The sequence below is a fragment of the Pelmatolapia mariae genome, linkage group LG20 (genome assembly GCF_036321145.2).
Source record: "Pelmatolapia mariae isolate MD_Pm_ZW linkage group LG20, Pm_UMD_F_2, whole genome shotgun sequence".
NCBI classification, from domain to species: Eukaryota; Metazoa; Chordata; class Actinopteri; order Cichliformes; family Cichlidae; genus Pelmatolapia; species Pelmatolapia mariae.
In genome coordinates this window covers 2,148,930-2,220,856 of record NC_086244.1, presented here as the reverse complement: position 1 = coordinate 2,220,856, position 71,927 = coordinate 2,148,930, and the positions used below count along the sequence as shown (strand labels likewise).

General features: G+C 39.9%; 3 protein-coding genes and 1 long non-coding RNA gene across 8 annotated transcripts; 3 read left to right on the top strand and 1 right to left on the bottom strand.

Annotated features, from left to right (window-relative positions):
* Positions 1-13,304: 13,304 nt before the first annotated feature.
* Positions 13,305-26,808, top strand: LOC134618881 (polymeric immunoglobulin receptor-like). Of its 3 annotated transcripts, none has more exons than XM_063464481.1 (7): positions 13,305-13,369; positions 14,137-14,472; positions 19,767-20,114; positions 22,899-22,970; positions 23,299-23,415; positions 26,082-26,122; positions 26,426-26,808. In XM_063464481.1, the coding sequence occupies exons 1-7, from the start codon at positions 13,330-13,332 to the stop codon at positions 26,543-26,545; spliced, it is 1,074 nt and encodes a 357-aa protein (XP_063320551.1). In that variant the 5' UTR covers positions 13,305-13,329; the 3' UTR covers positions 26,546-26,808. The 3 variants fall into 3 exon arrangements, with proteins under 3 accessions (XP_063320551.1, XP_063320550.1, XP_063320553.1); XM_063464480.1 differs by having other exon boundaries at positions 22,896-22,970; XM_063464483.1 differs by lacking the exon at positions 22,899-22,970.
* A 3,376-nt stretch (positions 26,809-30,184) lies between these two features.
* On the top strand, positions 30,185-41,569 carry LOC134618882 (uncharacterized). 3 transcript variants are annotated; one of them, XM_063464485.1, is made up of 7 exons: positions 30,185-30,247; positions 31,433-31,777; positions 38,049-38,369; positions 39,710-39,799; positions 40,053-40,148; positions 40,576-40,616; positions 40,920-41,569. In XM_063464485.1, exons 1-7 carry the CDS (start codon positions 30,208-30,210, stop codon positions 41,037-41,039), a joined length of 1,053 nt encoding a protein of 350 aa, XP_063320555.1. In that variant the 5' UTR covers positions 30,185-30,207; the 3' UTR covers positions 41,040-41,569. The 3 variants fall into 3 exon arrangements, with proteins under 3 accessions (XP_063320555.1, XP_063320554.1, XP_063320556.1); XM_063464484.1 differs by having other exon boundaries at positions 39,707-39,799; XM_063464486.1 differs by lacking the exon at positions 38,049-38,369 and having other exon boundaries at positions 39,707-39,799.
* A 3,382-nt stretch (positions 41,570-44,951) lies between these two features.
* Positions 44,952-46,882, bottom strand: LOC134619603 (uncharacterized). Its single transcript, XR_010092015.1, has 3 exons — positions 46,849-46,882; positions 46,434-46,510; positions 44,952-45,156 (listed from the first exon to the last, which is right to left on the bottom strand). It is a non-coding gene; the product is annotated as an uncharacterized LOC134619603 (long non-coding RNA).
* A 7,487-nt stretch (positions 46,883-54,369) lies between these two features.
* Positions 54,370-63,053, top strand: LOC134618304 (uncharacterized). Its single transcript, XM_063463653.1, has 7 exons — positions 54,370-54,727; positions 55,380-55,700; positions 56,299-56,391; positions 56,705-56,803; positions 57,746-57,783; positions 60,890-61,015; positions 62,922-63,053. The coding sequence occupies exons 1-7, from the start codon at positions 54,370-54,372 to the stop codon at positions 63,051-63,053; spliced, it is 1,167 nt and encodes a 388-aa protein (XP_063319723.1).
* The last annotated feature ends 8,874 nt before the right edge of the window (positions 63,054-71,927 follow it).

Here is a 71,927-nt window from a genome sequence, read left to right as displayed (position 1 = left end):
AGTGACGCAGAGGGAGGAGTGTAGAGGTGCTGTGGTGTTTGGAGGAGGGACTCCTTCAGTTAGAGAAGTGAGTTCCTGGTTTCCAGTGAAGAAGAAGAGAGGCAGCAGTAAACCATCAGAGCCTCATCATGAAAGTCCATCACACTCTGATCTGCTTCTTCTTCCTCTGTGAGTACATTCACTTTTTCTTTCTGTCACTCTCATTCTTCCAACATGTTTCTTTCTATTGTTAAACATGATGATCAGAGTCAGCTATGAGTCACTTTCATGGACGCTTCTTCATTTCTGACTCTGGTTGCAAACTGCTCGGACACAAACCTCACTCTGCTGCCAACAACCAAAAAACTGTTTTTCTTTCTTTTATTACAATCCTCAGAGTTTGTGTTAAGTTTGAGGTTTAATTCTTATTCAGTGTGTGAATTTGGATTTCTATTTAGGTTTTTATTGTTATTCTACTGTTTGTTTTAATTATTGTTAGTTTTTTTGGTTCAGCTTCATTCTAGTATTTTTGAGTGTTTTCAGTTATTTTTTAATTATTTGAGTTCTTGCCTTTGTTGAGATTTTGATTGACCTGTAGACTAAAGCTTAGCCTCCCTGTTCTAGTTTGTTCCAGGTCCAAATTTGCTTTCTTAAGTTGACAGCTAAAATATTTTAGTGGGAAACTTTGGTGAGAAAAACATTAGCTGGGCAGATGCCGACATCTCGTGTGACTGTAACTAATCCCTGACAAAAAACTGAAAAACTAAAGTCGTATTCGTCAGCTACATGATGGTTTCTATGTGCTTGTCAGCAGGCACCGCTGCTTTTTAACTGGTCTGTTTTGTGATTGCCTTTAGTCTTTAAGATTTAGTCTTTTATTATAATCTTCCTCTGTTTCTCTTTCTTTCCTTTAATTTGATCGCCCTTACGTCAGATTTTTCTATCATCATGTGTAGAGAAGTGTGGAGATTTACTGCTTATGTCATGCTATAAGTAAAACAAAATGTTATGAGTAAATAAAGTAATGGTTTCATCTTATCAAAAATAGTAGCTTCTAATTTTTTTTCAGTAAAATTTCTTCCAATGCATTTTTCATAGCTAATCATCCATCCCATAATACCAACAATAGAGGAATAACAAAATTCAAGCTGCTGCTGGTTTAACCACAACTAGTCGAGGGCTCACTCGACCACAGTGACGGACGAGGCTGAATGTGTGTGTCTGTGGGCAGGTCAGTTAACTCATTCATATTCAGTCAGTAGCTACAGAAACTACACACTGACTAACATCAGTTCTACTGAGAGCAGATGGGTGTGTGTGTGTGTGTGTGTGTGTGTGTGTGTGTGTGTGTGTGTGTGTGTGTGTGTGTGTGTGTGTAAAACGTTAAAGAAAAAGTGAAACTGCTGAGGCACTCTGTCAAAGGTTAAAGCAGTTAAATGAGCAAAACGGGCCAACGTGTATCGAGGCAAAGTCTTCATCAGGGTCACCTCTATGCTTTCTATTTTCAGTAAATTGTTGAAATAAAACAAAAAACATTTTTCTTAACTTTTGGTTCGTCTGCAAGATGATTCATCCTTAAAAAACTAAAACTTTGTTTCTTTACAACTTCTATGTCTGTGTGAATGTTGTGATCAGACTGCAGCTTCTTACAGGAAGTACAAACAGTAACTATTGATGGTTCATGTTTCCAACAGTTCTGCAGGATGGAAACACAGAAGTCACCAATGCTCAGATTCTTTCCTATGGAGTCATTGGAGGAAATGTTACAGTTCCTCTTGTTTTTCAATCATCAGGAACATGGAAGATGTTCTGCAGAGAAGAATGTGAAGGAGAAAACATTCTCATTAATACAACTGATGTCAGAGCTCAAACAGGCAGATACAGCATTGAATATAAAATACACTCAGTTTATGTTTTATATGTGAACATCTCAAAGCTGACTGAGTCTGACTCTGGACAGTACAGCTGTGGTTTGGGTGGATCTTCATCATCAGCTTCATACGAACGGTTTGGAATTGTTGTTGCTGAAGGTGAGTTTCTGTTTCAGCTGTGGAAATGTTTAGTTTCTGTTGGGTTTATCTAGGCACAAACCCCGCTGGAACACGAGACCAACAAACTGCACGACAAAACAGAACAAGACAGAGCTCTTTGTCTTTGTGGCTCACGAGGGAAGTCAGTCAATGTTGAGAAAAAGCTTCCTTCACCTGAACTCAACCAACTTCAGCTGATTCCTTCGCTACAGCTCTTTTTATTGTCAGCAAGCAATCATTCATGAATATGCAATTACAAATACACGTGACATTCGTAAGCAGGCATCTCTGAACAACATCAGTGTCTATATTCTGTGTGTGTGGGTGTGTTTCCAGCCATACTATACATAGACACACGACCTTTCAGTGAACTTAAACTGTATGCAGACAAGCAGAAGTAATCATCTTGCTAAACGATAAGAACAGGAACCTGCAATAGGTCATGTCTAGGGATGGGTATTGATAAGATTTTAACGATTCCGATTCCATTTTCGATTCTGTTTAATGATTCGATTCTTTATCGATTCTTTTAAAAAAGGAGAACACTAAGGTCGACTAGCTTAGAACTTTGTTTTATATCTTCTCTTTGAACAAGATAGAAATTTAGGAGTAACATGGCCTTACAAACCCAACAGTGCGATCTTAAGAGATCCACAGCCTACGGCTCTTCAATGGGGTGTCACAGGGTCCCCAGGGAAAAAAATTGTAAATGTAAAATAATAAAATAAATATTCTTCTGTAGCAATAACAAAGTATAACATAAATTATTCTGTAGCAATTACACAAGAATATCCAGTAATGTCCCTGCCTACAATTAAACACATTCACTTACCGAAAAAAGGGGGCATCTGCTGTGGCAAATGGGTGCAAGCCTTTGACCACAAACTTAGTCACTGCTCGGTGACATTCTGGCCTGAATGGAGACGCTACCGGTAGACTGCAGCGAGAACTGCCAGCTAGACTCTGTCTGTCTCATCATGGTCACCTAAATGCACAGTAACGGCAGGTTTTGTAATAAGGCAGATCGCGCTAACATAATATGCACTGTTAGTTGATTATTTACCTGCCGCATTAACGGGAGAGGACGTGCAAACGTTACCGCTGCTGCTGGGTTGAGATTCACGAGTCCGGAGCGAAATTAAAAAGACGACATTCATTTAAGGTCATCGCGTGTTTTGTGAGCAAATGCTTTTGCATATTCGTAGTGTTTCCTCCTTTAAATGAAATATCTACTTTGCAAGTATTGCAAGTTGCCCTGTTGTCATCCGTTCTCGTAAAGTATAACCAAACTTTTTAGCGTTTGAGCCGCCATGTTTCCTGCCAGGTAAATGACGCTCCGCAACGCGGTGACGTCATTCGGGGCGACTGGAATCGATAAGGGAATCGTTTGCAAAAATGGCAAACAATTCCAAGGAATTGAAACAGTGGGAACCGGTTCTCAACAAGAACCGGGTTTCGATACCCATCCCTAGTCATGTCTCAGTCGAACATTTAAAGGTGTGAAGTCTTACACTTTGAGATAACGAACAAGACAGTCGGGTCTCTACAGCTATAACGGAAATTATAACATCAAGGCTGCTTCTTCTCATCTCATGGTACACAAGTGCACACAGAATCTTATCAGACCTATTAAGGATATGATTTTTATCAGCATACAAATGATTATATATTTCTAAGCATAAATGACAATCTTAAATTATTAATTCTGACAGTTTTAGTTTCTGAAGAAAAGTTTGAGTTTTCACTGGCATCTGCTGAGGGTTTAAAAAAGTCGAAGTTTGTTCTTCATAAAACTGTCAAATCTGGAACACAATCTGACAATTTGGAGACTTTGGTAGTGCAATATTTAAGGATTGTTTTTCTCATTGTTTATTGTGCTGACTATTCACTAATGAATAATAAAGCCTATAATGTAATCCAATAAAATCTAATAATGTGCAGATGATGAGATTATGAAGCAGCATCAGTGGCTTCTGCAGCACAGATAGTAACTATTGATTGTTTGTCTCTTTAACAGCACTGCTGGATGGAAACGATGATGCTGCTCAGCTGAAACACTTCGATAAAGAAACTGGAAGCTCTCTCACAGTCGGATGTTCCTTTAAACAACCTGGAAACAGAGCGTTGTTCTGCAGGGGAGAATGTGGAGGAAACAACACTCTTGTTGAAACCCGTAAAGTCAAAGCTCAGAGAGACAGATACAACATTAGATATAATTCAGGAGTTCTGTATGTGAGCATCACACAGCTGACCAAGTCTGACTCAGGACGGTACAGATGTTACCTGAGTGGTTCATTCAGAGAGTTTGAGGTCACTGTCACAGATGGTGAGTTTTTACTGACATTAATCAAATGTTGTCAGAGTGGAGCTGTTCAGCTGTTCCTTATTTCCTGTCATAGATCTCCTGTTCCAGTGGTGGATGTTCATATTAAACATGAGCAAAGTTTGAGCTCAGTGTATGTACAGTAATCCCTGTGAGCCAACAGCTCACACTGCAGACTGCTCTCAACACTCCGTTTGTCTTTTTATTTATTTCTTTTACTCCTTGATCTTTATGATATCAATATCTGGAGTTATGGTTACACACTGTACTGCATAGACAAAGGGTTTTGGCCACACCCCTCAATCACAGTTTCAAAATGCTGTTGTGGATGAATAGGCAAAGATTTCCACAGCCACTCTCTGAAATCCTTCATTGAAGTGTGGAAGCTGTTAAAGCTGCAAAGAGAGGATTGATTTAAAATGTGATGGCATAAAAGCTCCTGTGGGTGTAACATGTTGGTGACACGATACATTGGTGTATGTGGTGTGTGCTCAATTCAGACAAATGGGTCTTGGTTTGAGCACAGAAACCTTATCTGCAGTCCAAACACTCTGTTAGTGAGGGGCAGCCAATCAGGATTTAGTTTTCTTAAAGGAAAGGAGCTGCTTTTGGACAGAGGATGAAGAGGCTACACCAGCTAATTATCATTTTTATTTTAATACTCTTTGCAAAGAAAATCAAAATAGTTTAGTCACAGTGTTTGTCTCTTGTTTGTTTGTTTGTTTTTACGTTTAATCAGAATCAGCATCCTTTATTAATCTCTTTGGAAATTGTGTGGGTTATGGTTGCTCCAGGACAGTAACATTAATAGACACAAAAACAAAACAAAAACAGACTAGACTATGAGCAATAGAATATGTTAAGATATAAGCAATAGCACAATCTATGCAATAATAATGGTAAATGGCCTGTATTTGTATAGCGCTTCACTTAGTCCCTAAGGACCCCAAAGTGCTTTACACGTTCAGTCACGCACACATTCACACACTGGTGATGGCAGCTACATTGTAGCCACAGCCACCCTGGGGCGCACTGACAGAGGTGAGGCTGCCGGACACTGGCGCCACCGGGCCCTCTGACCACCACCAGTAGGCAACGGGTGAAGTGTCTTACCCAAGGACACAACGACCGAGACTGTCCAAGCCGGGGCTCGAACCGGCAACCTTCCGATTACAAGACGAACTGTCAACTCTTGAGCCACGATCGCCCCGTGGCAATAATACAAATCCAGAGGTGACAGATGTGGTTATAAATAAACATCAAAAAAATAAACAGCAACGTTAACGAGTAAGAAAGAGCGTGTGCAAAAGGATGTAACTATTACAATGTTTACAGTGTGTTAGATGGAGGAGTTGCACAGAGAATGATGTCCTGTGTCGTTCAGTGGTGCTTTTTGGTAATCTCAAAAGAATCTCTCTTTTTTATTTTCTCTCTTCAGAATTTGAGTCTTGATTTGTTGTTTCTTTTGTTGGTCACAGTTCCAACACATAAATCTAACTCGACTCTCTGACCTTTTTCAGCAGTCGTCTCAACAACAGCTCAGAGTTTCACCTCCATTTCCAGAAGCTTCACACCTTCACCAGCTTCCACTGGAACCACAGAGCAGTCTGGACAGAGTCAGTCTGAGAGAACATCTACAGGTACATCCACCCACTGTGTGTGAGAGATAAAATATTACAGACTGGTAAACCATCCCTACACTCAGCAGTCAATTAGAATGGTCACTTAATTATCTTATGACCCTTGTGTTAGATGATGCCAGCCAATCAGGTATTACTATTTTGGTGCTGAAGTATCTGGAACTCAAACATAATCTCAGTTTTCAAAGTACATCATACATCCTCATCCATAGGTGTGTATGCTGTCCACGTGTCCTCAGGAGGTGTCACCGGGACACAAACATCTTCACAAACTGCTGCAGATGTTCTCCTGGCTGTGGGCCTGACTCTGGCTGTCACCATCATCATCATTTCAGTGGCTGTGCTGATTTCCTGCAAGAAAAGATCTTCTAAAGTAAAGGGTGAGGCAACAGGAAACACACACAGAGCCACAATGATGACATTTCCCACAGCTAACAGTGAAAGAAATGTTTTATTTGTTGGTTTATTGTTGAATGTCAATACAATTCTTAAAAAAATCTAACAATCAGTTTACACTCTGTGGTATTTTTCAGACCCTTTTGTTGAAATATTACATACTGCGATCACAGATGTAAGTGTGAAGATCTGCTACTCACATCATTACACAAACCTCCACCACCTTCTGCTGTCAGGGGTCATGTGCCTGCCTGATCTGAACCTGATTGGACCTCTGTGTTAATCACAGCTTGTCCATAACAAACACCATGTTTGAGCATAAGGGTGTTCGTGAAGGTGAATGTTGTAGTTGTTTCAGATCTGTAGCATCTCACAGAGACTCTAGTCTGTCAGATCGTCTTTTTCTCCAGAAGAACTTTACGAGCTTTCTGAGGGACGTTAGAGACACTGAGCTGACAGGTACCAGCAGGCCAAGCAAAGTGTAGCTCCTGCTGTAACCACAGCAACAGCTCAGGTGGGAAGAGTTCCACTCACACTGTGTAAAATGAAGATGCTGCTGACCTCAAGGCCTCAGTCAGGTGATGGTAGGATCATGGTGGGTCTGTCACCAAATCTATTGTTAATTTTCACCGGATGGATGGAAACAAAAATCGAATCGGATGATTTTTAAATGATTCTGAATTAGTCTGACTCTCACTCCACTTTGCAAAGTCCAGCTCTCTACATCTGATTGGCTGTAGTTGTGACTGTGAACATTAAACAAAAATCTGAGCGTCAGAGCCGATCAGAGTCCGAGCACTAGTGCATCTTTAATGAATACGCTGGCCTGTGAGTGAAGCTACGACACAGAAAGCTGAACACAGACACAAAGAACCATAAATGACAACAAAACACAGCAAAGTGGCTCCATTGTTTTTATTACAGACACTTTCCTTCCTGTAAGGCCTTTGTGACTGAGGCCTTACTCGCCTGCGTGGACTCTTTACTCGTCTATTCTTTGACCCAGTTTGTGTTGATGAGCAGAAATATTACTGAAAATGATGATGACAGCTGATGATCACTTGTGCTTCTGTTTTCTTTTTCAGGATGAAGACAACTCCAGGACTGTGATGAATTTTCCTGACAAGGCTTTTGGCTTTCTGAACAGCGCCCCCTATAGTCACAGCAGTGAAGTCATCTACTCTGTACCTCGGGTACATCAGGTGAGTTCTGATAGCAGAGAAGTCATAATAATCAGATCTCCCTGTGTTGGTGTTCGTACAACATCATATTAACTTAACTTCACTTACTGTGAAGTCGTAGCTTAAACCATGCATACATCTCTATTTAAAGAAATAAATAGAAAGTCTCCTCTCCTTCTATTCACAGTAGAAATTACAGCCTTAATCCCAACAATGACTGGACATTACTATTATTCTATTAGTGCTTTTTACTCCTGATCTGAACATTATGGCTCCATAATGTAGTGGGTTACACATTTGGCTTGCAAGTGATTCCAGGCAGATAAATCTCAGGAAGGGCAACTGGTGGAAAAAAAAAAGTAGCTTCAGTCAGCAGCATGAACAGAACACTTTATGTACCTGAGCAGGTAACAGACGCAAAGGCTGATGGTGAGGAAGGATTGTAGGGATGTGTTGTTTCCTTCAGTGGAGAACTCTTTTCTCTTTTTTCCAGGAAGTCCACTATGAGAACTGGACTCCAACTTGTGCAATGTAAAGGCTCAACCCACCAGAACATGGATCCAATCAGCAGAGACTCGGACCAAACCTGCTCTGCACTCACATCACAGGAGACTCTCTGGATTTTTTCAGCCTCAGGCTGAAGTTTGTTCACAGATGCTGAAAACTGAGAATCGATAAAATACATAATCCTTTCAAAATTATGAACACTGAATTGTGTAATTTTGATCATAATGAATTTGCTTCTTTATGTAAATATAATAATGATCAAAACCAATCACAGCACAGAAACAGCTCTTACTAAAGACATCAGTGACCTGAAGATCCACAGTGACCCACAGAGAGTCTCAGTTTTAGAGCTTCTCACTGCTGCCTTCAACACTGTTGATGAAACGCTAATTCAAAGACTTTGTGATTCAGATGGTTTAACATGTCAGGTCCTCGACTGACTCTCATTTTGTCTAAAGTTTAGAAGTTTTTATGTTTGATCTGGTAAATTCCATCAGGGGTTGGATCTGCCTGATGCTTCCTCCTGTTAGAATAGAGCTTTTCTTACAATATACCTTACAATAAAAAACTGTTTCTATTTGTGCCATATGAATAAAATTTAAATGATCAATTGAAATAAATGAAGGGAAACATGTCAGAGCCGTTCATATTTATGTCATGTTTCTGTTTCCTGATTACTGTTGTATCTCTGTTTGTCTTTTTCTGTGTTATTCTGGCGTCTCTTGTATAGGTGAGTTCAGACCTTTATTGGGGAAGACCAAGCACCCCCATATTTCACAAAAGAACCAGTGTTGTTGATGTCACAGCGTCTCACACAGAGGCTGTTTGTCATTAATAGTCTCAATAAGACTTTCACTGCTGCAGCAGAAAGAAGATGCAGAGATCATTTAATGACACGAATCAGTGATGCACATTTAAAACACAATTTAACTCAAATACAGTTCAGACTGTTCTGATGATGCAGGGACATCACTGTCTGCTTATTTTTATTTGTTCTCTAAATAGCATCAACAACATTGTCACCTTCTGATCCACGAGTCTGCTGGGACATCACGAGCTTCCAGCCGAGGAGCTGATGTACTTTATTATTTTATTCTGGTGGAACTGGGCTTCAGTGTTTGTTTACAGCACAGCTGCAGATCCAAGTGACAGCAAGTCAAAATGATGTTACCTGTCTTTCCAACAGCCTGTATTCAGTTTGATTATTGATATAAACGGATATGGATCAGTTTATATCCTTGTTTCACTGCAACATTGAACTTTTGGATTAAACTTCCAGTAAGGCTGCTCACGCTCAGGGAAGCATTTCCTTTTCATGGAACAGTGTTTTATTTTTCTATATATTCATTTGCATTTCTTTGTTCTTTGTCAAAAATACTTTAAGAACTTTGTAGTGCAGTAAAAATCAAATAAGGGCAGCATAACAACAGTTTATTTGCATTAAATAAAAACGGACAACATTGCTTTACATGTATAATGAATTTTGAGTGAGATCAGAGCTCAAATATGACATGATATTTGAAAACTATGATGTGATAGTTGGAATCCATGTGTAACAGTATCGTTTAATAAATGTTGTCAAATCAAATGTAGCCGCACAGGACAGAATTACTGGGGTTCTTAATGTGCATCTTTTATTGTCGGTGAAGACAGACTAAACAAAAATGTCTTTTTTCCTCTTTACTTTTGCCCAACATCAACCATATGGACTCATGCTGAACTTTAGCAGCATGAGAGGAAATGTGGGAAATTAACAGAATAAAGGATAATGGAAAAAAAGCAGCAGAGCAATATGAGGGATTAAAGGAATAAAAAAATACAAAGGAAAAAATATGGCAGTGGCCTCTGACTGTACAGAACAAAATACAAAGAGCTAAATTACACAAGCCTCGTTTAAAAGGTGCGGAAGTGTTACATGTAGTATTTTATAAACACTTACTTTCCACAGCAATATCTCATCTCACTCAGGAAATTGGAGCACACAGATGATGTTGCAACTTACACGCAGAAAATGCCCTCTGTGTGCTGCACATGCAGGTCCTTTACATCATCTTGTTAAAATACTGACTATTTACCACTGCAATGCACCAATGTGTTTCAACAAGTTCTGTGCATATTTACAGATTTCTTACCAACAGTGTAATCAGATTACTTTTTTCAAGTAAATTAAGGGATTACTATTGCAAAAAAGGTAATTCGATTACTGTTACTTTCCCATAAGCACGCTGCGTTACTCCGTTACTAAACTGTGATTTTGTTTGCGAGAGTGTCTCATGACAATCACATAAGCGAGCGCGACGTTCGTGGCAACAACTGTGTGCAGATCAACAATGGATAATATATCAAGTGCAGGAGAGCACATGAGCATGCAGCGTTTAAAGCGTGGAAGTACTGACCTCACTTTGAGTTTGATTCCATAAAAAGTGACAAAAACATTAGCGTCTGCTGCTCACTGCGTGGGAAGAAAACTTCTTTTTAGAGTGAAAAAACCCCTAAACCCCCGAGCAAGCACCGAGTGCGCTGCCACGGGAATGTGAAACTCACAGAGAAACCCTGGAGTCCCGGACACTGACATGACCGCTGCGTCACACCTGCACCAGGACAAACCTCCACCCGCCCCACTCCTGCTAAACAGGTGACAATAGATTTAAGAGCGACAGGAGCCGCTGAGTCTTTGATTTTATTCATTTTCTGCTGTGTTTTACTTGCATCCATTTGAAAGAGTGAGTGTAAACACAAACAACAATTTCATTTTATATGCTGGAATGTGCAGAAAATAGGTTTAAATGTTCTTCAAGTCAAAGACTGTTGTATATAATTTATTTTTGATTAATGCATTGTGCATGAAATTAAACAATTAAAACTCATAAAACAATTTTTAAAAGAGACTTTTTCATTTGATTACATTTTATATGATGGATTATGTATAAAAAAATAGAATTGGGCTAAAGGTCTATTGCTTTATTACCTATTCAGGTTGTGTATCATGTTTTTAAAAAGTAACTAAGTAACTAATTACTTTTGAAAATAAGTAATCAGTAAGTAATGGGATTACTTTTTTGGAGACGTAATCAGTAATTAATTACTAATTACTTTTTTCAAGTAACTTGACCAACACTGCTTACCAACAACATCACCTCTTCGTGACAGTCTGGTTCCACATCGACGCATAAAAAAACCAGGAAGACCCAAAATGCATTTTTGGGGAAAACTGCAGTTAACTGTTAAACACTGCCCCCTGCTGACCAAATTGTGCAACTACACAAACCAATAAAATGAACATCTTCAAGTGCACTAAAGTGGAAAATATTATTATCAATATACCACTCGCTTACACAAACAAAAAGCAGAAAATCTCAAATAACAATTTAAACATAAAAGATGTTTCATAAAACTTTGATCTACTGAAAGTTTAAACTTGTCTGACCTTGAAGAAGAGGTCAAAGGTCAAAACTAATGTGATATTGGGAATCCCCTAATATCATTCACTATGTGACTGTATGTTAATACAACCAATGACATTAAGGAACCTCATTTTTAAACAGCATTCCTATCATTCAGACGTTCAGATTAATATACCAATCCTAACCTTGAAGGAGAGCTCAGAGGTCAGACGTGACATGATATTTTAAATCTTCATATAGCTTTTTTTTTTGCCCCTTTACAGCTTTATTTTAAAAGCTACAGTGAAAAGTGACAGTAACGCACAGGAGAGAGAGGAGACATGCGGCAATGGGCTGCGCGTCGGATTTGAACCAACCCCGCTCTCAGCCGTGCGGCATGTGGTCACCTGCTCAGCTAAACCAGCGACTTTCATATAGAATATTATATATGCTGACATTACGTACCACACTTTGAAGCATCATGGTTTCTCATTTATAAGAAGTTTTGTCAATTTTCAACCGATAAATCATTAAGTTGCCTTTGAAGACCTCGGTGGAAGTTTCAATGGATTTTCAACATGACCCCACTGCACACACTTACAAACTTTTATCTGAATTCATTGAAAACTTTGTGAGCTCTCGTGCTCACAGACAGAATGACATGCACATGTGCAAACACTACCAAAAACCTTACCTAAACTTCAGAGTTTGTGGCACAGGCACAGGAAATGGGGAACTTTTCAGTGTGCATAGTCATCACAGACTTCGCAGCTTTGCATGGGGTGAATTAGCAGAACTCAGTTTACGAAGTTAAGTTTCCTTAATTTTATTGTGAAACGAGTCACTTCACTGTTTAAAACTAATATTTAACAGGACAAAATTTTTATTAAAAGAAATCAAATTCTTTTCATGTGGTGCACATTAGTGGACAGTAAAGCTGCATTAATGAGAGCAACCACAGCAACCCCGAGACACTAAACTTCAAATTTACCAAAGAAACCTGAAAGTCTAAAATGTAATGTCCTCAAAGTCTCAGCAGTTCATGGTCAGTGGAGATGTTTCCTCTTTGTTCTTTGTGAGAATAAAATCATTCTCCATCTAAAAACAGCGCAGTAAAAGGAAAGATATTGCTCAACAGCACTGAGGGAACAGTTAATAAGTTTGTCAAACTTGGTCAGTGTTGACGTTCAACTTCCTTTCCTGCCACGAGCTGACCTCAGACTCAGTGAGATAGCATTAACAGGAAGTCGAGCTGTTGCAGCTGTTATAGACAAAAACAGCCTTAATGCAACTTTTTAAAACAGGCAAGAATGATCCTCTATCCTGGGTCTTTGTGCTGGATGTCATGTTAGTTGTGATGTAATATTTAAGTTTCATTATTATGTCCAGTCAAAATGAAACTAAGTTAATTAAATAAGGAATTATCTAATAAAAATATGAACACAAGATTCAAAAGATCTTACGGTAAAGCTCAGATCTTTAATGAAGGTCGGACAGATTTACAACCTCACAGTCAGCAGATACTGAAATACTGTGAAGTCTCAAGAACAATATGTACATATAACAATGGCACTTATTATCATTTAAGAGTTTTAATATTAGAGAATGACTAAATGAATTTTAGCTGAGGTGGAAGAATCAGCTGGACACATCATCTCATTTTAAATGAGTGATGTGAATTCTGGTTTCAGGGATAAATGTAAATGTAAAGAGGTGCATGAATGAGCAGGAAGCCCTGCAGCAGACTCACAGACGGATGCAGAGGGAGGAGTGTAGAGGTGCTGTGCTGTTTGGAGGAGGGACTCCTTCAGTTAGAGAAGTGAGGCGTCACAAGTTCCTGGTTTCCAGTGAAGAAGAAGAGAAGCAGCAGTAAACCATCAGAGCCTCATCATGAAAGTCCATCACACTCTGATCTGCTTCTTCTTCCTCTGTGAGTACATTCACTTTTTCTTTCTGTCACTCTCATTCTTCCAACATGTTTCTTTCTATTGTTAAACATGATGATCAGAGTCAGCTATGAGTCACTTTCATGGACGCTTCTTCCATTCAAACTGCTTTTATTCATGATTTCATGGATCTGTTTGTGGCCAGTATGGACAGAAGAAACCATCACAGTGAGCACATTCATGGACATGTCAGCTGCTCACTTTGGCTTTAGGACTTGATCACATGTGAAACCATCATTTCAAACACAGCTCATTACAAGTGTTTGTTACTTCCTCAGAATAAACTGGACAGTCAGTCAAATAAAGGGAACAAACTCAGCCTGCTGCCTTCAGAGTTTATCCACTTAGCTGAACTTTAATTTGACTAAACTAAGAAAATCTGCCTGCAAACATTTTGTTCCTGATAACTCAGATGAAACAGAATAAACTGCCTCACATCCTGCAGCCAAATATAAAACTGTGAGTCATCGTCTAAAACCAAAGTGTGAATAACTCAGTAATGTTAAACTTTTAGTTTCCTCTTGATCACAAACAGTTTAGTGACAGAGCTCTAACAGGACTGAATGTGGATCTTTGTTCTGACCAATGAGGAGAGAAAAGTGAAACAGAAGCTGATGTTTAAACTCTGAGCTCTCAGTGTTTCACATTCAGACTTTAGTCTCAGTGTGTCTGTGTGTGGATGCTGTGATCAGGCTGCAGCTTCTTACAGGAAGTACAAACAGTAACTACTGATGGTTCATGTTTCCAACAGCTCTGCAGGATGGAAACCCTGAAGTCAACATCAACAAAAACATTTCCTTTGGAGTCGTTGGAAGAAATCTTACAGCTGAATTCCCCTTTACTGCTGTAACATGGAAAATGTTCTGCAGAGGAGAATGTAAAGGAGGAAACGTTCTTATTAATACAACAGATGAGAAGCATCAAAGTCACAGATACAGCATTGAATTAAAACAAGAGAATGGAGCTCCTACTTTGTCTGTGAGCATCACACAGCTGATCATGTCTGATGCTGGACGGTACAGCTGTGCTGCAGGTGAATCTCCATCATCAGTTTCATACAAACAGTTTGAAGTTGTTGTTGCTGAAGGTGAGTTTCAGTTTAAACTGTGGAAATGTTGATTTCTCTGTTTTGTCTTTTGTCTCTGAAAGTCTGAAGAAAAGTTTTGTGAAACTTTGGAAACTCTGAGATGTTTATTTTACTTAAACTTTTAATCAGTCAATGACTCTGAACAAAACTTCTCTTTACCACATTGTGTTTTTTTAACAATAGTTATGTATATAACTATAGAAAAGAACATTCGTGTCTTAATCTCCATCATGTCAGGATGATGTGAGTGAATCGTGCTGCAGACAGACACATTTATTTCATCAGAAGCTGTGGTGGAGGGTTGTGGGCAGGAGACAATAACACGCTCTATGTGAGATTGGCTAATATGATATATGAGGTATCGTCTAAGTGATCAGCTGATCTGCTTTCTGTGGTTGAGCTGGACTTCATGAGCATGAACTAAACTGTGTTCAGTTTGAGTCTGAAAATGAAAATCAAAGGTTTGTGTGTAAATTAGAATTTATCTGTTTGATCCATATTTTTATTGCACAGTGTTCACTGAGGAGTTTTTAACATCACATTATTCTCATGTTACTGGATTAAATTTGAGGCTCTGCTCTGTTGGCACAGTGAGTCATGTTCATGGTTTCAGTAATGATGTTGGGTTTTTGATTGGATTTCCTCTGATCACCTGCACAGGAACTGAAGCGTTCAGGGTTAAAGTCTGAGTTTCCTAAACCACAGTCCTGTGTGGACTCACTGAACCTAACATCAACATTTAGCATGAAGCTTTTTACCAGCTCGCTAAGTTAACCCATTCATTGCCAGTGTGTTCACATGAAAGAGGCGGGAGCAACATCTGACCAATCAGAAACATGGAGACGTGCTGACATCAGAGCAGCTGATTTTACAAAGAAAGATAAAACTATAAAGAGGTTAAACACATACAGCAATACAGACTAAAGTCATCTGTAGCTTAGTGTTAATACAGTTTTTCTCCATTGGTTTGGCTCATTTCTTGAAACAGAAATTACATTCTCAAAACTCTAAGATCATTTGGCAAAACACTCTTACAGTTTAGCACAACACTATAGCTCACCTGCAAAAGCTCATATCTCTTCCAAAACTGTTCACTCAGGCTTCAGTCTAAATCCTCCAAAATGGCAAAGATCCTTCTCAATAGCTTTGGCTCATTTCTCGACACAGATCGGACATTCTCATCATTCTTGGTGCTTTTGTCAAAATAAACCTGGATGGTTGATCACAACAACATGGTCCACCTGCAAAAGCTCATATCTCTTCCAAAACTGTTCACTCAGGCTTCAGTCTAAATCCTCCAAAATGGCAAAGATCCTTCTCAATAGCTTTGGCTCATTTCTCGACACAGATCGGACATTCTCATCATTCTTGGTGCTTTTGTCAAAATAAACCTGGATGGTTGATCACAACAACATGGTCCACCTGCAAAAGCTCATATCTCTCCTACAACAGTTCACTCATGTGTCAAAACTACATTTCTTGCTAATCTGAATAGTCAGTGCCCCCAAAATGCATCGTCCCTTTGGCATTGTGTGAGTACTGCCATACAGAATGTTTAGATGTTTTGTCACTATGGCAGAGGACCAACAATATACAACAGAAAAGAGTAGCCTCCAAGGTTTGACATCACAGATTGCACTCACACTACCAAGGAAATTATAACCATTTTATATTCACACGCAAAGAAAGTTTCATACATATGTAAAAAGAAAATGTACATTACAGTAGTAAATTGTATGAACACAAAATCAAAAAACAAGGACTTTTTCAGTGGTCGCTGTACTCATTCTCCCGCTCTTGTCCACTGTCTTCCCCCTCCTGATTATTTACACGCTGTTGTCCGTCTGGCCACAGATTCTCGTCCACATCACAGCGGATACTTTCTCTTGCGATGCAACGAGGGAAGAAACGGCGTGCATGCCGCAACCATCCCCTGCATTGATCTCCTGTAACGTCGTCACACGCTGCGTCCATAGCATGGAGCAGGGACGGCTGATCCTGAGCATGATGCTCATACACTCTCCACCTCCAAGCAGAGAAAAACTCCTCTATCGGATTGAGGAAAGGAGAGTAAGGTGGTAGGAACCCCATGACCATCCTTGGATGCGTTGCAAACCAGCCCCTAATGAGTGGGCTATGGTGGAAATTGACATTGTCCCACACAATTACATAAATGGGTAGGTGAGGCCCTATGAGACCGCTCTCATTTTCAGGGATAAAATCGGTATAAAGGCGATCCAAGAAGATGAGGGGCTTGTGTGTGTTGTATGGGCCAAGACTGGGGATGTGAGTGGCCACACCATTTTCAGAAATGGCAGCACACATAGTTATATTGCCCCCTCGCTGACCTGGGACATCCACTGTGGCCCGGTGGCCAATAATATTACGGCCACGTCTTCGGCCCTTGGCCAGGTTGAAGCCAGCTTCATCCACGAACACCAGGATGTGAGGGGTCTCATGTCCTTCTAATGCCATTATTCTCTAAAATAGAGTAAAGAACATAAAATCAGTCATACAGAAGAGTCATATACTACAGTTAGACAATTACATGTTCTCCCCCACAGGTTCAATATACTACAGGCCACTACTCCAGTGGTTCTAAACTAGTGATAGGCCTATGAGGAAGTACTGCAGGGGTATTTGATAGAAAGGGGAGTGGGAAATACTGATGACTCACTGAGATGTTACAGTAAAACCTACAGTATTAGATTTGATTGGGAGACAACAAAATAAGGATTATAATGAGAATTGTATCATACAGTAAACTGCAGTTTTCTGTTGAAATTGTTGAAGTCAGATGCAGCAAATACTGATTCTGAAATCAGGTACAGGAGGTATTGAAACCAAATAAGTGAACTACTGCTTACTGTGATTACAGGTAAGGTTATAATGAGAGACAACCAGTAACTGACTTACATTTACATACTGGTAGCGCAGCTCCTTCACTCTGTCAGAGTTCCTCTCAAATGGTACCCTGTAGATTTGTTTCATTGTCATCTGATGCTCCTTCAAACCCGTTCTATTGTGGAGATGCTTATTGTGTTTATATTCTGGAATATATGATTGTCCTGAAGGATGGCATCACGGATCTGTCTCAATGTGATGGCATTATTTGCCATCACCATGTTACAAATCTCTCTTCCCTGTTGTTCATTGAGCAGTTTTCCTCTGCCACCCACGCGAGGTTGTCGTCCAATCCTACACATAGAACAGAATACAGTAAGTTACCAGTGTAATTGTATTATTGTTTTACTCACAGTAACTTCACCACAATCCTAATGCAACATTGCACAGTGACTGGAATACTACTCTAAACTGTATGAATTATGTAATTCCATAGTTTACGGTAATTTGGTCAATATATTTCTTGTCATATTTAGTATCACAACATTCCACTAGTCCTCTCCACCTGCTAGTATAGACCTACTACTGTAGGCAGATGCACACAAAATCTCTACAGTAAGTTATACATTTTTTGCCTCACGCACAGTGCCCTGTCCTATACAACATATAATTCCATCATAGATTACATAGAGTACATACCTGTTTTCCCTGTGAAAGGTTTGGATGATGGAGGAGACTGTAGAGCGAGGCACATTAGGCTGCACTCGACGACCTGCCTCTGCCATTGTGAGGCCATGGTTTATGACATGGTCTATAATTGTGGCCCGAATTTCATTCGGGACAGCACAGTGTCTTCGCGCACCTCGGCCTCTTCCCCCTATTCCTCCACCACGCATTCTCAGTCCTCCTCTTCTTCTTCTTTTTCCTCCTCTTCCTTGAGGGAGAACTTCCCCTTGTCCGTTTGCTTGGCCTTGTCTATCCATGTTCAGAGATCGGACTGGCTCTGGTCAAGCTCTATATATCTGTGTTTGGCAGCACACAATCATGGAACACACCTGTGTGTGACACTCCCCCTTCCTTAGTCTAGTTTCACCTGACTGTCAATGACTGTCATCAATTTATCAAATATTCAAAGAAATTCATATATGGTATTCATGGTATTATGTTCTTGACCAATTTTGACAATTGAACAGACAGTTGTGCGTGCGAGTACTTATACAATGAAATCATGCTGACATGTTTTGGAGAGAATGATCATTAGACTGAGAATTAACTAATCAGTTTAGATCTACAAGATCTATTTATTTGGAAAATGTGCTAAATGTGGGCTAACTGTATAACTGTAGGCTACTTGTACTTAACCATTTGCAAAGATGCACTGAGACAATTGAGACATGTACTAAGGCATTTGCCATTTGATAAAATGAATGAGAAATGCCATTCTGTTGTGAACATTTGCCAAGAGGTTTGGAGGTTTGTCCATGTTATTTTGAGAATGTAATTTCTGTTTCAAGAAATGAGCCAAACCAATGGAGAAAAACTGTAATACAGCATGAATGATGCGATCAGTAAGACTGTGAACGAGCTATTGGATTAATAAAGTTTAGGTTTTTGAAGCCATCTGTGTAAGTGATCAATGTCTCAGCTCATTAAATCACAGAGAATCTGATGGATTATAATCAGCTTTTCATTAAATTGATGTTTAAAAGAAAGGTTTTAGTTTTATTCTTTCAAATGCACCTCTTGTTAGAGTTGTGGCCTTAGACTGTACAAATGTGATGTGAGGTCAGCAAACAGCTGCTTGTTTTAGGATAATGGATTGCATTTATATAGCGCTTGATCAGATACTTTTGATTATAAAACTGCAACAGGAAAAAAGAATCAGGGGATAAATTTGTATTTAAGAATAAATACTTCTTCAGGGATCAACAGGGAAAGCAAAGACATTAAACACCACTATCTGCTGTCAGAGGTCTCGGGGTTTTCCAGAGATCTGATTGGACAGTAGGTTGTGGTTTCCTGGTGATCTGTGATCTGGAACATAACCTGCTCTGGAGCAGATTAGCTTAGCATATATATTAGCACGGTGATGTAAACGGGTAACAAGTGAACCAGCTTCATATTAAAAACATGATTAACCCTGAAGTTACGTGGACAAGATTAAATCCTGCTTTGTACAGTAAACACAGTAAAACCTCCAGAGTGACACTAGCAGAGTGTCTGTATGTGTCCACTGTTTATGATGATGTTATGATGATGACACGAGGAGGTCGCACTGAATCTGAAGAATTCACTTCAATCACTGTTGAACTCACTGTTCCAGCCACAGACTGGTTGAACTGGGCAGCTCCCAGTGTAACTGTTGGTCAAACTGGAAGCTGCCCAGACGTGATCAGACTGCATCATCTTCAGCACAGATAGTAACTATTGATCGTTTGTCTCTTTAACAGCACTGCTGGATGGAAACAATCCTGCTCAGCTGAAACACTTCAATAAAGAAACTGGAAGCTCTCTCACAGTCGGGTGTTACTTTAATCAGTCTGGAGGACAAAAGTTCTTCTGCAGGGGAGAATGTGGAGAGGACGAGGTTCTTCTTCAAACAGATGATGAAGATGATTTCAAAGACAGATACAGAATTGGATTTAGAGGACCTTCAGAGAAGACATATACAGGAGGAGGAATTCTGTATGTGACAATCACACAGGTGACTGAGTCTGACTCAGGACGGTACAGATGTTCTCTGAATCGATCTCCTGGTCAAGGTTCATTCAGAGACTTTGTGCTCAGCGTCACAGATGGTGAGTTTTCCCTGAAATGTTTTTAATGTTGCTAATTTAATCATTGATAGCTGCTGCTGTTTCAGATAACCAGACATATTATCTTACAGCCATACTGTAGCTAATGATTTGCACTTTTTCTGGAACTAAAATTTAATTTGACAGTTTTTCTGGAGCAGAATCAAAACTTGATGCTATTTTAAAATCTGAATTTCAGAATCTTTCTTTACACTTTTATCCCAGATGTCAGATACTGCAGATCTATCAGACGCTGCTGGTGTCTCACCTTTACAGTTTTTCTCAGTTGCTTTGGTGCATTTCTCACAACAGAATTGATCTCTGCACCACTACTAAGGCTTTTCTCAAAACAATTAGTGCAAACTTCAAAACATGGTGGATAACTTGCAAAAGCAAGTCCCTTCATCAAAACAGATAATATATTCATCAAAAGTAAGTACTTATATCAATCAAAGTGTCAGGGCTGTCACAATTACAAGTCATTACACCAGCACCTTTGGTCACAAAATCAAATGGTTTGAACATGTTCTCATTGTGACGGATTTCTTTGTAGGTGCTTCCCAATGACATCTCAAGTCTGAAAACCATAAATTGTAAAGGAAACTCAAGACACTTCATATGCACTCTTGATAATATTCAATTGAAACTGTGCACAGCATTGTGCAACTGGGGAAATACAGTAAATCAAACATTTTACAGCAAACATAAACTCACTTAGACAGTAAACCTTACTGCAGTAGTTATGAAACAAAAAAAAAAACACTGAAAAACAGACACTGCTGCATATCAATCATTGATACCTAGACGCTCCCGTCTGTCTGCCGACATATTTGCATCAACATCACAGCGAATGTCAGCTCTATCGTTGCATCCGGGAAAGTATCTTCTGGAGTGTCGAATCCACCCTCTCCAGGACTCTGCTGTGATGTCATCACAAGCTTTTGTAGATTCAGTATGCACCTCATGCCAATCCTGTCTGTTGGTTTACATTATATATATACTTGTAGGGTAGGGGATACTGTAACGCGATTCACCTATGACTGGGTAGAAGAGTCTTTTCATTGGTTGCAAGTAAGAGTAAAACACACCAATTTTCATTAGTGTGAGATAAGGTTCACCTGAGAAATGTAATTTATGGAGATTTTCATGGAAACTCCTTAAAAATAGGGTTTTCAAAATGGGTGTACAAATTGTTTGACAAGATGTTCAACAATTTTGAGTGCACTGACACAAGCAATGAAATGAAGACTATTAGTTGTATGGACAATGACTATTCAGCCGGTACAAGTATAAATAATTGTGACATTCATGATGAAAGCAAGGAGATAGTGATGAATAGCAAGTCAAAAGTGACCATTCTTTAGATATTTGTACTTACTATTGAGATTTAAATTTATAATCTGAATAATTATTTGCTGGCCACATTATTTTATAGAAGAGAAGGTCTAACTTTAGGCCTAAAAGGTCTTGACAGGAAACACAGGCTTGTGCAGAGTATGCTTTGCAAAAGTGAAACCGAAAGCAGAGTCTGAGTGCAAGTATTTTGAGCAGGTTATTTTATTATGCATTTATATCTTTGAGTAAGCTTTGATTAAGTGTTAAAGTTTTAAGTTTTAAGAGTTAAGCAGTCTCGTTTATATTTTGAGTAACATCATTTGAGTGTGACATTTAGTCTAGAAATTACACATACAGTTTCAGCTGTGTACGTGCTGGCCTTCTGTCTGGTGGAAAGGTTACAAGGTCTAGCTGGGGAGCTGAGAGGTGAAACAAAGTGCAAGCAGAGGCTGACACATACACACACACACATCGTAGATAGACTCAGTTATATAGGTAAAAGTTAATCATGTTTTGCTTGCAACTGCAAAATTGTGCGTGCATATGTGACTGTTTGATGAAGAAGCAGGTGCAGGATGTTCCAGAGACAAGCGACAGCGAAGGCGAGCTGAGGGGAAGCACCTGGATGGAGACGAGACGATGTTCTTTTAAACTATGTTAAAAGTCATTGTGGTTTTGGATTGATGTAGGAGATATTGAGTCTGCCTAGCAACAGAAGGAGGGCTGTACTGTTTCACCCCTATAAATATTGGGTTCTGACTATTGTAAGAGAGTTCAACACTGAATCTGTACAGTGTTGGCTCCACGCTGCGTGTATTCATTAAAATGACGTCTAACTTTACCCGGCCGGATCAGTGGTCGTTATTTTGGGAATCCCCCTCAATTTATGAATCTTAACATTACTCAACTGCTTCATGTCCAAAGGCATTTGCCTTTGGACGAAATGAACATGAAACCGCCACAAGGTTGTGCCAAAACGACTACATGTTGTGGAGGTTGAACTAATTGTTGTGCAAAGTGTAACCAAAGCAACTGAGAAAAACTGTAAGAAAGAGGTGTTCTTTGACTTTTTGTCCTTTTTGTTAAAGTGCTACAACATCAGGAGTTGGGAAAGGTCACAACATTTGAAGACAGCAGTCTGTGTCCACTCTGAGGGATTTTTGTGTTTGTTTCTTGCTTTCATGCACTGGTTTGGACGCATATTAATGTTTGGCTATAGTAATGAAGAATATTAGGGTAGTTAAAATACACCCAGCATGTCGAACAATGATACCTGCCTACTGTGATGTCAAAGATGTGATGTTACAAACATCCTTACTCGCAGTGAGAGACACACTTTGACACACAGTGATGTTTGACTCTGAGTATGTGAGCTGGCAGCTTTTTCTCAGATCTCTGCTTTTAAATAAGAACCACATCTAAACCAAACTTCACTCTCTGACCTTTCAGCAGTCGTCCAATCAGCCTTCTCACCTTCACTCACCTCGAGTGTAACCACGGAGCATCCTGAGAAAACATCTGAAGGTATAATTGTGTCCACAGTTTTTAAAGATCCTCCTCTGCACACGACCACTGTGGAATTTATATCAAAGAATTTAGTTAATTTAAAACATTTAATAAAAACTTTACTCAAATGTTGATGGTTTGATTTAAAATCCACTGCTGTGGTCTACAGATATAAACACAGTAATGCAAAACCAGCTCTCCAACTTACCCTGAGTCTGATTTTAGGTTCATACAGGTAAATACTCACCTCAGGGGCCTCATATTACTAACATGACAGAGAAAATATTGATTACAGGCTGTATCAGGAGATGTGAGTGTAAACTAACGTCTTCTGAATCTGCTGCAGATGATTTGCCGTCTGTGGGTCTGACTGTGGCTGTCATCATCATCATCATCATCATCATCATCGTCCTCTCATCACTGGCTGTTTTAATAATCTGCATTAAGAGGAAGAGCAACAGAGGTAAGACAACAAAGACACAGCAACAACAGAACTTTCCATTTATGATCAAAACCTGAAACTGACTTTACGTCACTTGTCAAAGCTGCAGTGAAACATAAAAATATTTTCTCTGACTTTTTCTTTGTGACTCGTCTGCACGCTTTGGTTTGGGGACAGTGGAGAGACTGATGGACGTTAGGCTGCACTGAGGGCGATTTCAGGAGGACTGAGTCATTCTCTGTTTCAGTTCTGACTGCTCAGTACTCTGATTGGCTTAGTGAGAGGTGGAGCATTCAGGATGAAGGACGCGATTCACTGCTTTGTTAAATTATTGATTTAAATGCAAAAAAATATTAAGGGACTGCCCTTCATTTACGTGCTGCGGCACGATTTTACCTGGTAAAAGAACATTTGAGTATATTACTCCGGTTCTGGCCTCCTTACACTGGCTTCCAGTTGAATTTAGGATCTAATTTAAAATCCCTTTACTGGTTTTTAAAACCTTAACTGGTCTGGTGCCTGTATATTTGTCAGATCTGCTCGTTCTCTCCTCGTTCACTCCGGTCAGCTGATCAGCTGTTGCTCTAAGAGGAGACCGAGCGTTCTCCATCGTGGTCCCGAAGCTTTGAACTGTACTCTGCTACTGTGCCGTCTGCTTCAGTGTTGGTCTTTAAATCCAGGTTAAAAACTTCTTTTTATTAACAGGCTTTTGACTCAGTGCGTAACTGACTCTGTTATTTTATTGATATTTATTGTTATGGTAGCTGGAGGGACTCAAACACAGGACGCCTTTGCTCAAAGGAAGAACAGAAGCTTTATTCGCAAACACCAGGTGAAATGTGCGACAGTGACAAAGTGCTATACAAATGTGCGGGGATCAGGGCTCCAGGGAGTCAGCAGGGAAAAGCAGGGGAACACTCTCACTCCTCTTCTGTCTCTCTTGGCGTCTCACCAGTCACTCACTCCTCTCTCACACCAGAATCTCCATAAGGAACAAGGGCAGGTCCAGAGTGTCCGTACGCAGGGAAACGAGGTGTTAACACAAGAAGCAGAAACCAAGGGAACTAGATTAGTAGTGTCCTAGCCAGGATTTCACTCACACAGGTCAAGCAACAATCCACCGAAAAGCAGGCTCGCTTCTTCCCTTAAGTAGAGGCCAGTTAATGAGACGCAGGTGTTACTCGTCTCCCAGGTATGTAGACCAAAGGTGGGAGCTCACAGTGAACTCCACCCAGGTGACAGAGGGAGAGAAAGGAAAGAGAGAAAAAACAATAGCAGAATATTTCTCAGGCAGATCTGCTGGACTGATGCACAGCACTTTGGTCCATGTGTTGTTTTTAAAGTGCTATATAAATGAATTATGGTATGGTCCAATGATGTTAAGAAACATGTTAGAAAGCACAAAAAATACAAAACTATAAAATCCCTTTAAGAATGTATCTTAAAGGGATTTTATCTTCTTTTATCTTTATCTTCTTATTTTATATTCATCTTTTCCTATAGAAGAGGAGACCGTGCACAGTTTTCATGAGTTTAAAATAAGATATTGATTCAGGAATTAGTGAAGCAGAGCGGTGAAGAAGTGGATCAAAAGTATCAGTACATATTCTGGGAAACATCACAGAGAAAACAGGAAGACAAACAGGATCTGACATTCAGCCTCATTCAACAAACACAGGCGTTCACCACAGACGACTCTGGTTATGTCTGCTTGTATCTATGAGCTGACTGCTCACTGTGACCTCAGTAAATACTTTCCTGCTGCAGTCAACAAGCTGAACTGTGTCTTTTAAAACAGGAGTGCACAAAGCAACAGCTGACATTACAGCAGATAATCCCATCTTTAATATACAGGCTATGCTTTTTACCACCGAGCTGACAGAGTGAAAACTGACTGATTCAGGCTTTTGTGTTATCAAGTACATGTCATGTGATTAAGCACTGAGGCAGGTTCTTGCTCCAATATTCAGGATGTGAAATCACTTCAGCTTCATTGCTGGAAACTTGCAGAAGAGAACAAAATATACACGGAACAAAGCCAGAGAGGAAAATGGAAACACAGAGCAGAGGAGCAGACAGTGGGAGGGATGAGAGAGTTTATACAAGAGAGAAAAGACAAGGTGGAGACACCTGGGCAGAAACACTGAATACACTTAATCACAGAAAGGGAATCAAAACTGAACATGATGAAGTTAAACAGGAAGTAATAAAAACACTTAAAAATGGAGACGGAGACAAGAAGACACAGGACAGGAGGAACAACTGAAACAAGGATAATAAACCAACAAAACACACAAAGATGAACCAGATTATCAAATAATGTCAACTCCAAAAGCAAAATTACCAAACAAAGAAAAACTGGACCTGCAAAAGTAATAAAACAAAAGCTCAGACATGATACATGAAAAGCAAATGAAGGCTCGGCAGAGTATCATAACTAAAAAACTCAAAACACTGAATAAAAGACCCGGGACCATGATACCTAAAGATTCAAACGAAACAAGAAAACAACTCAGACATAAAATATACCTCTAAAAACAATAAATAAACAGATATATAAAAATCCAGATATCAGACTGCTCATAACCAAAGTGAATAATTATGAATGATCTCTCGTGTTTCTTCATCATGTGCACTTTGAATGATTGTTCCCTCTAACAGAGGAACATCCTTTGTTTGTTCCACAGGTTTGAGGACCAGAGGAAACTCAGAGGGCACAAACATGGAGGTGACTTTCTTTCTCTTTGTTTCCTCTCACTGTTGACAGACTGCTACTGTAACAAAGAAATAAAGCAGTCACAGTGTGATGGTTCAGTTTGTAGACTGTTCCAGAAATTACAATCCAAGAAGGTGAATTCAAACAGGTAGGTGACAAAAATGGCCGCCCAGACGGAGACTCCACCAACAAACAGAGACACTGTTGTCTGAGAGGTTCAACGAGGCAACATGGAAATATTTACCAGCACAAATGATTTAACCAAGTCAGAGTCTGTTCTTGTTATGTGAAGAAGACAGTTTGTCTCTGTTTTAGGACGTCCACTATGAGAACTGTACTCCAGGTTCTACACGTGAAGACTCGACCTACCAGAGCCTCGATCCAGCCGGCAGAGACCAGGACCAGACCTACTCTACACTCACAGACCACACATGAGACTCTCTGGATTCACACCTGGGTTTGTTTCAGTGCCTCAGGTTTAAAGTTTGAACACAGAAAATTCCAGCCATAAATGGATGAATCCGCTGTGAATTCACCCTCTGATTTTATTATTTTATATGAAGTCTGTACAGTTTCCTGTCTGTGGTGCTGACTGTGTCTCTTGGAATTTGGATGTTTATGCTTTTTCATTTAGTTCAGGAAGTTATGATGTTTTATTTTGGTTTGATTCTTGTGCAGTCTTATTTTCTTTGCTATGTTAGCTCCATGAACTTTATCACTTTTAAAATGAATAAATCTGAAATCATATTCAGTAAAAATGACACACGTGTCCTGTCAATACAAGCAGAACAAGCACTTATAACATATGTGTCACAGTCAGCAGATGCAGGCTGTGTGGAGCCAAATGCAGACAAAACAGCGTGGAAACAAATTTAATATTAACTGAAAGTGAAAATGTTTATCATAGCTGATGGAGTAATACACAGCAATGCATGAGGGGAAATGAGACAAGAATAAACAATAACCTAAACTGGGAAAACTAAATATAAACATGGAAAACCCTAAATGTGAAATTTTGCGTGGATACCTGGAACATGGAGACATGGAACAACAGACGACCTGACACTGAACAAAGGAAGACAGAGGACGTAAATATGCAGAAGGGTAACGAGGGAAGTGGAAACACAGCTGACACAAATGAACATGACACCACAGGAGAAGCAAAAATAAACACACTGAACATGGAAACATGAGACTGTCAAAATAAAACAGGAAACATAAAGAAAGGAAGACTGTGACAACACAAGCTTGACAACATAGAACACGCAGAGATGAAGGGTGTAGACACAATGGGAATCTAATAAACTGTCATGGCCCGGAGGATCAGCAGGTCGCTGATCAGTAGTTTTTTCTCTCCCCTCTCTCTCTCTCTCTTGCCAGGGCGGACCTCACTGTGGGTTCACAGGCCACGCCCCTCTGAAGAACAAACACCTGGGCCTCATTAGTGCAGCAGCATTTAAGCCAGGGAGCGACTGCTATTCATCACTGTGACTCGCGTCAGTGCAGCATAGTTCTGAGCAGGTTTACTCCCACACCTCAGCGCCTTCATACTAACGTGTGTTTCTTCTGTATATAGATTCCCTGGACCCGACCTTGTGTTCCCCGAGCAGATTCCTGTTTTTTGAGTGTTTGGAGAGACACTGATCTCGAGCGGAGAGTCTCTGAAGAGGAGCGAGTGAGGACCAGAGACCTGGTGACCTAGTCTAGTGCAAGAGCTTGTAGAATATTTAGAATGAGCTTGATTTGTTCCTTCATCCTGTTGATTTATAAATTAATAATATATAATAATATATTCATAATATACTTAAACAACATTAAACTGTAGGTCTCCTGTCATTATCAGTTCAGTTTCAGTCATACTGAAATACAGTTGAAACTTTTTTTAACATGAAACGTGAAACTGGGACAGTTGCCCACAAACACAAAGCAGGTGGTCCTCTGATCACTGTGGATGTTTTCTGTACATGAACAGAAAACAGGCAGCCACACACATACAGCCAGATTTAGGGGGAAAATCAAAGCACACAGCAGTTCATTTCATAGGAAGATGATTCCCTTTATTGTCTCATTCAGACTGTATAACAGTGGGTGTGGTTCTGGAACAAACATCAGGTACATCAAGCTTGAACATAATGTGAACACAGACGAGGATAAACAGATAAACAGAACAGATAAACCCTCAGCCTTACACTGGAATTCAGCAACACTTCAAAATACAGCAAATGTTTCCAAAAACACAAGCTGCTCTCTCTCAGTCTCTGATAGGTCACAAATATCAGATTACAGCTGATTTAAAATGTAAAATTGAGATTCAGCTTCATCTAATCAAAGTTCTACCTGACAAAAAGATGAGCATGGACGTTATGATAAAATAAAATTCTGTATTTAATATCAAACTTTATTAGATCAAAACATTTTTTCTTTTCTGGGTCTCAGGAGGATCAGTTGAGTGTCACAGTAACATTCCTGGAACATGGAATCTTGAGCTAACTGGGATAATGTTGGGATGTCTCATGTTGGACTGAGGACACACTGGATGCTACACTGGCTGTGTCTCAATTCAGGGGCCGAATTCTTCGGAGGTTGCATTTTAAGGCCGATTACGCCAAAGCAATGCGACAAAGGCTGTCCCAATTCGAAGGCTGCTCCAAATGCGCCCGATATATGCATCGTTCATTTCCCTGAATTTGAAGGATGGGTTGGATGTATCCTTCTCTGGCTCAACCTATCCCAGAATTCATAGCACAGCCATGCCAATTCCAGTTTCCAGCAATGGTGGCAGCTACTTAGTTGTAATATTACTCATATTACTCTTTTAAATACTTTATTAATTAAATTATTATTCATAATGTTTCCATAATAATATAAAAATACTTTTCAGTGGTGGAGGAGCGCAGGAAAAGAGTTTTTTCTGAGTCACAAAATAAACGTTTAACATATTTTCAGGTGAGAATGTAGCTGTGTGAACTTCAAATATCTGCTTGCTTTATCAAGACATCACATAATTGCCAAAGTGCTCCAATGTTTTTGGAGACGTCTGTTACCCACCAGCTCGATAGCTGACCGGGAGGTCAAGGGTCACTAGAGCCGGCGAGAACGGCACAACTCCCGGCACATCATTTTCAGGCCCTTCGCATCTTTCACTACTCAGGTTAACCATGATATTTAAATCACTTAGATAACTTAAAAATGTTATTGTTTGGCTTTTTTCAGTGTTTCATTTGTTCGTGGCTGAGATTAAAGTTCTAGTTTTCACACAGCTGGATAAACGTCAAACAGAAAACTGATTAAACAGACGTGTGAGACGGTCAAGAATTTACACCAGTGTCCTGTTATATTTTAGATAGCAAGGAGCAGACGGCCGAGTTTATTAAGCTCCACCGAGACAGCGGTGACGCAGATCTGGAAGCTAGACCGTCAAATTTCAGAGCCTCGCACTTCCAGCCTTCGAAGGACCCGGCCCACGTAGATCGAGAAGGCCTCGTTCTCCGAAGGATGCAGCCTCTGAACTGAGACACAGCTACTGACTCATGCGTCACCTTCTGGTTTAAAGTGGTATTACATGAGGCTGCTCTCATGTAATACCACTTTGAACCACAAGGTGATTGAAATGTTTGACATAATATCAGAACTGTTGTTCTTTGATATTCTGTTAATAGATTTATTAAATGTTCAAAGATTTGAAACTCATGTTAAACAAACTGTGAGAAGAAAGAAAGTCTGACTCTTTTCTAACATTTGACCCAAACTGTTTCTCTAAATGATCCCAAACTACAGCTCATTATCTTCAGACACAGTAAGAGAAATGATTTCATGATGAATGATGATCATTGTTGGAGGTTTTGGTCACTGTGCTGAATTTAACAGAGTCAAGTGTCATCACTGTGTTTCCTGCAGCACTTTGCACATAATACTATAAATATAAGGAGGAAGCCTGAGGCCCTGCAGCAGACTCACAGACGGATGCAGAGGGAGGAGTGTAGAGGTGCTGTGCTGTTTGGAGGAGGGACTCCTTCAGTTAGAGAAGTGAGGCGTCACAAGTTCCTGGTTTCCAGTGAAGAAGAAGAGAGGCAGCAGTAAACCATCAGAGCCTCATCATGAAAGTCCATCACACTCTGATCTGCTTCTTCTTCCTCTGTGAGTACATTCACTTTTTCTTTCTGTCACTCTCATTCTTCCAACATGTTTCTTTCTATTGTTAAACATGATGATCAGAGTCAGCTATGAGTCACTTTCATGGACGCTTCTTCCATTCAAACTGCTTTTATTCATGATTTCATGGATCTGTTTGTGGCCAGTATGGACAGAAGAAACCATCACAGTGAGCACATTCATGGACATGTCAGCTGCTCACTTTGGCTTTAGGACTTGATCACATGTGAAACCATCATTTCAAACACAGCTCATTACAAGTGTTTGTTACTTCCTCAGAATAAACTGGACAGTCAGTAAAATAAAGGGAACAAACTCAGCCTGCTGCCTTCAGAGTTACTTAGCTGAACTTTAATTTGACTAAACTAAGAAAATTTCTCACTTCATTCCAACACTGTTCAATAACTTTTACTCCAATAGTACTTGGTCACTTAAATACTACACATTATCTTCTTTTTATGTAATGTTAACATAAAATTTTAATTGATTTACAACAACCTCCACTCCATCCATCCTATTATTTTTATCAGGGTTGCAGGGCCCAGATGTGAAGGGGGCAAAATGCACGGTACATGCTGGACAGGTTGCCACTGTATTGTAGGGCTAAAACATAGAGACCAGAGAGTACCCACAGCAAACTCGCCAGATTGTGGATTTGTACCCAGGACCTTCTTTTTTGAGGCAACAGTCCTACATGATTTAATTATGTTCACCATAGAAACAGGAAATTATTTTGTTCAAATTACAAGTTAGACTTTTGTAAATGTAACAACCACCCAATTTCCTTTTTTTTTGAGTTTGCCTGCAAACATTTTGTTCCTGATAACTCAGATGAAACAGAATAAACTGCCTCACATCCTGCAGCCAAATATAAAACTGTGAGTCATCGCCTAAAACCAAAGTGTGAATAACTCAGGAATGTTAAACTTTTAGTTTCCTCTTGATCACAAACAGTTTAGTGACAGAGCTCTAACAGGACTGAATGTGGATCTTTGTTCTGATCAATGAGGAGAGAAAAGTGAAACAGAAGCTGATGTTTAAACTCTGAGCTCTCAGTGTTTCACATTCAGACTTTAGTCTCAGTGTGTCTGTGTGTGGATGCTGTGATCAGACTGCAGCTTCTTACAGGAAGTACAAACAGTAACTACTGATGGTTCATGTTTCCAACAGCTCTGCAGGATGGAAACCCTGAAGTCACCAATGCTCAGTTTCTTCACTATGGAGTCATTGGAGGAGGTGTTACAGCTAAATGTGTCCATTATGATAGACAAACATGGAAGATGTTCTGCAGAGAAGAATGTGAAGGAGAAAACATTCTTATTAATACAACTGATGCCAGAGCTCAAACAGGCAGATACAGCATTGAATATTACTTTGATCTTGAGACTGGTTCTCATGGTTTATATGTGAGCATCTCAAAGCTGACTGAGTCTGACTCTGGACAGTACAGCTGTGGTTTGGGTGGATCTTCATCATCAGCTTCATTCACACCGTTTGGAATCTTTGTTGCTGAAGGTGAGTTTCTGTTTCAGCTGTGGAAATGTTTAGTTTCTGTTTCTGAAGCAAAGTTTGAGTTTTCACTGACAGCTGCTGACGGTTTAAAGAAGCTGAAGTTTGTTCTTCTGTAAACTCTTCGTTACATTTGGACTCCTCTAAGTAACCGATGAATCAGAATCAGAAAGGGTTTTATTGCCAAATGTTGAGCAGGTTTACAACATTAGGAAATTGCTGCGGTACTTAGTGCAAACATACTGTCAGATAACGCTTAAATAGACATAAAAATAAGAATTAAAAGTGCTAAGTAGATAGATATATACATGAGTGCAGGTGGTGATCAGTGACAAACGTGGGATGATGCAGTGAACGCAGTGTAGGGTCATGTGTTAGTGGTGGGAACAGTCATATGGTTATTGTTCATGAGTCCAACAGCAGAGGGGAAGAAACTGTTCTTATGGCGAGAGGTTCTGGTGCGAATGGACTGCAGCTGGGACACAAGTGTGTGTGAATATTAGTGAGTGTGTCAGCTGATAATGATGTGAATGAAATGTTGACATCGGAAACAGACGCTGATGAATGAAAGAAGATTTTCTGATGTAACTTTGATTTTCTTTGATGAGTTTTTGCTTCTGTGTCATCAGTTTGATCTTTCCAAGAGTTCCCCTCAGAACTAAATGTTTTATTCCTCAATGAATATGTGAAAATAACATTCACAACACAAAAGTCCATCCAGAGTTTAAATGTACTTAAAGCTAATTTACTTGAAGCTGTTTAATTCTCAGTTAATTCAACAGTTGGTTTAAAGAAGCTGAAGTTTCAATTCATTTCATTTCAGTTTCAATTTTATTTATACAGCACGAAATCACAACAACAGTCACCTCAAGTCCTTTATATTGTAAGATAGACCCTACAATAATACATACAGAGAAAAACCCAACAATCATATGACCCCCTATGAGCAAGCACTTTGGCGACAGTGGGAAGGAAAAACTCCCTTTTAACAGGAAGAAACCTCCAGCAGAACCAGGCTCAGGGAGGGGCGGGGCCATCTGCTGTGATTGGTTGGGGTGAGAGAAGGAAGACAGGATAAAGACATGCTGTGGAAGAGAGACAGAGATTAATAACAGATATGATTCGATGCAGAGAGGTCTATTAACACATAGTGAGTGAGAAAGGTGACTGGAAAGGAAAAACTCAATGCATCATGGGAATCCCCCGGCAGCCTACGTCTATTGCAGCATAACTAAGGGAGGATTCAGGGTCACCTGGTCCAGCCCTAACTATATGCTTTAGCAAAAAGGTGCTCTAATAGGGTAATATGGTACTATAAGGTCATTAAGATAAGATGGGGCCTGATTATTTCAGACCTTGTATGTGAGGAGCAGGATTTTGAATTCTGGATTTAACAGGAAGCCAATGAAGGGAAGCCAATACAGGAGAAATCTGCTCTCTCTTTCTAGTCCCTGTCAGGACTCTTGCTGCAGCATTTTGGATTAACTGAAGGCTTTTCAGGGAGTTTTTAGGACTTCCTGATAATAATGAATTACAGTAGTCCAGCCTGGAAGTAATAAATGCATGAACTAGTTTTTCAGCGTCACTCTGAGACAGGATATTTCTAACTTTAGAGATGTTGCGCAAATGGAAGAAAGCAGTTGCAGGCTTGGTCTCTGACCCAGTGTTTTGAGTTTTATTCTGTATTTTTAAGGTTTTCACGTTATGTTGTGATCATAAGTTTGTGTGTTATTCTTATTTAGGTTTTAGTTGAGGTTAAGGTTAGCCAATATTTATCATCTGTCTCCTTGGTTTCTGTGTTGGGTTTCTTGTCTAGTCTGTCATGTGTTTCAGGTCTGTTAAGCTTGTGTTGTCATGTCTATGTCTCCATGTCTCCTGTTTTATTTTGAAAGAGTCTTGTGTTCTTTGCTTACCGTGTTTAGTTTACACCTTCCTTGTGGTTTCATTATGTTTTCCCCATGTGTGGCCACTTCCCATGATCACCCCTTGTGTGTATTTAGTTTGTGTGTTTTTGTTCAGCCAGTGTCAGGTTGTCTGTGTTATCTTCCCCATGTCTGGTCACAGTCTTCATAGTGTCCATAGTCGTCATAGTCTAGTCACAGTTTATTCATAGTTTCTCTGTTTTACCATAGTCACCTCAGTTAAGTTTTGCTCAAGTTTGTTTCTCACCTTGGTTTATGTTTTATGTGTATCAGCCATAATAAGGCTCGCTTTTGGTTCCAAGTTCCGTTCCATCTCCTCGCCTGTGTCTCCTCCTGGGCCCTCCTCACTCACTCCACATACTCTGCAGACCATGACAAAAGCAGTCCTACATATTTGTTTAATATGTGCATTGAAGGACATGTCCTGGTCAAAAATGACTTCAAGGTTCCTCACAGTGTTACTGGAGGCCAAGGAAATGATCAGACAGCAGAGGGTTTTCAGGAAACACTGTTAAATGTTCAGTTTCTATGCCAAATGTTAAAAAAGATCTAGAGTGTGATTAAAGTGGTGGGTGGGTTTTTTTACATTTTGAGAGAAGCCAGTTGAGTCTAATAACAGATTAAATGCCATGTTGAGGCTGTCATTTTCAGTGATGGGAATAACGGCGTTACAAGTAACGGCGTTACTTTTTTCAGTAACGAGTAATCTAACTAATTACTATTCCTATCGTTACAACGCCGTTACCGTTACTAACAAGAAAATGCACTCGCGTTACTATTTTTTAACAAACAGACGGTTGAAGCTGTGTTCAGCTTACAGCATCTTATATCAGTTGCATGGAAGTAGCTGTAAGTAATCTGGACGCTACAGCTTTAAGCAGCTGTGGTGTTTCGCGGACGCGAAAATCACGATCACTGTCTAGCACAGGGGTGGCAAACTCCAGGCCTCGAGAGCCGACGTCCTGCAGGTTTTAGATAACACCCTGGGTAAACACACCTGAATCAAATGATTAGTTCATTACTGGGCTCCTGGAGAACTTCAAGAAATGTTGGGGAGGTGATTTAGCCATTTAAATCAGCTGTGATGGATCAAGGACACATCTAAAATCTGCAGGACACCGGCTCTCGAGGCCTGGAGTTTGCCACCCCTGGTCTAGCACAACACCTGGAGCTAAGGGGGCAAAACAATCGCATGAGTGCTGCTGTTTGACTGAGGAAGAATAAAGTAGTCGTGGTAAGCCAATCACACGACCACTTAAAGACAAAGCAACAAGGTGATATATACCAGTTTATAAATTATGTTGATAGGCCACGTAAAACCAGAGTCATGATAAACAATATATACGCAGCGTTTTTTCCTCAATAGTTTCGTCACGTTTACTGTCTAAGGACAGCGCAGCAAGCACTCTCTGCTTATGAGCAAAACAAACAAAAACAGCGGAAGTTTTAGGAGTGACGGCGAGAGAGAGAGAGCAGAAAAAGAGAGAGAGCGAGTTTTGAGATGTGAGAGATTTGTTACGTTTAGTGTGTTTGGAGTGTGTAGTTAATGTGTTGTCTTGTGTAGTTAGTGTGTAGTGTTGTGTTTTGTGTTGTGTGTCAGAACAATGAGGCGACTGCTGTCTCCAGGTAGAAACAGGAGTGATACACCTGCTGCTGTCAGACCTGCAGGTATCAGGCTGTGATATGCTCCTTTATAGTGGACAGAAATATTTGGAGTGGCACAAATAATTTGTGGCATCTTATTGATGCAGAACAGCTGATTGTTCTGTAAATACTTTGAAATGGTTATTTTAAAAAAAGGGTAAAAGTAAACTTGTGCATAGGATTTTAAAATTGACAATTTATATTTGCATTTAAAGTTATGAAATATGATTCATTAAAGATGTTTGTGGTTGTTACAGTAAAAATATAACTTTTTCTACTCTGATTTTATGTTTTTTGTCTGATTTTAGATCAATTGTGTTAATACAGTCAGAATGAAAACATGACTGTAAATTCAGACACGTGAGGTTGTGCTGAAAAGGATGATACCAAACAAGGCAAAGCAAATAGTTTTTAAAGGTGAAATGTGGAGGGAAAATCAGAAGTAGTTAAAATGGCCAATTATACCCTGGACCCCAGAGAGTTAAACTTTTTTTTTAAAGTAACGCAATAGTTACTTTTCAAGTAATTAATTACTTTTAGAATATTGTAACTCAGTTACTAACTCAGTTACTTTTTTGAAGAAGTAACTAGTAACTATAATTGAATTACTTTTTCAAAGTAATTTGCCCAACACTGGTCATTTTTAGCATCTACATGGATGTTAAAATCACCCACAATAATTATTTTATCTGAGCTGAGCACTAAATCAGATAAAAAGTCTGAGAAATCAGAGAGAAACTCTGTGTAAGGCCCAGGTGGACGATAGATGATAACTAGAAAGTGCATTTTCTGAAGAAACTGCAGTGTGAATGCTTGAATCTGAATGTGTGCACTGAAATGAATTAATTGCTGAATTTTAAGTTAAAAATGTTGAATGAGATGAAAATATAGAAATTTGCACCTAAAAACAAAAGTGCTGAACTGCTAAAAGCTGACAATTACAGAGAAGAAGTTGGAAAAAAGCTGAACATGTTTAAAATCTAAATTAGAAAAACCTAAGAAATGAGAAAAAAAATTTAGAGTCAGAAAACATCTGTTTGAATATTAAAAGTTCATATTCTTTGAATCACTGAATGACTAAAATGTGATCCCTCCACTTGGATCCACACAGTTTAAAAACTTTACATCTCTGAGCTGTGAAAGACACGGTGTTGGAAAGAGAAGAACGATGGCGACGTTTTGAGGGTAAAATGATGGCTGTAGAGCAAACACTGTGGACACAGCAGCAGTTGAAAGAGAAGTGTTTAAGATGAATCTTGGCACAGTGAGAGACAGAGCTCGTTAGGCAGGCAGGTGTGAGCCTGGTTGCTATAGTGACTGCACCCAATGGCTCAGTACACACGCACACAGACATGCACCTCACTTTTGCTGCTTAAAATGAACAGAAAAGTCAGGCCGAAACCAATCGCTCCCAAATGAAAAGTACAGGTCGTATTGACAAAATTCTTTCACCGTGAGCACCAGCAATGTCTAGTCTACTGAATTCTCACTTTTCATGCCTGTGGAGTTTATTATATGGACGTGGTGACAGTGGAAAGACACCATGCTCTTCTGATTTTCAAACGAACCTTCTGAGCCATTTTAACATTAGAGTCTATGGAAGAGTTGGAGGGAGGAGGCTGTGCATTGGTGACATTTATGACAGAACCATAACACCTAGTACAATAGTAAACACATTGGATGAAAGAGGACAGCGATGGCTACGTTTTGAGGGTAAAATCATACCTGTAGAGCAAACGCTGCGGACACAGCAGCAGTTTTAAAAAATATTTTAAGATAAATTTTTTTGCTTCTCTCACTCTACCAGTTGAGCTGTCTCACTCTAGCCCCAACATTCCGTCCCATACACACCCATTATGAACTCTGAAACGGGTGAAAAAACAGCATGAAACTTAAACTGGCTCTACGTCAATGTATGTGGAAGTAGTTAGAGTTGAAAGAGGAGTGATTTGAAGGAGAATTTGAAGGGTCTCCCCATTGAAATACATGGGAAATTTTTGTTGAAAAAAGTTAAATAAAATTAAAAATATAAATGTTAAAAATGAGAAAAATAGAAGCACACCATTCCAAAAGAAGGGGAATCTAATGGTGTTTGAATGGTTTTTCTAAGTTGAACGGTTTGAACGGCATCAGGCTTTCAAATGAATTAAAAGTCTGTCTGGGTCTTTCGTTAATTAATAGACTGGTGTGAAAAATTGCTGCCACACCGCCCCCTCGGCCTGTGCTTCGAGGTTTCTGGTAGTTAGAATGACTCAGGGGTGTTGATTCATTTAAACTAACATAATCATCCTGCTGCAACCAGGTTTCTGTAAGGCAGAGTAAATCGATTTGTTGGTCAATTATTAAGTCATGTACTAACAGAGACTTGGAGGAGACAGACCTAATATTTAATAATCCACATTTCACTGTTTTACTCTTTGGTGATGTTGAAGATACTGTATTGTTCTTTCTTTGTGATTTTTTTATGTTTAAGATGTTTTTTTAGTTTGTTTTTTGTCTGTTTGGGAGTTTACACAGTCTTGAAGGGGATGGGGTTAGGGGGGGATAACAGGAGGAGAGAAGCTGCAGGGAGGCGTGTAAGACTGCAATGTCAGACCAAGATCCTCGGTCAGACTGGTTGAACTGGGCAGTTCCCAGTGTGGATCAAACTGGAGTTATTGTGTTCAGACTGCATTAGCACACATAGTAACTACTGATTGTCTCTTTAACAGCACTGCTGGATGGAAACGATGATCCTGCTCAGCTGAAAAACTTCTATAAAGAAACTGGAAGCTCTCTCACAGTCGGATGCTCCTTTAAACACCCTGGATACAGAAAAATGTTCTGCAGGGGAGAATGTCAAATAAATGAGGTTCTGATTGAAACTGATCATGTCAGAGCTCTGAGAAGCAGATACAACATTGGATATGAGTCAGGAGTTCTGTATGTGAGCATCACACAGCTGACCAAGTCTGACTCAGGACGGTACAGATGTTTCCTGGAGGGAACTTTCAGCAGTTCATTCAGAGACTTTAAGGTCACTGTAACAGATGGTGAGTTTTAACTGAATTTCTGTGAAGGTTCTCAGTCATTCAGGTCATGGTAATCTAATAAGCTTGGAAAGAAATGCGACTGGACTTCTTTAATTTTCTTGAAGATGTTTCACATCTCATTCAAGAAGCTTTTTCAGTTCTAAGAGGATTTGGTGGAAATCACAGATTTTTAAGCTCCACTGTGTCCCTTACAAGGGTCATTGACCCACCATTGATCCCCCGCTTAATCGCATGGGACAAGGTGTAAAATTGGTGTGGGTCACTATCAGCCAAGATTTCGTGTGAACCCATTGTGAGGCCTTACCCCATCCTATCATGTGATTTACTGAGTTCAAATGACCAAAGATTTGAGAGGGCATGAAGGTTTAACTGGCACATAGCCCCTTAAAATTTTTACTAAAATTAATAAAATGTTCTCAGAGTGGAGCTGCTCAGCTTCCTCATTTTCTGTCATATATCCTCTAGTATTGCTCGCTTTGTCCAGCCACTGGTAGGATTTCTGGATGTCAGTCACTTCCTCTGTGGTACATACCATGTGGGCCTGTTCTTCCATGATGGTTCCTCCTCTTCCTCCTGTTTCTGGGGTTTCTGCTGCCTGAGGTATTCACTGAGCACGCGGTCGGTTGGGGCCATCTTCCTCATGTATTCATGGATATTGGTTGTCTCATCCTGGACTGTGGTGCTGACACTCACCAGTCCCTCGCCTCCTTCCTTCCACCTAGCGTACAGCCTCAGGGTGCTGGACTTGGGGTGAAACCCTCCATGCATGGTCAGGTGCTTCCTGGTCTTGATGTCAGTGGCTTCTATCTCCTCCTTTGGCCAGCTTATTATCCTAGCAGGGTACCTGATCACGGGCAGTGCATAGGTGTTGATAGCCCGGATCTTGCTCTTACTGTTCAGCTGACTCCTCAGGACTAAACAAATTTCCCACATGTGGGACTAATAAAGGTTATCTTATCTTATCTTGTCTTATCTTATCTTGCCTGAACCTCTGAAGGTACTTGGTAGTTGCAGCTTTCCTAGCGGCCTCTTCATGGTTCCCATTCGCCTGCGGGATCCCCAGGTACTTGTAACTGTCCTCTATGTCTGCAGTGTTGCCTTCTGGTAGTTTGATCCCCTCAGTTCTGACTACCTTCCCTCTCTTTGTTACCATCCGACTACATTTCTCCAGTCCGAATGACATTGAATCAATGTCTCGTTGACTCTTGGCATACAACCTACAGTAGTCAGTATCCTTAGCCAGTCTTGTTAATAATCTCACTGAGGGGTTCAGGCCTATGCTTTGTTCACAGCTCCAAACATTTATAAGCCAAACTTTCGTCTCTGCTCTTGTTCAGCAGCTGGACCATCAGCCACAACTACAGGAAGCTCCACACCTTCATTAACTTTGACTGGAAGCACTGAGCAGCCTGAAGGAGCAGCATCTACAGGTACATCCATCTATGAGAGAAGACAGTATTTTTTAATCAGCCTGTCCTGTGTGGCAGCTTTTCTAATCAGAATTATGATGTAAATGTGATGTTGTGTGAAACATGTTTGCTTTTTCTAAATTCTCTGTGAGCTCCTCTTGTTCATGTAGAACTTTTATCTGTTTATTTATTCATTTCACGTCTGTTATTTCACTACATGTGCAACTCATCAATCAGTAAATCTGAGTAAAACAAGCTTGTTCTGCTGTCACAGGTTTGCTGCTGTATGTGATCATCTCTCTGCTCATCATCATCATCCTCTCATCACTGACTGTTCTAATAATCTGCATCAAGAGGAAGAGCAACAGAGGTAAGATAACAGAGACACAGAAACACACAGAACGTCTCATTTCTAACCAAAATCTCTATTTTCACTTCACTTGAAGTCTGTCAAACAGCTGCAGTCAAACATCAAAATATTTCATCCTGCACGCTTCGCTTTGGGCTCTAAGAAGAGAGTGGAGTGACTTGTAGAGATGATGTTGAACACTGGAAGTAACTGAACACTAAACTGTGTCACACATGAACTCTGGACACTGTCAGCAGGATCAGATCCAGATGTTCTCTGCTTCACACGTGTGAAGTAATACGTTACAAAGGAAAAAACAGGAAAAATATACTACTAATATACTAAGCAGAATGAAAGAACAGGAGGGGCAGCAGTGATCTTCCAGCCTCATGTGCACTTTGAATGATTGTTCCCTCTAACAGAGGAACATCCTTTGTTTGTTCCACAGGTTTGAGGACCAGAGGAAACTCAGAGGGCACAAACATGGAGGTGACTTTCTTTCTCTTTGTTTCCTCTCACTGTTGACAGACTGCTACTGTAACAAAGAAATAAAGCAGTCACAGTGTGATGGTTCAGTTTGTAGACTGTTCCAGAAATTACAATCCAAGAAGGTGAATTCAAACAGGTAGGTGACAAAAATGGCCGCCCAGACGGAGACTCCACCAACAAACAGAGACACTGTTGTCTGAGAGGTTCAACGAGGCAACATGGAAATATTTACCAGCACAAATGATTTAACCAAGTCAGAGTCTGTTCTTGTTATGTGAAGAAGACAGTTTGTCTCTGTTTTAGGACGTCCACTATGAGAACTGTACTCCAGGTTCTACACGTGAAGACTCGACCTACCAGAGCCTCGATCCAGCCGGCAGAGACCAGGACCAGACCTACTTTACACTCACACGTCACACATGACACTCTCTGGATTCACACCTGAGTTTGTTTCAGTGCCTCAGGTTTAAAGTTTGAACACAGACCCTGAAAACTGTAAATATTAACTCACTTTTGGATTCAGCTTCAAGTGGCCGTTAGAGGAACTGCAGCTGTCTGAACGTTACTTTTACATTTATCTCATTTGTTTTTCTTTTTTTCTTCATGCTTATCAGCTTATTAATGAATAGTGATGAGTCTATAGAGGGTAAATAGTCAGTCTGGTGCAAAAACAACAACCTGGAGCTCAGTGCTGTCAGAATAGTAGAGATGGTTGGAGACTGCAGAAGGAACCAGCCCCACCAGCCTCCATCATCCTACATGAGTGCCCCGTGGAGACTGTGAAGTCTTTCTGCTGCAGTGTGTCATCCATTTGGCTGAGAAGGTGTCTGCAGTCTTCCTTCTCTCCAACACCTGGACACCTGCAGGACCCTGAAACTGACACGAAAAATGTCCTCTGACCCCTCCCACCCTGGACAGAAACAGTCACTCCCCTCTGTATCATGAAACTGCAAATATTATGTACATGTTATTAAAAACAACAAAAAACATTACCTTCCCTGATCAGTCTGTTTTTTGTACACTAAGAAAAATAATTAAATGTTATAGATTTCATATTTTACTCAACCTTAAACAGAGACAATCGTAGCTTTGGATTCTTCTATTTTATTTTAGTGTTTTAAGTTAATCCATTGCATTAAATGTTCATTTTGGATCAATTGATGAATCTGCATCAGACATAACTGAAGTTAATCAGCTGGTTAGCCACACAGAGCTAACAGCAAACCATATAAAACCTTAGCATACGTAGCACGCAGCAGCTACAAAGATGGTGTTTGATAAAGTTATAAGAACATTTAGATTTACACAAAATGAAATCAGCAGCTTCACTGTTTTATCAGACTCTAGTTTAGACGTCAGTATTACAGAAACGTGGTCAGTAAATCTCGTTCCATCCAGCTCAGACATGTGTTGTTGATGTATTTGTGCTGTGTGAGTAGTGTGAGTCCCTACGTAGTGCAGACATGTCTTTGTTCTTTGGCCACGGGTCGCTCCTACGTCACTTAGCGCTGCTTCAACTCTCTGTGAGATCCACACAGAGAGGGGTTCAGTAGGATTGATGTAGCTTGCTCGTCAGCACGATAGCAGAGCGTTGCCTTCTGCTGCTTTTGTGTTTGGATCTCACCTGGTGAACTTTAGGAGGGACGTCATCAAAGTGTCAGCTGGTTGTCTCCTTCAGCTCTCATCGCTCTCCCCGTGTCTGCAGCACCAGAGTCCAGAAACATCCATCAGTGGAGACTGAGGGCCAGTAAAGACCAGCACATGCCAAACAGACATCTGGGCATTACTCCATATATCAAAACATTTCATTAATCCCCTCATTAAAAAGTCAGATTGTATCATTATTACAGTGGTTGAAACATAATAAGTCTGCCTTCACTGTGTGATCCACATCAGTCCTGCTGCAAATCCCACATTTCCACAGCGTTCCTGTGACTTTTGTGTTCTTTAGGTCAGCACAATGTTGGTGTTTGTATTGAATCAGATTATTTGTATGGAACAGACTTTAGTGTCACACCAGTTTGTACTACAGGATGGAGTAGGGAGCTGATGTGGTGTCCAGTCTGTGAAAGAACAGCTGTTCCAGTTACCCTAACTTACAACAACAACACAGTCAGTGGATGTGATCAGCACGTTACCCACTGAACTGTAAACAGAGGAATTTCTGATCATCTGTGGATCATTTTTGTTAACTGCTTATTCAGCTGAGGGTCACAGGGGTGGAGCCTGTCCCAGCTGTTACAGGGAGAGAGGCGGGTCCACCTGCTCAGGTCACCACTCTTTCACAGGATCGACAGACAGAAACCACACTCTCTCATACACACACCTAAAAGTTTTTGGGCACATCCTAACAACCGTCTCATTGGACCGTGGGAGAGCATATGAATGTCACAGAAAGACCCCAGCTGACCAAGACCCTTGAACCTGGAGACTTGAATCTGGGCAACAGAGCCTGACATCACCTCACTGCCCTGATGTCAGACTGCATTTTGTTCTTTACTCCAGGGCAGCTGGTGTGACACCGTCACCTGGAGGAGTTTTAGTTTAGAACTCCTGTTGTCAGATACATGTATATTTGTAAAGTCTATGACTTTACAAAAGGTCTATGACCGATGCAAATAAAAGAAATTAGAGGTCCTATGACAGATTTTACAGATGTACTCAGCAGTCAGTCAGCACTTTGAGGTTTTTGATTCCATAATAGTTGTCCTGAAATAAGAGTAAGAACACTGGGCTAGACCTGTCTGGGAAATTTGTCTCAAACTGCACTGTAAAATATAACTTGTTGTTTCAACTTAAAAATATCAGGTAAAGGGCTGCCTTAAAATTTTAAGTTAAGTCAAGAAATAGAGTTTGTTCTTATAATACAACCAATTGTTATCTTAATGAAAAATCACGTTGTCTAAACTTTCATCTTAGTTTAGTTGACTGAGATTTATTAGTCAGTTCAACTCCTTTAATTGTCATCTTTACTTGGGAAAACCCTTTCAGCTAAATTAAAATAATCTATTGTTTAAACTCTTGTCCTAGTTCAGTTGACTTGGGTTTTTTAGTTAATTCAAATACTTTAGTAGTTCTTTTAACTTAGGAATCTATTTTAGCTTAACTAACATAATCTGTTAGCTAAGTTGATTTAAGTTTATTAATTAACTGAGCTCCTTAAGGTAGCTGAGTGAACTTGTAAATCAGTTTCATTTTAATTATCAGAGTTGATTGACTGGATGTAAAGAAAAATGTGTATTAAACATCTTAAGTTTTGTTTTGTTTTTTTTTGGCTTTCTAACATCCATTTCAGCAAAACTACCTGTTAGGTTTATCTTAGATCTCAGGTTTAAATATCTACATTCCTTTAAATTAATTTTCTGTTGTTTACAGAAAAAAAATAAAACCCCACAGATTCCATTAAAGTCTATCTGATCATTTCATACAGAAAGTTTGTTTTAAGAACATGACAAGACAATTACTCATGAGCACCCAACATTCACCATTTATTGTGCCATCTTAGTCATCTGAGAAACAGAAAAATCAGTGACGTAGCTCATCAGGCTCACAATCCATCAAAACTCAAAGGCTGCTCCCTGTGAAACAATAAATTTGAACTTGGTCTTGAGCCCAGTTTGGGTGAAGATGAAATTCTGACCAATACTCTAGGAGCAGTAGTGATTCTTGTGAAGTAACAACATAAAGTCTGCATTAATGTAATGTATCAACGGGACACTTGCTATTTTAGAAAAGTTATTCTTTACATTTACAAAATTTTTAAACTTCATTGTGCTCAGTCACACCTGTTAGCATAAAACTTGAAATATTAAAATAGTACAAAACCTTTGATAAGTGACAGTAAAGATCAGTTTATAACAACTAAGACATCAAACTCTTGTATTTGTCTTCGTTTACAATTGCAACAAATTCCACAGAACCAATATCTCTGAAAATGACTGCATGCTTCTGAAACATTTGATAATATGGATATTTCAGAAACATTAGTTTGAGTCTGCTCAATTGCAAAACAAAGGAAAAACTACTGACTTGCATGAGATAAGCATCTGCAGAGTCCACCATTATATTGTTGTTCACATAAGTTTCTTAAACCATGAACAAATGAGTAATTGTCTAATCTGGAATGTAAAGTGTAGTCATTTAGTGACATACAAAAGTGAGAATGAGAACTTGCAAGAATAAAAAAACAAACAGTAAAATAAAAACTGTCCTTAACACTAAGGATCATACAATTACAGTTCTGCATGGCTTTCTGCAAGAGTCTGTTTCTTAGACCATGCACTAGTGAGATGCACTGCCTTCCACCAATGTTCATTAGGATGTTCTGAATGACTTCAAAGATGTCCTTAAGTTCCTTTGGATAGTGTATGTTGAGGGCAAAAAGAAGGCCCATCAGCATGGAAATGGCACTTGAGACATCCCTCAGATTAGACAGGATTACTGCCGCCTCAAGGACAACCAACACATCGATGTCTTCTTCTTTCACCATCGCAATGCCAACTTTCATCCTCTTAGAAAACGTGTCTTCAATACCTGTCGGCTATAAAAGGGTTCAAAGACAAAAAAAAAAAAAAAATTACACAATTACAATTACACAATATCCCGTGTGCTTAACAATTCATGTCTTTCCAAAGAAGAGCCATACTGATGCTTTGGATGATGGTGATTGGCTTTGGGTAACACTTATTAGTTGTTAAAGTTTTTTCAGAATGAGATATGCACCCCCATGTTACAAATCCATTTCTTGCTTTAAACAAAGACCATGTTCATAAATAACTGAGCATGTCTTCAATTGCAGAATTCAAACAAAATTTTCAATTTAAATGGTAAATGGTCTGTATTTGTATATCGCTTTACTAGTCCCCTAAGGACTCCAAAGTGCTTTACACATTCAGTCATTCACACACATGGGTGGATGACTGAATCGTGACTCAAGAGTTGACAGTTCGTCTTATAATTGGAAGGTTGCCGGTTCGAGCCCTGGCTCCGACAGTTTCAGTCGTTGTGTCCTTGGGCAAGACACTTCACCTGTTGCCTACTGGTGGTGGTCAGAGGGCCCGGTGGTGCCAGTGTCCGGCAGCCTCGCCTCTGTCAGTGCGCCCCAGGGTGGCTGTGGCTACAATGTAGCTTGCCATCACCAGTGTGTGAATTTAAATCTACTTATGCTAAATATTGGCTGTGCTCTAAACCAAATCTGGCTGAGAATACATGAAATGTGCAAACTGCAGCTACACTACAGGATCAGATTGTGGCTCCATAGACAATGCTTCTTTAATCAGTTTATTGATTAAAGTTTATTTTTTCCCCCTATATTAACAGCATGAAAAAAGAGCATATAGACATGGCTGAACAGGTTGCATAATTGGCACTGAATATCAACATCCACCTTTACCCAGCTGCCCAATGACTCTCGGCCAGTAACCTTTAATTGCTTACCCAGTCTACACAGTCTCTTTTCCAGGGTCCAGGACATTTCACCAAAGTATTGCCCCCCACAGCTGTAGCAGCCACTGCAGCCCCTTAAATATCCTAATATCTCTGCCATTACAATATACAATGTGAGAAATCAAACGTAAAGCTGAAGTGAACAGTACAGCAGCGAAATGTCAAAGACCCTGGTGAAGACATGAATAAACACAAGACACTAATAATATCAATGCTAGCTTGCCAGTTAGTTTCTCTGAAACCCAGACCAAATCCAGTGTCAAAGATCTTGTAATAATACATTTGGTGAGGAAAAAGTACACATGTACTTTTTAATTTAAAATCCACTGTGGTGCTGTCATTATTAAATTTACTAAAAGAAACAATGCTAACCTTCACAGTCTTGAAAGTGTGTGAGGGATCTTCCTTTAGAAAATGAGGTCCTCTGTCCTCTTCCTTTGTGTAGGGCTCTGGTCAAAGAAGTCAAAAAGAAAACAAAAACACTTTTTAAACAGTGTTTATGAAGCATGTAGACAGCTCCAAATTCACAGCTTTTTGATGCATAATTCCATCAATATATGATTATCATTGGAGATTTTGAATCAGGCTTATCAGGACATTCAAGTAGAATATGATATCCAACCTACCACCAATATACATAGATTCTGTAAAAGTTACCACACTAAATGTCCAGTTGTGAAATATGATGACAGACTTTACTTATCAGCTTTCTTTCAATGAGTTCATCAGTTGAACTGGATAACCTAAAACTTAAACAAAGGATTAGATTTCGCAGTTGAACACTTACATCATCTCCGAAGCATCTTATGAGCCTAGTTAGCCTTTCTATGCCGCTCTTGATTCTGTACAGCTCCACGAACCTCTCCATAATGGTCAAGCACAGCAAAAAGGAACCCTTTCAGGTCAACAGATGTAAGATGGGCAAATTCTGCTTCAACCTGAGCAATAGAAGAAGAGGGGTGGAGAGTACAGGCAGAATTAAAAAAAGATTCTTTGAGACCCAAATTTAAGCAAACAGTCATCTGAGGCCCATTAGAGAAAACACAAACACACAAAAGCAAACAAACAAAAAGATGCACTTTACCTGCCGTTCAGCAAACAAGGAAGTTCAGAGAACAATAAGCTCTGTCTTGAAATCTTTTAAAGTAGAATGATTGTGAAAATGACTTATGTGATGTAAAACTTTAGTAAACGTGCGATTAAAAGAACACTGAGTAAAAGGACAAGTAACAGTTTCCTTATTCCTCAGATGTTTACCTTGATGAGCAATACTGTTTTAGTCCAACTGCCTCATTAAAGTTACACAACAGGCTTTTTACATTAAAGCCAGCAAGTCCATTACATACTCCCTTTTTAGATCTGAAATACTGTGCAGATTCTGTGTATATGTAGTGGACAGCAATTTACCCCAAAGAGCGCAAAGTTTGCAAGTCCACCTCATTTAAATGACAAAGTCAAATGTGATCATCTAGACCTGTGAAAATAAATTAATGACAAACTTGCAGTTATGGATGTTATTACAACCACAAGAACCTAAACAGTCTGCTCCATTGCTTTTGTTAATGAATCATTTGTTGGTAACACGTCTGAATATTTAGTTTATGCCACCTGCATGTGATCATCAATAGTGCCATATTACTTCTTAAGAAGTACCCTGACACTACAATCTTTATATCATTTGTTCTACAGAGCTATTAAATTACAATATAATCTGAGGTGTTTCCAGTATGACAAAATGCACAAATTGTAACTTACCATTTGACTCCACTGACAAAAATAAATCCCCAGCATCAAGTTTGGCTTCACAGACCTAAAATAAGTAAAATAAAAATATATGTTATAATTATATTGTTTTCGCCATTTATTCATGTTTGCTAATTTTCTGACATATAAACAATGTTAGTTTTGTTACAATACAGAGAATGCAGTTTAATTAAAAGGTAAATTATGCAAAAAAAAAAAAACTTCTGCAGTATACCATGCCAAAAATCAGTGTCTCTGATGCCAATTATTTTATCACTACAGCTCGTTTAGTATGGAAACTCACACAATCTAGTCATACTGATCACAAGAGTTCAAAAATAAGTCAAAATAGTGAACTGTTGTTAAGCATAAAGCATTTCAGGGTAACAAATAACTGCACATTATAATTAAAGCAAAAAATAAGCACACTGGAGGACTATCTGATAAAAACTAATATAATGCTGGTTTGTAGACCATATTTTGTCTCAGTCCTCAGTGCACTCTTGCAGCTTAGCATGCAGCAGTTAATAACAACTTAAGTGATTACATAGGGATAAACAGATGACAACAAGCATCCGAGTCCTGCCAAAAAGGTCTTTTTGAACCCAGCCAGTTATTGGAAATATTGCCAAAATGAACTTCCACCAAAATACAACAGCCTGTGAACTTGAAAGAAATTTACAAGTACAGAGACAATATGAAATAAGCTTTATTAATTAGCTGAGTTAGCTTGCTAATATCGCAACAGTGGTTGAGTGCACAACCTTAAAGCTAGCGGCACAATACTTGTGATTTGCTCAGCGCCACATTAAACCCATAAAAAAGGCCATATGTCAGTTTATTAGGTCAAGTTTGGTCATGACACACAAGCTGGACCTTGTCGGCTAAAGTTACATTAGCTAAAGCAAACATTTCGCTAAAAGAGAAAAACACACATCATGCCATAAATTCAAAACATGTTCCAACTTTTGTAGCTCTCTTTCCTTATAGTTATAACCAATGTTACTCACCTTGAAAGCATATTCCAAAGAAGACGATTAGAAAACGTCCAAGTAAAGTGAGCATGTCGTTAACCGCCAATTCCCCATGATGCACCTCGGTAGCAGTCACGTGAGGCAGTTTTGAATCCTGCTGTGCTCAACTTACCCGCATTGTCAAGTTCACATAAGTTTCTGATTTAGCTGGACATGAGTTTTCAAGTTAGCTTTTTTTGGTGTAATTGGGACGTTTTTAACTTGTAATTCTATGTTATAACAACAACTTCAGTCATCTATCGTCAAACTGATATAGAATAATATGTTGAAATAACAAACAGCTAGAATTACATTTTACAGTGTGAGAAAGAGCTCTATTGTGAGGTGATCTGCTAAATATTCCAGCAGTCTGATCACTCAGAGCACAAGCTGTCTGGTTTTAGGGAAAGAAAATCAGAGCACACAAACAACAGGAGGCGTTCATTTCTAGAGGCAGTCGTAAACTTAAACACTTTTCGGTGTATCTGTATTTTTAGCATGATTCAGATAACCTGGTCACAATCTGCTGGCTCCTAATTATGGCCAGTTCAATAAGTTGAACAAAGATTAGACAGTGCATCAACGTAACCATCACAGTGAGGTCTCCTTTCAGGGGGAAAGAATAAAGTCTTTAATAGAATGAAGCCAGGCAGCCAAAGGAAGATGATTCCCTTGATTGTCTCATTCAGAGTGTATAACAGTGGGTGTGGTTCTGGAACAAACATCAGGTACATCAAGCTTGAACATAATGTGAACACAGACGAGGATAAACAGATAAACAGAACAGATAAACCCTCAGCCTTACACTGGAATTCAGAAACACTTCAAAATACGGCAAAGGTTTCCAAAAACACAAGTTGCTCTCTCTCAGTCTCTGATAGGTCACGAATATCAGATTACAGCTGATTTATTTATTTAATTTGTTTAATATTAAACTTCACTCTGTCAAAAGATTTTTTCTTCTGGGTCTCAGGAGGATCAGTCGGCTGAGTGTCACACTAACATGGATTTCCTGCTTTCCTGGAACATGGAATCTTGAGCTAACTGGAATAATGTTGGGATGTCTCATGTCGGGCTGAGGACATACTGGATGCTACACTGACTCATGCGTCACCTTGTGGTTCAAAGTGGTATTACACGAGGCTGTGCTCTCATGTAATACCACTTTGAACCACAAGGTGACTGAAATGTTTGACATAATATCAGAACTGTTGTTCTTTAATATTCTGTTAATAGATTTACTAAATGTTCAAAGATTTGAAACTCATGTTAAACAAACTGTGAGAAGAAAGAAAGTCTGACTCTTTTCTAACATTTGATAATGTTGGGATGTCTCATGTTGGACTGAGGACACACTGGATGCTACACTGGCTGTGTCTCAATTCAGGGGCCGAATTCTTTGGAGGTTGCATTTTAAGGCCGATTACGCCAAAGCAATGCGACGAAGGCTGTCCCAATTCAAAGGCTGCTCCAAATGCGCCCGATATATGCATCGTTCATTTCCCTGAATTTGAAGGATGGGTTGGATGTATCCTTCTCTGGCTCATCCTATCCCAGAATTCATAGCACAGCCATGCCAATTCCAGTTTCCAGCAATGGTGGCAGCTACTTAGTTGTAATATTACTCATATTACTCTTTTAAATACTTCAATGTTTTCAGAGACGTCTGTTACCCACCAGCTCGATAGCTGACCGGGAGGTCAAGGGTCACTAGAGCCGGCGAGAACGGCACAACTCCCGGCACATCATTTTCAGGCCCTTCGCATCTTTCACTACTCAGGTTAACCATGATATTGAAATCAATTAGATAACTTAAAAATGTTATTGTTTGGCTTTTTTCAGTGTTTCATTTGTTCGTGGCTGAGATTAAAGTTCTAGATTTCACACAGCTGAATAAACGTCAAACAGAAAACTGATTAAACAGAAGTGTGAGATGGTCGAGAGTTTACTCCAGTGTCCTGTTATATTTTAGATAGCAAGGAGCAGACGGCCGAGTTTATTAAGCTCCACCGAGACAGCGGTGACGCTAATCTGAAAGCTAGACCGTCAAATTTCTCAGCCGCTCACTTCCAGCCTTCGAAGGACCCGGCCCACGTAGATCGAGAAGGCCTCGTTCTCCGAAGGATGCAGCCTCTGAACTGAGACACAGCTACTGACTCATGCGTCACCTTGTGGTTCAAAGTGGTATTACATGAGGCTGTGCTCTCATGTAATACCACTTTGTACCACAAGGTGACTGAAATGTTTGACATAATATCAGAACTGTTGTTCTTTGATATTCTGTTAATAGATTTACTAAATGTTCAAAGATTTGAAACTCATGTTAAACAAACTGTGAGAAGAAAGAAAGTCTGACTCTTTTCTAACATTTGACCCAAACTGTTTCTCTAAATGATCCCAAACTACAGCTCATTATCTTCAGACACAGTAAGAGAAATGATTTCATGATGAATGATGATCATTGTTGGAGGTTTTGGTCACTGTGCTGAATTTAACAGAGTCAAGTGTCATCACTGTGTTTCCTGCAGCACTTTGCACATAATACTATAAATATAAGGAGGAAGCCTGAGGCCAGTGGCGGTCCTACCCTGTTTGGCGCCCCGGGCGAACACGCCCTCTGCACCCCCCCCCCCCCCCCCCCCCACACACACACACACGCACGCACACACGCACACACACATATATGACCCTATATATGAAGAGAGAGAGAGTATGCAAATGGCTACCAAACAGACATCATAATTCGTCATACAATGAGAACAGGACGAATCAACAATTGACTAATTAATATTATATTATTGTATATATTGTTTGGAGTTTAGTCTCTTACTGTTACTATTTTTACCATTTCTTCTTGGAGGAACTGTAACCCACATAATTTCCTTAGGGATTAAGAAAGTATTCTGATTCTTAATGTTTTAGGATACATGACCTGCCATTATCCAATGACACATCTGCTTACCTGTATCTTTTGCTCTTTTCTCCTTGTAGGAGCCATAGTTAAATGTATTGAATTTTAATGATCACTGGGTTTTCATTTGTTTGGTTGCTATGGTGATGTGTAACGGGAGTCACGTGGGTGCTAGCGGTGACATTAAGAGGGCGTTGTCAGTCTGTCTTTCACTGGTTTGATTTTGACAGAGAGGAGGGCTGGGTAGCCGTAGTTTTTGTTGGCCGCAGCACAACGAGTTTCCCCTTGTTGCATTAGAGCTGTGATGTTTTAAGAGTTTGAATCGCGAGCCGATCACATTGCTCTGTAAACTTTTCAAGCACTTTAATAAACAAGCAAGCAATTCCTCCTCTCGCATTATTGCGTACAGTTGACAGCGCGTCAGGCAAATAGGCAGGCTCCATCCCCGGCCTCTAGCGACTGTGGAAGTCGCTACACTCCTCCTCTTCTTTCTCTTTTTTTTAAACTTTAAAAACGGGTTGTGTGAGAGACTTTAAATCAACAAAATATAAAATATACATTTTAAATTGTTATTGATCCCTTTACCCCTGGTCCTAAAGTGTATATTTATTTTTTTACTCTTAAATATTTATTGTTTGTTTACTTGCACTGTTGTAACTGGAGCTTCGTCATCTCGTCTCTCTATATACTGGACTGTATGTAGCGGAGATAACAATAAAGTTTACTTTGACTTCAGCAGCGAGCAGGCGCACCGAGGGCTCTCGCGCTCACTTTTCGCGTATAGAATTTCGAAAAAACATCAGTGCAAATTATAAGTCTGTATCATAATGTCTGCTGTTTTCGTGTTTGTTGGTTTGTTTTTATTTTGTTTTATTTTGCAAGTTGGTTATTAGACGCTGCTCCAGCCACCCAGAGAATCCCCCGCCGCCCCGCCCTCTCCTCACTGTGCCGCAAGCAGCAGGCGCACCTCGCAAACGGAGGGCGCCCTTACTCCCAGCAAATGGGCGATAGAAAACTGATCGGTGCCTATGCCATTCCCAATATGCGCTGGCATGATGTCGGGGCAGCATGAGTACAAGCATTTTTTTTTTTTTTGCCGATGCCCGTGATGCCGCCCCCCACCACGATGCCACCCCGGGCAACCGCCCGTGTCGCCCGTATCTAAAACCGCTACTGCCTGAGGCCCTGCAGCAGACTCACAGACGGATGCAGAGGGAGGAGTGTAGAGGTGCTGTGCTGTTTGGAGGAGGGACTCCTTCAGTTAGAGAAGTGAGGCGTCACAAGTTCCTGGTTTCCAGTGAAGAAGAAGAGAGGCAGCAGTAAACCATCAGAGCCTCATCATGAAAGTCCATCACACTCTGATCTGCTTCTTCTTCCTTTGTGAGTACATTCACTTTTTCTTTCTGTCACTCTCATTCTTCCAACATGTTTCTTTCTATTGTTAAACATGATGATCAGAGTCAGCTATGAGTCACTTTCATGGACGCTTCTTCCATTCAAACTGCTTTTATTCATGATTTCATGGATCTGTTTGTGGCCAGTATGGACAGAAGAAACCATCACAGTGAGCACATTCATGGACATGTCAGCTGCTCACTTTGGCTTTAGGATTCGTCCTTTAAAGATGGTTTCTTACAAGTATTTGTTACTTCCTCAAAATAACCTGTAATAAAAGTAAAAACTCCACCTGAAACTTCCACTTATTATTTGAAAATACAAACGTGTTGATGAAGTCAATGAATTTTTCTTTGAAAGACAAAAACACATTTTGTTTCTTTTGCTGTTACATGTTCATGTTTCTTCACTGTGATTATTCACAGTTCACTCCCACAGTGCATACAGATTTGACAAAATGACATCACTTCCTGCAGACAAATATAAACCTGTGAGTCACGTGAGTGAAATCTGTCAGCATTTTCAAACCCAGAGTTCTGTGAAAAGTTATTTCCTAATTCTTCCTGTTTGTCCTGTTAGAGCTGAACAGAAATATGACTGCACAGAGTTTAAATGCTGGAATGAAATGAAATCATTTACATAAAGTGACTGACACACATCAGCTGCTGAGTTTGGCTTTAGAGCTTTAAAACAGAGTCATAAATTACTCAATAACATGTTGGTTATTGCAAGTATTTGTTACTTCCTCAAACAAACTGCAGTCGGTGAAATAAAGGGAACAAACTGCTGCTTTCAATCATCAGATTCATTCATTTACTCAGTAAAACAAAGTTACAGCAAAGAAAAACTTCATCACTGTTTTTGTTGTTGCTTCATGAACTTTGACACCAGCAGTACATTTAAGCTAAACGATGACATCACTTCCTGTGGATGAAACACATGAAACACTCTCATGTTGAGCTGCTGCTTCAATCTCTCAACATATAATTACTACAAGTACCACACAGAGGAGTTCTGAGTCATTTACATCTTTTATTGTAATTTTATTCATGCACAGGAAACATGTTCAGATATATTTTGAGTCACGTCGACTGAAAGAAGATTTTCCACCATTGTAGACAGTAAAATGTATTTGACATGAATCATTATTGTTATTCAGACTTTAGTCTCAGTGTGTCTGTGTGTGAATGTTGTGATCAGACTGCAGCTTCTTACAGGAAGTACAAACAGTAACTACTGATGGTTCATGTTTCCAACAGCTCTGCAGGATGGAAACCCTGAAGTCACCAATGCTCAGAATCTTTACTATGGAGTCATTGGAGGAGATTTTAAAGCTGGATTCTCCTTTAAGTCTCCAGGAACATGGAAGATGTTCTGCAGAGAAGAATGTGAAGGAGAAAACATTCTTATTAATACAACTGATGTCAGAGCTCAAACAGGCAGATACAGCATTGAATATTACTTTGATTATGATGCCCGTTATTATGTTTTATCTGTGAGCATCTCAAAGCTGACTGAGTCTGACTCGGGACAGTACAGCTGTGGTTTGGGTGGATCTTCATCATCAGCTTCATTCACACCGTTTGGAATCTTTGTTGCTGAAGGTGAGTTTCTGTTTCAGCTGTGGAAATGTTTAGTTTCTGTTTCTGAAGCAGAGTTTGAGTTTTCACTGACAGCTGCTGACGGTTTAAAGAAGCTGAAGTTTGTTCTTCTGTAAACTGTTCGTTACATTTGGACTCCTCTAAGTAAGCGATGAACTGCAGCTGGGACACAAGTGTGTGTGAATATTAGTGAGTGTGTCAGCTGATAATGATGTGAATGAAATGTTGACATCAGAAACAGACGCTGATGAATGAAAGAAGATTTTCTGATGTAACTTTGATTGATGAGTTTTTGCTTCTGTGTCATCAGTTTGATCTTTCCAAGAGTTCCCCTCACAACTAAATGTTTTATTCCTCAATGAATATGTGAAAATAACATTCACAACACAAAAGTCCATCCAGAGTTTAAATGTACTTAAAACCATGAAGTGTTCACATTTTAGAGTCTATACTTGTCATAAAAGCTGATTTTTCATGAATCCAATCAGTCTGATGATGAAGCCGTTTAAATCTCAGTTAGTTCAACAGGTCCTCTGTCAGACTGGTTGAACTGGGCAGCTCCCAGTGTAACTGTGGATCAAACTGGAGTTACTGTGATCAGAGTGCATCATCTTCAGCACTGATAGTAACTATTGATTGTTTGTCTCTTTAACAGCACTGCTGGATGGAAACGATGATCCTGCTCAGCTGAAACACTTCAATAAAGAAACTGGAAGCTCTCTCAGAGTCGGATGTTCTTTTAAAGACTCTGGATACACAAAAATATTCTGCAGGGGAAAATGTGAAGGAGACAACACTCTTGTTCATACAGAGCATGATAGAGCTCAGAGAGACAGATACAACATTGGATATGATTCAGGAGTTCTGTATGTGAGCATCACACAGCTGACCAAGTCTGACTCAGGACGCTACAGATGTTACCTGAGTGGATCTTCCAGCAGTTCATTCAGAGAGTTTGAGGTCACTGTCACAGATGGTGAGTTTTTACTGACATTAATCAAATGTTGTCAGAGTGCAGCTGTTCAGCTGTTCCTTATTTCCTATCATAGATCTCCTGTTCCAGTGGTGGATGTTCATATTAAATATGAGCAAAGTTTCTAATAATGAGCTCAGTGTATGTACAGTAATCCCTGTGAGCCAACAGCTCAGGCTGCTCTCAGCACTCAGTTTATCTCAGCATATAAACAGAATTATTTAGAAACAAGAATTATTTTGAAGTTTGTAAAGTTACTGTGATCGAGAGCAGGAATAAGAGTGTGGAGCTGGAAATGATCTGAACAGGTGACCATTAATGTCCCTAAATGTCTTTATTGGTCATTGCAGCTGCAGCTGTTTCCAAGAACCTGATATTTCAACATGCATTCATATTTTATTTCATTTGAAAATTTATTTTAGTGCTTTTTTTTTTATCTAAAACTAAATTAGCCAAACATTTTCTCAATCAGTAAAAACATTTAAGGCTCGTTTGATTTCTCAGTTATTTTCTTTATCAGGTCGTTTTTGAATCTTCGTGTTTTTCTTGTTCACAGCTCCAAACATTTATAAGTCAAACTTTCCTCTCTGCTCTTGTTCAGCAGCTGGACCATCAGCCACAACTACAGGAAGCTCCACACCTTCATTAACTTTGACTGGAAGCACTGAGCAGCCTGAAAGAGCAGCATCTACAGGTACATCCATCTATGAGTCTGAGAGTAGAAACACTGACAGATTTTTTTATAACCTGAGTGAAAAACGTGAGGAATGGTTTAATTATTATCATAATTACTCCTTAATGTGTCCTGTTATATGCTTTTCATTTAGTTTGACAAATGACATTAGCAAACAATCTGAAGTGAATATGTTCTTTAGAAGCTGTAAAATGCTAAAATAACACAAACTCTATTTTATATTATTTCAGTCTGCAGGTGATGAGTTCTTACTGTACAGCTCTATATACTGTACGCATGTCTTCAGCTTGTTGTTCTTCTCAATCTGCTGCAGATGTGCTGCTGGTTGTGGGTCTGACTCTTGCTCTCATCATCATCCTGTTATCAGTGTCTGTGCTGATATTCTGCAAGAAAAGATCCTCTAAACCAAAAGGTGAGACAACAGGAAGCACACAGACAGACACACTCATCTCTCAGTTTGTATTTAATTCTTTGTGAATTATAAAGCTTTGAAAACACAAACACAACAACACAACCTCGACCCAGAAAGATTCTCTGAACAAAAACCAGCTTAAGATCTGAATTCAGGTTAACAGTTAAACAGTAAGAGAGTGAACTGCTGCTCAGTTTAATCTTCCAGTTACACCTGGAAGTGATGTAATAGTTACTGTTACAGTAAGCAGCAGGTGCTAACATTAAACTGACTGTGATTTACAGACAGCAAACCAGCGAAAAATGAAAAACAAACCAAAAACAATCATCATTTTATTACTCAAATGAAAATGTAAAGTTTCACATTAATCATTGAGAAATAGCCCAAAGCAGAGGAGTCACGTGTGGCTAATGTTACAGTTAATTTATACATAAAATACTATCCTGCCTTGGTTAAATCTGTCGTGTGGCTCCTCCTCATGTTTTGGTCAAAAACTGCTTAAAAATGACTCTTTAAAAACTGAAGGTTTCTGACTGGCTTCAGCGTGTTGGAGGAGATGTGGTGGGAACCAACACAAGCACTGGGAGAAGCATCATCACACAGAAAGGCCACAGATGAGCTGGAGGGTCAAACACAGAACAGCTGATGTGATGAAAGTCTTCACTTTAATCACGTTGTGTTTGAGTTCAAATCCACTGTGGCAGTATACTTCGGCAAAAATACATAATTTGTGATATTTCTCCAACAAATGATAAGTTACCTGACTCAACTGTAAATGAAACTGAAGTAAAATTAATTTGAATTTATATCAAAGCCTGGCAGAAATGTTGTCTGAATCACTCACTGAAAAAAGTCTTCAGTGTGTTCTGGTGAAGGTCGTCACAGATGGAGATCTGTCAGCACTAAATCATGTCAAAAATATTCTCTCTGATGTGTTTTCAGATCCTCCTGTGGAAACCGAGCAGGCTGCTGTCACAGAGGTGAGTTTGATCAACTTTACTCACAGTGTCAGAGTTTTGGTGAAATTAGTAAGTAAATTTTATTTGTTCAGCAGGTTTAAAGATAAATATCACACAGTGCTGATAGCAGCATGCTAGAACATAAAAACATGACCTCAGAGACCTGCTGGAGACGTGTGGATGGAAAAGTTCACTGAGTATAGTTTGTCATACTGTGACACAATGGGACTTAACTTTGTAATATTTCTTAAGTGATAAAAAAAGGGTTTAACAACAGTCACCTTAAAGGTTTCTGATAGATTTAGTAAATGTGTCAAAGGGACCAAGTGTTACCGTTACCTTACACTCAAATCTGTCAGAAGCACAAACTGGGACTATTTTTTCTTCAGGTTGGAGAAAGTTATCAGTGATCCAACTATGAACAGAGTCTAAGCACCTTCTGTAAACAGGGTCTGCAGCTCAGAAACATTTTGGGGTTTCAGAGACATGCAGCTGAACATCATGTGCATGAAAGTGCTCAGAATGTGCTGAAACAGTAAAGACCCCAAAACAGAACCCTGTGGAACACAACAGGCAGAGGAGAAAACTGAAATTAGAAGCAGCATCATTCAAACATACACGATGTGAGTAGACTCAGATACACCAACCAGCCTATCGAGCTAAATGTGACGATCAGCAGACCCATAGATGAGGCCACAATTGAAATAAACTGTAAAAGAAATAAAGGAATTTAAGATGCAACAGCCTTCTCTGAACAGCATGAGAACCTGTGTTAAAACTGCAGTGAGGCCTCCTCCTCTTCCTCAGACGCCTGAGCCTTACTGATGAACTTTTTGGCCTCACATGACCAAAACAGAAAACATCACTTCTATTTTTAAAATGAATCATATCAGGTAGATTTCTTTTCCTGCAATCCTGCCACGGGTCAACAGCAGTAACACTGCAAACAAGGACGTTCTCTGTAACTGTAGCACTTATCCACATGATATGATGAATTCAGACAATTTGAGATAAAATATTAATTGTATGTTTGCACTGAATGACTGTGGAGATGAACTGGATCACATAAATTCAATACAGATGCTATACAAGTACACAGGAAGATTACATCGCTGTTATCATAATTATTATTATACCAAACAAGGTGGTGTGTTGTTTGGTCAAACTTGTGAATTGTTCAGCTGCCATAATCATAACTGAGGCTGTTAATACATCACTGACACAAACTGCAGAGCAGAGAAACTGCAGCAGTGAAGCCAAACACAGACGCAAACATACAGGAAGTGTGTTTATGCATCAGCGACATTCAGTGTGTTCCAAAATGCACTCTTCATCTTCATCTTCATCTTCTCTCCGCTGCTCTGTCCTGGTTATAAAATCTATGTGTCAATCAAACTCCACCAAATCTATTGTATTTAGGGCTGTCAGCGTTACAGCCCTAAATAGGGCTGGGCCATATCATACTGTCCACGGTAATACCAGTATAATCTTAGGCTGAGATAAGAAAATGAAATATCGCGATAGAATATGGGTAAAACACGCATGCGCAGTGCCTTTGTTTTTATATGAACATGGTAGAAAAAGCATGGCGGCGACGGAGAATGAGAAGGGCGACAGCGGATTGTTGAATGAAAAAGATGAACCAGAACTGGTTTGTAAAAATGCTGCAACTTCAGTGGTGTGGAACTGGTTTAGCTTTTGTCCGTCAGATACACAATAAAGCACAATTTTTGGTAGAGCATGCTAGCGGGCCGTCATTATTACTGTGTTTTTCGGAAAATAAGGCGCACTTAAAATCCTTTGATTTTCTGAAAACTCGACAATGCGCCTTATGTATGATTCTGGTTGTGTTTATTGGCCTCAAACCGATTTTATGTGCTACACGGCGCTCAAAAATCTGTCAAAATGTTTCAGTACGACTTTGCTAAGCTACGAAGCCGCACCGCTTGATGGATTGTCGGAGCATTGCGACTATCGTAGGCAGGAGCCTCGCGGAGTGATACGTACTGTGCTTCAACATAATATTACCGTATTGTGTGTGTATAACCTCTTTTTAAGTTTTGTAGATATTATACATGGTTATGCTGAGGATATGTCGGCCAGTTTCCACTGGAAATGCCTTTTGGTTAAACTGTCAGCAAGGAATTTGCATAAAAAACAGCTGCTTGTTTAAGTGAAAATGCATTGATATATTATTGCTAATATGTATTTTGTAATATATCTATATCATGGCTAAAGCACTTCTGGATGGATGCAAACTGCATTTCGTTGCCTGTACATGTGACATGTGCAATGACAACAAAGTTGAATTCTATTCTATTCTATTCAAATATATATCATGATAAATATTTTTGTCTGTATTGCCCTAGTCCTATTTGTGTTTGATGTGATTATTATGCATTTAACATGAAATCAATGTATTTTGTACAGTGACTCAAGCAATGATTCAACAAATATTATTAATACACTATTCCATGTCATAAGAGATAAACAGTCACCAAAGTCAGTACTGAGCAGCTACAGGCCAGAATTTAATGCAGAGATCTTTCCACCCAGTGACGTCTGTCTGCAGTCACAGCACTTCTTCTCTAAATGTGTTTTCCTTATAATTTAGTATTTTTGTGTATTTTAATAATAACTTTCCTTTCACAATGTTTTTATGATTATTTTGTAGTCATTAGCTTTTGTTTTATTTCATTCAAACTGCTCTGTTTGGTATTTTCAAATGTCCATGTCATTGATCCTTAGTGAACATACATGAACCTCTGTCATCTTTACAACATGAATACACACACATTTATATCTTTGTATAGAACAACAAAACATAAACAGGAAAATTACACACAAGTGAGGGGTTCATTTTTCATTCTTAATTCAATAACATCAGTCACACAGTGCTCACATTATTTATCACCTGTGATACTCGGTGACAAATAGATGCCTGAACACACCGGCCCTTTAATGAACTCTTCTATTACAAGAGCCGGGGCTCAGGCCCCGCTCACTCAGGGCTAACGACGCACCTGCTTGTCTCGTCCTTTGAGCCAGTTTGTGCTAACACATCTAAACATTATTGAAAATGTGGCAGCTGATCAACAGTTTTATCTCTGCTTGTTCTCTTTTTCAGGAGGAAGACGACTCGAGCAAACTCACCTACTCTGAGGTGAATTTTTCCAAGAGGACTTTTGGCTCTCCCAACGGCGCCTCCAGTGGTAACACCAGTGAAGTGATCTACTCTGCGCCTCGGGTCCATGTGAGCTCTGATGTCAGAGATGATTCGCTGTACTCGAGTGTATCTTAGCTTCAATGCTGCAGCTGCCACGTTTCTCTGTGAAGGGACCAAAGGAAGCTTCACAGAGTGGCTCAGTGGCTGTAAACAATCTGATTCACACCAAAATCTGTTTGAATGTGATTTTATTTTAATGTAACAACAGGACCATGACAGTGTGTGATTGGTCAGATGCTGTGATGTCATAACTTTGTAAATTATGGTCACTGACTTATTTTGGTGTTTTAATGCTGAGCCCAGGTCCAATCAGTGATCCTGTGGCAGTAAAGTGACTCAGTGAAGATGCAGGGAAATCTGTCAGACAGCTGATCTGCACAGTTCTTAAGTTTACTGAAAATATTATCAGGATCAGAGCTTTTCCTCTTCTTCAGTCACTGGATGAGTTTAAAAACTTTGTTCCTGTCATGTATCCTGTACACACCCAGTTCTTTGCTAAATCTAAAGTATTGAAATAATTATTTGAAAAAAGAAAAACTTCTTGTCTTTCACAACTTCAGAGTCACACGAGTGAAGAAAATGGGGAAGTTTTCAGACTGCATGCTCAGCTTGGTGTCAGTTTAGCAAGATTAAGTTTCTTGATTAGCTTCTGCAAAGTGTCAGGCCACTGTTTAAAACTGATGCTGTGCAATGTTTAACAGCACAATGTTTTATTGAAATAAACTTTCATAATGTAGAGAATCTTTAGCTTATTAAATCAAACAGTGGTGGAAGTGAGTGCAGAGCAAAGCTGCATTAGCTCCAACAAGCTGATCGGTGCTTGTTGGCTGTACCTGGATCAGCTCTGGATCTCTCCAAGTTATTGAACTCACTTCCACTGGATCTAAGATCTGTGACACTGTTAACACCTTTAGGGGTAAATGAGGACCTGCCTGTGCGTGCTATCTGTTTACCTTCTTTGAATTCTTGTACCTTACTCTGTGCTGTAAAGCACTTTGTGACTTTGTTCTTGTAAAGCGCTGTATTAATAAACCTTAATTACATTAATGAGAGCAACCACATCGACTCTACAGACACTGAATTTATTATTTACCACCAAAAAACTGCTTTAAATTCTGAATTTTAATGTCATGTTTCAGCACTCACTTGTTAGCAGAGATATTTTCTCAGTGTGAGAATAAAAGCTTTTTTCTATTTGATATAAGCACAGAAAAGAGTTTGTTTGTGTTCACTCACTGCTGTTGAGCAACAAGTGTCTTTCACATGTTTGTCTTCCTGTTCAGCTGTTTCTATGGCGACTAAATTTGCATGTTGTGATCAGAAGATGAAGGAAAATATATCAGACAGCTGTTCTGCACAGTTCTTAAGAAGTTAACTGTCAGTATTATCTGTATTATGTGGAGGCCTCTTCCTCTAGGCAGTCATGTCTTTCACAACCTCAGAGTCAGTCACGAAAAGAAAAAGGATTTTCAGACTGTTACCATCAAATATAAACCTGCTGAGTGCTGCTAATTGATAGAATAGAAATGTAACAATCAGCAGCACTCAGCAGGTTTTTTTCTGCACTTTAGCAAGTTTAAGATCTTCATTTCAGCTCACTGTGTAAAACTGATACCAAATAATGTTTAACAGTGGAGGAGCAGCAGGTCCACTCTGAACACACGCTCACTACAGGTCTGAACTGACCTGCAGACACTGCACCAGTCCACGTCAGTCTCCTGCTCCACTCTTCTCTGACTGGGTGGCTGTAGCTCAGGCGGTGGAGCAGGTCATCTACTGATCGGAAGGTTGGTGCTTCGATTCTTGGCTTCTGGACAAGTTGTGTAAAGTGCTTTGAGTGCTCAGAAGAGTAGAAAAGTGCTATATTAGAACCAGTCCATTTCCCATGACTTTTATGAACAGGACCCCAAAATACCTCAACTCCTCCATTCAGAGCAGCAACTTGTTCTTCATCCAGAGTGAGCACGCCAGCCTTTTCTGGCTGAGGAGCGGGGACTTGGACTCAGAGGTGCTTAGTCTCATCCCAGCTGCTTCACTCTTGGCTACAAACTGCCCTGAAGTGTGAACTAGATGTCACTGCATGATGAGACCAAGAGACCACATCTTCTGCAAAAAGCAGAGTGATCCTGACGCCAAAAAGGTGGAAACTATCTGCCTAGAAATTCTCTTCATTAAAGCTGTGAAAGAGCTGGTGACAAACAGCAGCCCTGGCAGAGCCTGGAAATGCAAACCAAGCTCTCACTATAGTTGTACAGGGACTGAATGGTCCTTCACATAAGCTCCAGGAGATAACAAGATGGTTCAAGGTTTCAAGTCCAGAATAAAAAACACACTTTTCCTCCATAATCTGAGCTTTAGCTTAGAGACGGACTCTTCTTGCCAGCATCCAGGTAAAGATCCACCCAGGGAGGCTGAGGAGTGTTGGAGCACATCCTCCATTCACAAAAAAGACTTCCAGACTGTGCTGCAGAGTCATGTACAATATCCTGAGTCTTGAGCAACTCCTCACTCTCTCCTTCCACAGAAAGTGTTGGTGAGATTGAGGAAATCCTCAAAGGATTCTTTTTACCATCTGATTATATCCTTATTGTGGTCAGCAGCGCTCAATCACTGCTGTACGCAGCGTGAGCAGAAAGCTTCCCTGAGGTTTCCTCTCAGGTCTGAGCAGGCACCATGTTCAGGGGCAGCAGGTCTGAGAAGCTCTGACACTGTGGAGTTTTTCAGGAAAATAATAATAATAATAATAATAATAATAATAATAATAATAATAATAATAATAATGGATTGCATTTATATAGCGCTTTTCGAGACCCTCAAAGCGCTTTACAATTCCACTATTCATTCACTCTCACATTCACACACTGATGAGAAGGACGGGTGTAGTAAACCACAGCAGACCTGGTGACATTTATTGCGTTACTTTAAAAAAAAATGTCCAGGGTGTAATTGGCCATTTTTTACTACTTTTGATGTTTCCTCTACATTTCACCTTTAAAAACTATTTACTTTGCCTTGTTTGGTATCATCCTTTTCAGCACAACCTCACGTGTCTGAATTTACAGTTATGTTTTCATTTTGACTGTATTAACACAATTGATCTAAAATCAGACAAAACCCACATTTTTTACTGTAACAACCACAAACGTGTTTATTGAATCATATTTCATAACCTTAAATGCAAATATAAATTGTCAATTTTAAAATCCTATGCACAAGTTTTGCAAACAACAAAGTTATTTGCATCCATTTACCTTTTACCTTGATTTTTTAAATAACCGTTTCAAACTATTTACAGAACAATCAGCTGTTCTTCAATAAGATGCCACAAATTATTTGTGCCACTCCAAAAAAATAATTTCTGTCCACTATAAAGGAGAACATCACAGCCTGATACCTGCAGGTCTGACTGCAGCAGGTGTATCACTCCTTTTTTTTCTTTTCTTTTTTTTTTTTTGCCTGTCCCGTTTGCTTCTTTTGCCATCAGAATTATTGTCTAAAGGCGAAGAAAGATGCCCAACGGATTTACTTTACCAAATTGACCATCCCAGCCTTGCCGTAATGGTCTATTTGATTCACCTTTTATTGTTTATTTTATTTTCACTTGCTGAATACGGGACAGACTTGACTGGGGGAAAGAAAGAGAGAAAGAAAAACAGCTGAGAAGAGGGAGGGGGAAAAAGGGCAAAAAACAAAAACCAACAGAATAAGTAGACAAAAAAATACATATATCAATCACCTGGATCACCTGTTGAGAAAGAAAAAAGAAAGCAAGCAGAAGAAAACGAGAGTAATAAACAACATCATGATGATCTATGTGAATATGACAGTAAATACTAAATATTAAACATTATTGTGCAGCACGTAAGATCGACAGCGCACAGTGTGCTTTGAGGTAGGAGCCAAAAAGGGTGTAGTTTGTGTGTGTGATCACCCGTGTGTACACCTGTGAGCATGAGCGCGCTTGTTTTTAAAAGGTTCCTTCATGTAATGATCTGCTAGAGGGTGTGGGGGGCCACAGCCACGTCCTCCAGGGCATGAAGCAGGTATGGAGGAGATCAAGGCTCCAGACATCCAGAGGCCCCCAGAACACAAGAGACCAAGGAAGACCAACAGAGGGGCAGCCGCGCCACTATCCCAGAAAGAGCTGAGGAGAGTCCCAGATGAGGGGTCACTCAGCAGCCACGGAGCAGAAGCCAGGGGGGGTTGCAGTGACGTGCCCGTGAGCTCCGCCGGCAGCCAGCTGTGCCTGAGTGACCAAGCCCCAGGCCGAGAGGCCGAGGGCACCCCACCTCCAAAGTGGCCCGAGCGAGCCCCATGCTCCAGGCCCCGATAAGCAGCCACCAAGGAGTGAGCCGGTGGGTACCTGGACACCCATCCCCGGACACAAAGAGCCACCAACGCACCGATGTCTGAGGGCGTCCGCCACCAGCAGGGGGAGTGGTGGGGGGAGATAGGCGTCCATACCTTGGAGGGCCTGAGATGTCCCCAGAGAGGTGGCGTCTGATACCCAACCTGACATATAGACACAGACATACAGGCACACACAGATACAAACATCCATTCCCACCCTCATGGTCTCATATGCAATTACTCCACACTCACCCAACGTGGAGACAGACATAAAGAGACGCTGTACACACAATCACACTCCCCAAGCGTACTCTAAGAACCGGGTCTAGGTACCCTTGCCCCTGGAGGGGGAAACTGCACCCAGACCCAGGTGGTGTTACCCTTTTCCCTGGGGTGGAGAGAAGCAGACCGCCCCGACTCGGAGCAGCAGGGAGGCCCCACATTCCAGACCCCAGTCGGACGGCCAGCTCCTCCTCCTTTTTATTTTTCCAGTTCATGAGGACTGTTTTCTTGGCTATGCATAGGGCAGTGAAAACCATGTGGGCTATATTCTTTTCTGAAGTGACATTATCTAAGCTGCCCAACAAACACACTAAAGGGGAGGCTGGAATGTTACATTTCAGACACTTCGATAAGTCTTCACATATCTCACGCCAAAACTTCTGAACTGGTGGACAGAACCAAAGAGCGTGGATATAATTGTCCGGTGAGTTGGTTTGGCAGTGTGAGCAGTTGTTGGTAGACGTAAAGCCCATCTTGAACATCCGATGACCTGTATAGTGCACTCTATGTAGTATTTTGTACTGAATTAATTGAAGACTGGGATTTCTAATTAGATGAAAGGTTTTTAAGCAAATCTGAGACCAGAAGTTTTGGTCTAAGTTAACTGATAAATCCGCTTCCCATTTTGCAATAGGAAGTGATATTGATTCATCTGTTTTAGAAAGCATTCTGTATATTTTGGATAGTAATTTGGGGGTTTTAAGAGTAAGAAATTGATCCACACTTGGTGGTGTTTGTAGTTCAACTTGACCCGGTTTAAATTTCTTTTTTACTATGGATTTAATTTGTTGATATTCTAAAAATCTTTTCTTGTTGATCCCATATTGTGTAACTAGTCTGTCAAATGGAATAAATTCTGTTCCTTCTAGTAGATGTTCTAAATATTTGATTCCTTTACCACTCAAATCTGAGAAGTTTATCATATTATTGTTTTGTAATATGTCAGGGTTGTTCCAGATAGGAGTACGTTTGCATGGGATTAATGAAGACTCCGTCAACTTCAGAAACTGGTGTATCACTGCTGTTTCTACCTGGAGACAGCAGTCGCCTCATTGTTCTGACACACAACACAAAACTATCCACAACACTACACACTAACTACACAAGACAACACATTAACTACACACTCCAAACACGCTAAACGTCACAAATCTCTCACATCTCAAAACTCGCTCTCTCTCTTTCTGCTGTCTCTCTCTCTCTCTCGCCGTCACTCCTAAAACTTCCCCCTCTTCCTAAACAACCAAATGTCATGTTGCCATATTACTTTTGATTGGTCAACATGGTGCATTTTTCCACCAACACTAACGGGCTGTTTTTTGTTTTGTTTTGTTTTTTTGCTCATAAGCAGAGAGTGGTTGCTAGTGCTGTCCTTAGACAGTAAACGTGACGAAACTATTGAGGAAAAAATGCCGCATATATATTGTTTATCATGACTCTGGTTTTACGTGGCCTATCAACACAATTTAAAAACTGGTATATATCACCTTGTTGCTTTGTCATCTTGAAGTGGTCATGCTTTTATTTTTTCCTGAGATGTCATACACTTTGGATTCTAGCCAATCATTTTACCTTTCCAAGGATAGTAGGCGGGCCCAGGTACGTAGGTTCTTTTAGAGCAGAGCTACAGATTAAAAATGCCCAAGGCGAAGCAGTCAAAGTCTGGCTGTACTTCACAGCAAAAGATGCAAACTCAGCAGCCTGCAACAAGTGCTTTAAGGTGATACTGTCAAAGGAGGTAACACCTCGAATCTGATGAAACACCTGGCGACGCATAGCGTTTTTTTAAAAGCCGAGAAATGCACCATATTTGATAGCTTGCTGGGAGACCGAGCACATCTACTGCGGGTGTGGTGCCTGTTATTGGACCGGAGTTAGCAACATCTCCCAAGAGCCCGAAGAGGAGAGTCCTGGCCCCTAGCCCTGCCAGTGTAGCAGAAATGATGAGGATGATGATGGCAGCAGCAGCCGTTCTTCTCTGCGTGAGTAGCTTAATGTTGTTCGTGTGTAATTTACGTTGAGTAGGCTAACCACGTTATTACATTAATGCATGTAAGGTGAACTAGCAAACACCGTCGTAGTTACATGCGGCTGTCTTCTTGTTTGATAGAGTGATACCATATATGCCCTATAGCTGCAAAAAAGGCTAACATTGTTATCTTTTTACAAAAAAACAGCTAAACATGAGAGGTTTTTGGACCAATTTTGTGTTCTCCATTCTTTAAGCACCGGTTCGAGCACCGTTTAAGCACCAGCACCGTTTCAAAAGTACCCGTTTGGCACCAGTATCGGATAAAACCTAAACAATACCCATCCCTAACCACGACTGCTTTATTCTTCCTCAGCCAAACAGCAGCAGTCATGTGATAGTTTTGCCCCCTTAGCTTCAGGTGTTGTGCCAAAAAGTGATCATCTGCGAGAAAGTGATTGCCGTCCGCGAAAGCGCGCGCAGCTGCTTAAAGCTGTAGCGCCCAGATTACTTACTACTTCCTTGCAACCGATATAAGGTTCCATAAGCTGAACACAGCTTGTTTGTTGAAAAATAGTAACGCAACCGCATTTTCTTGTTAGTAACCGTAACAGCGTTGTAACGATAGGAATAGTAATTAGTTAGATTACTCGTTACTGAAAAATGTAACGCCGTTAGTAACGCCATTATTCCCATCACTGTGACTGAGTGTACAGTGAACATCATGGGAGACAGTGGCTGTATCCCAATTCAGGGTCTGCGGCCTTAAAGGCCGCATTTTAAGGCCGATTATGTCACAGCCAGGCGATGAAGGCTGTCCCAATTCGTAGACTCCTCCGAATGCAGCCGACTAATGTGTCCTTCATTTCCCTGAATTTGATGGATGGGTCGGATGTATCTTTCATGGCCCACCATATCCCAGAATTCATAGCGCAGCCCAGCCAATTCCAGTTTCCAGTTTTGAAATCCAGTTTTGGCGGCTACTAAGTTTTAAAATTACTCTTATTAATCTTTCTGTGTCACAAAATACACTTTTAACATATTTTCAGGTGAGAAAGTAGCTGTGTAAACTTCAAATATCTGCTTGGTTTATCAAGACATCGCATATTTGCAAAAGTGCTCCGACGTTTTCGGAAACGTCTGTTACCCACCAGCTCGATAGTTAGCCGGGAGCTCGAGGGTCACTCGAGCCAGCAAGAACACCGGACTCCCGGCTTCATCGTTGTCAGACTCTGCTGTCTTTCACTACTCAGGTTAAACATGATATATAAGGCCCAAAAGGCCTACGTTTTGGGACACAGCTTGTGTATCCTTCATGGCCCAACGTGTAAGGGAGAAACAGCCAATCAAATCGCAGCTTTTCGGGCATTGGAAAAAAGGAATTTTTTTTACACTGAACCATCTGAGCGCGGGTTCGAGTCCTGGTTGGAACAAAGGTTTTGATATATTATCAAAAGTTAAACACCATTTTCAATTTACTTATTGTGGATAACATTTGTTTTTCACTTTGCTTTTCCTTATTATTTCATTATCATTTTATTTATATTATATAGTGTTATGGTCTGTGGAGCAATTTTTCTGCATTACGTACCTATACTGTCACAAAGTACATAACTCAGAATAAACTGTATCATCACAGTTTTGAGATGATACATACCAGACATATAGTCTACAATTATGCAGACATCCAACTTTTAATACAAAGACTAAAGCTAAAACTATAATACAGATACATTCTGATGACATAGAAAATGAAGCTTATACATAATTTAAATAAGGCATGTAATAATTCATTTGTTTGCTTCCTGGTGGCTGCTAGTTTATATCTATTCGTATTCCAGCACAAACTCAGTACTGACATCATTACTTTATTCCAGTCATGCTCTTGCCTGCCTTCACCGAGCATGCCAGCCTCCACTCTGCATGCTTTAAATCTGTTGCTCTTCTGCTTCTGCCATTCTGCATTTCAGATCCGCAGCCATGCAGCCCGCCTCCTCTTCTTTCTCCTCCTCACTGTGGTCACTCAGAACCTTGTCCCAGCCTCCATCTTCATCTTCATTACTATCAGCATGTTGACTCTGGGGTGGTTGTTGTGCAAAATCCTGTCACTGTTGGGATTCTTTTTGCTATGATGGGTCATTGGAGTCTTAACTGCCAAACAGTTAGATTTATTTCTGTATCTCAATAAATCATGTTCAGTTTTTCCACATGATTTCTCCTTATTGAATTGTTTTTGTAGATAAGCTTCAAGCTAGCAAGTAATACCTAAATCAAAAATATTATCACCAGAAGTGAGAAACTGTCTGCAGCTCCAGCTGTGTGCTGCATGTATTAAAGATAACTTCAGACATTGCGTGGTTGTCATGTCTGAAACAGGCTGTACAGTCACACAGATAAAAGACAGCAGTCATGTTTCTATTAATATAAATGAAAAAAAGAAAGATTATGAAGATAAAAGCTGTGAGACCCCTCTAGAGAAAGGATGGCTTGTTATCATTACATGAAGTGATTTAGAAATAGTATGTAAGCTTTAAGGCCAGCACTCACAACTTATTAAAACTGATTACCTGATGGTGAGCACACACTGATATATAAACATATAGGTGAACTCTAAGAAGAAAACTGTGTTGATATTTTTGCAGAAAACTATTTATTTACATTTGCTGTAATTGTTTATATTTAAAATCTGTTTTTATTTATATAAACAAAAGAAACATTCACAACTAGAACAAAACTGTCTTATGTACAATATCAATTGTTTCTCCCTTATTTACTGTTTTCTTCCACCATGCAGCCAGCATACAACTATACTATTAGAGGAACATCGCCGGAACGTGGCCAGAACACACAAAAACAAGAACAAGACAATATATAAAAATTCAAGTTCAGGCTCAGCTTTGGAGAGCAATTCATGTAAAACTATTTTACTCCAGTTCTGAAACCTTTCATGTGAAAACCTGTGTTTGCTCCTGAAGATCCTCTGGGTGTGGACCCTGCTGCTGCTGCTGGCACAGTGACTAGTTTTGCAGAGACAGAGGACAGAGGCATATGAGATGTAAACAGACTTAGCCATTATCACTTCTGACATTTAGTAATAACTAGAGATGGACCGATCCGATATTACGTATCGGTATCGGTCCGATACTGACGTAAATTACTGGATCGGATATCGGCGAGAAATTAAAAAATGTAATCCGATCCATTAAATATCAAAAAAGCACCTCACAAAACTTGCGACACGACGTAACTCGGCTTGTAACCGTAGCACGTCGAAGCAGTGTGCTCACGTGATAGAGCGGCTGTGTTTATTTGTAGCCTCGCTAGTAATCCAGCATTTCATCTCCGAGGAAGTTATCCCAGAGAGAAGTAAAGCAAGTGTGTAAGTTCATCTCTGAATGTTTGTAAAGCGTACCTACGTTAAGCTTAACAACCGATATATGGAGCCTCTTCTCTCTCCCTCTCCTGCTGCTACTTCAATCGTGAAACTGCTTAATGATCAGCTGATCGGCTTTTCTGTCGTGAGTCCGTCTCTCTTCTTTGTTTTTGGCCCACTTTGCACCAGAAAGAGGAAACCAGTGGCTGAACAACAGCAGCACGTTTAAGCTTGATAAGCTGTTGTTAGAATTTATTTAATATTACTTTCTACACCAGGATCCTTTTCTAAGTAGCTGACGGCTGGTAACTGTGCAGGGGCGGATCTAGCAAAGTTTAGCCAGGGGGGCCGATAGGGCATGAACAGGGAAAAGGGGGCACAAAGACATACTTATCTTTCTTATTCTCATTTAAAATGTCTAGCTTTTAATAAATAATTATCTGAATCTTACACCCAAAGTTTTAATCTGATGTAAAATGTATAGAAGTCCATTACTGTATATAGTAACTGTTAAGTCTAATATAAGCTATAGTACTTTTTCCTTTGGGAAAGTACCATCTGTGCAGTCTGCAATTCTGTAGAAGAAAGATGTTGAATATATTTAATTATTCTTGAAAAATAATTTCTTTCTGTGCATTTTTTTCACACTGCATCAAATTAAAGTTGATTACGTCAATTAAGCATCATGAGGTGGAGGGTGGGGGTGGTTCCCTTTTTTTTTTTTTTTGCTGGGAGTTTGCAACCCTATTAGTTAGGTTGCTTAATATTTCTGCTAAGTACTCTTTAAAATACCAGAATAGGGAGGATGGAGTAGGTTTAAGTTTATTAGATTGATCAGTTTTGCTGAACTATGAAATATTTTGGGTGCAGTGTATTTTTTACATACAGGTATAACAGAATAGCTTTAGTGTTGTTGTTTATTTAAACTTGAGTATGAACTTATACAAAATGCAGCAAGATATTAA

Bases quoted from the DNA above. Each gene is read 5' to 3' on its own strand.
- LOC134618882 (XM_063464484.1), top strand. From the start codon at position 30,208: ATGAAAGTCCATCACACTCTGATCTGCTTCTTCTTCCTCT. The intron at 39,800-40,052 runs GTACATCCATCT...CTGCTGTCACAG, and splicing joins TGAAGGAGCAGCATCTACAG to GTTTGCTGCTGTATGTGATC. The intron at 40,617-40,919 runs GTGACTTTCTTT...TCTCTGTTTTAG, and splicing joins CAGAGGGCACAAACATGGAG to GACGTCCACTATGAGAACTG.
- LOC134618881 (XM_063464480.1), top strand. From the start codon at position 13,330: ATGAAAGTCCATCACACTCTGATCTGCTTCTTCTTCCTCT. The intron at 20,115-22,895 runs GTGAGTTTTCCC...CTGACCTTTCAG, and splicing joins TGTGCTCAGCGTCACAGATG to CAGTCGTCCAATCAGCCTTC. The intron at 26,123-26,425 runs GTGACTTTCTTT...TCTCTGTTTTAG, and splicing joins CAGAGGGCACAAACATGGAG to GACGTCCACTATGAGAACTG.
- LOC134618304 (XM_063463653.1), top strand. From the start codon at position 54,370: ATGTTTCCAACAGCTCTGCAGGATGGAAACCCTGAAGTCACCAATGCT. The intron at 56,804-57,745 runs GTGAGACAACAG...ATGTGTTTTCAG, and splicing joins AAGATCCTCTAAACCAAAAG to ATCCTCCTGTGGAAACCGAG. The intron at 61,016-62,921 runs GTGAGCTCTGAT...TCCTCCATTCAG, and splicing joins ACTCTGCGCCTCGGGTCCAT to AGCAGCAACTTGTTCTTCAT.